The 72089-nt window shown below is 35.1% G+C and overlaps 1 long non-coding RNA gene across 1 annotated transcript; it reads left to right on the top strand.

Annotated features, from left to right (window-relative positions):
• The first annotated feature begins 15507 nt into the window (after nucleotides 1-15507).
• Nucleotides 15508-30071, top strand: LOC121069995. The gene is made up of 3 exons (XR_005819809.1): nucleotides 15508-15822; nucleotides 18393-18509; nucleotides 29955-30071. It is a non-coding gene; the product is annotated as an uncharacterized LOC121069995 (long non-coding RNA).
• Nucleotides 30072-72089: the final 42018 nt, after the last annotated feature.

The following is a 72089-nucleotide window of genomic DNA, read 5'->3' as shown; positions in this document are numbered from 1 at the left end:
AGTCTACTACAATTAGTCATCTGACTTGTTTTAGAAGTCTGTCTTACAATTAGTTAAATAATGCCTGAGAAATACTTATTTATCATGATCAACTAAAAAGGAAACCTAGAACATTGGTTCAGTTATTGATTTTTAAGTTGCAGCTGCTTAATATGGTATAGGATTAATCTCACTTTATTTAAAGCATACTATATCTTTTTAGTGTAAAGGAAACAATGGTAAGATGAATACAGGCTTAGAATCATTTTCATATATAAACAGATTAAGAAGTTGTGTAAATGTGATAACAGAAATTACACTTTTCATTGTTCTCAAGCACAGTTCATGAGGCTTTCTCATCAACAGAAGCTATATTTGTAAACAAGAAAAAGCATCAGTTTTCTGTAAGCCTTTCACCTTTTACTTCACTTATTGCAATCACATTCTGGAATGCAAATCCTCTGAACACAATAAAAAATACTTCCAAGTATCAAAGTACAATTATCACCACACTCCAACATTTAGCATTCAGTCAACACTTCAGACATGATTTAATGAGAAAGCAGTAAATATCATTGTGAAAATTAAAAGCATTGTTTTAGAACAATATATATAGAAAGAGAGACTGTAAATTCTATAGGTGGGATAATTGTCTTTTCTAAGAGAAGGATAAAGAGACTTGCTTCTCAGTCATTATAAAGGTGCATACTGGGGAAAAATCCTAGTGTAACTAATTTACTAACAGGGAAAACATATTTATGTTATGTGTACTTTAGTTGTTATATGTGTATTAGTTAATGTTACTTGTATGTAAGGTACATTGAAAAGAAAATGTACACATATGAATGTATGTACAAACAAAACAGTCTCAACTTGAGAAACTTCAGTTAGATTAATTTTTTGCCAAATAACACAAACTTTTAATTATTGATTCAAGTATTGAGGAAACAAACAAACAAACAAACAATACAACAACCACAAATAAAGAAACACTTAGCAAAATGTCTTTCCTCCCCAGGAAAAACTTCAGTTCAGCACCCCTCCTTCAGCACCCGCCCACATTACCCTCAGTTCCCCCACTTCGGTGAGGCAATGGTCAGTGCACAGTCATTTCTTTGCGTTGATCCTTGCTTCTTACTGTTCTCCTACCCCAGCATGAGTCCTTCATGGGCTGCAGTCCATCAGCAGCATCTCTCCTCCATCAGGAGTGACTCCTTCCAAGGGACCATATCCATCGTTGTCCTTAGCACTATCTGCTTCCACATAGCCCAGAGAAGTTGTGGATGCCTCATTCCTGGAAGTGTTCAAGGCCAGGTTGAGTGGGGCTTTGAGCAACCTGGTCTAGTGGAAGGTGTCCCTTACCATGGCAGGGGGGTTGGAATTAGATGATCCCTGAGGTCCCTTACAACCCAAATAGTTCTATGATTCCACAATTCTGTGATTTCTCCTTTTTCTCCAAATATGCCTCTTCACATACCTCTTTTCTGTCCCTTCTTGAGTGTCCTGCTATGTCTCTTCTTGTGACTTCTGCCCCCAGCAGGGGTCACCCTTACTCTAGCATGCCTGAGCAGAGGCAGTGTGTGCTCCTCTTGCTGGTTGAAGGTTTGGGATGTGATCAGCTGTTTCCACCCATCAGAGTCATTTGGAAACAGCTGTTACTGGCACAGGGCAGTTCATGGCTTCCTCCCACACCCTGCAGTCCCTGTTACCAAGATCTGCCTTTTATGCCCAATACAGAACCTTACAAATTAAAATGATGCTTTTTTTTTTTTTTTTTTTCATGCTGCACTTACACAAACCAATAGGTAAATGCATGAATGCATGTTTTTGTCTATTGCTTCTTCAATAACAGCACAAATCAGTTTTGTCATTTCATTACTATGTTATTCATATCTTGTCTACAATGTAGACAAGGTCTTCAAAAACTCCTACTCTCATTCTTCACTTTTATAGGCCTATCACGAGTGAATGTCCGATGAGTATTTGAGTGTCTTTAGGAATTTGAAACAGAAGCCATGTTCAAACATCTGAGTCACATCAAAGTTATATCTAACCCAATATTCCTTTTCTGAGAGATGGTAGTAGCGGACATTGAAGGAAAAGTACAAAACAAGGCTTCTACACTGAGTCTTTCCTACTACCTTCTGACAAACAATAATTTTAGATGTTCTTGATCTATAAGTTACACTCAGGCTTTGATGTTTCAATCAGGGATGTATCCCTAAATTTCTCTAAAAGCTTTTGAAATACTTTCGTGCTTAAGGTTTCTGCAATTAAATTAGATACTTTGGAAAAAAAAAAAAACAAGCAAACAAACAAACAAACAAAAACAATAACAAAACCACCCTCCTTAGGTCCTTAAGTTTATTTTCAGTGTATTGTATGTCATTATAATCAGGAACACCTTTGTCCTTGTGAGAGGAAAGCACTTAATTTGGCAGGCATGAACCACAGACAGTCCATTTTATTCAAGAAATGTTAGTCACTTGAACCATCCCTTATTCGGTTGCAGGAATATAGATGCAAGTAGTAATTGCCACTGAGATCAGTGCTTTATCAGTGCTTGGAGAAGAATAAGGACTTTTGTGACTTAGCCCCAGCAGGAAACTAAGTACCACGCAGCTGCTCGCTCACTCTCCCCAAGGAGATGGGAGAGAGAATTGGAAAGGTAAATGTGCAAGACCTCATGGGTTGAGATAAAGACAGTTGAGTAACTAAAGCAAAAGCATGTATGCAAGCAAAGCAAAGCAAGGAATTCATTCACCACTTCCCATCAGCAGGCAGGTGTTCAGCCACTTCCAACAAAGCAGGGCTTGCTCATCACACATAACGGTTTCTTGGGAAGACGAATGCCATCACTTTGAACATCTTCCCCTTCCTCCTCCTTTACCCCAGCTTTTATTGCTGAGCATGACATTCCGTGGTGTGGGACATCCCTTTGGCTAGTTTGGGTCATTTGTCCTGGCTGTGTGCCCTCCCAGCTCCTTGTGCATCCCCAGCCTCCTCACTGGCAGGGTGTTATGACAAGTAGAAAAGTCCTTAGCTCTGTATAAGCACTGCTCTGAAACAAAAGTACTGATGGATTCACCACTGAGACTAAGACCCGACCTTCAGTACCACTGCTAGGCAAGCAATGGTAAAAGGTTTGACTTTACATGAGATAGATACGGGATGCAAACACAGCTTTTGGTATCATGAAATTATCATAAGATTCTCAAAAGTTTACAATTTATGATAGTCTCAGACTTTAATTAAATGATTTAGGACAGGAATTTTTTATTCCTTTTTTTTTTTTTTTTTTATTTACTGCTGGAAAATGGAGAATGATCCTTTCAACTATAATCATTAGTTAATAAGGAACAATCTAGTGAAAATATTTTATTTGAACATAGAACATAGCACTTTACAGTTAAGTCTCATCATTTAGACAATTAAAAAAAAATCAGGATAGAAAACCACAAATGAGCAAGTAAAATCATTAGAACTGTGCTCTTTTCTGCCTGGGACTATCTGAAGCACAGTGGAAGAAAACTGACAAAACCAGCCCCATGCAGCAGTACATACAGGTATTCCAATAAGTATTAGGACTGGTTTATGGAGTCTTTCATACACCCGTGTGGCCAAGAAAGAGAAAACTGAGTGTCTCATTGTTACTTCTCAAAGAGCCTAGTCAAGTCTTGAAGATGTAACTGAAATGAAGCTTCTCACTTTAGTGAGATTTTGTTACAAACCACAGCACTGGTCAAATAGAAATGAGAGAGCCTACTGTATTTTTTTTTTTTTTTTTCTTAACAGGTGAACTCCAATAGCTTTAAAAACTTTCATATCCTGCCTGATTTGGTTATACAGAAACACTTTCAGTGGGACTTTTTATATCATTGTCTGCACCAACTTAGTTTTAAAAATTCAATTAATATCAACATGACTCAGGCCTATATGGTTTTAAAAGTACTATCCCAGAAAACATATCCTAGAAAAATGAATCATAGTAACGAAGCCTGAAGGTGAACAACAGGCTCATCTGCATATAGTCACCATCATGAAAATAGCTGTCCTTAAACTGTACTTTCTGTGTTAATCTGTGTTAATCTGTTTCCCATTTGCATCTTTACGTTTTTTTTTTGTTTGTTTTGTTTGTTTTTTTTAACTATTTACCCGTATAATTAAGCAGTAGCCATAGAATTAGAGAGGACAAAAGAAATTTAAAATAGAACAGAAAAAAAAATAAAAAAAATCATTATGAGGAATGCAACAGCAATAGTCTCCAAAAAAAGCCATAGTTAGTTAGCTATGTGGGTATAGGTATTGGTTCTGCTGCAAAATTCCTAAATGATGTTAGCTATGTTACCTGGACTGTCATCCATGCCATTCTTTATCTATCATATGGTGATAATAATGCTGATTTATTTCACAGGAATGCTGTGAAGATTAATTAGATTCCTCAAAAAGCAAGTGTGAAGTATCATCTGCATACAGCACAGAAATTCTTTTTTTTTTTTTTCTCTAACACAGACTGTTAATTATCTGTAAAACTGTGCTTGGCAAACATTTGATCTGAAACTTTGTAGTTACGGTTATGTTTTTTAAATTATTTATTTTATTTTATTTTTACAATTCCTTTTTCTTTTCCCTTCCATTCACATGCTGTAAAGCAAAAGCAATTTCTAATGCTAACCTTGCATTTCTGCATAACTTTAAATTAACTTTTAATTAGATTAGATATTGACCTAGTGGCTATGTTGTACCTTAATAATCTTTGCATTTAATCTGTTAAACATTTATAAATTTCATGTAGGTGATTCAACACAGATTAATTTACAGAATGCTGTGAAGGGGGTAATAAAAGTTCAAACGTTTATATTATGGTGAATTATGAAATTATGCTGAGTGTATGGACAAGTTCTTTACTGTATGCAAAGGAAAATCAGTATAGTGAGAAGTACTGTTATGTGTCTGAATATTTTGCTATCTGGATGGTTTAGTGTCTGGAATACTTAACACATGTTCTTATTTTTTTGTTTTTCATTGTAAAGCCACATCCAGCAAATATCTAAGTTGAAGCAGGGAATAGCCTCTCCATAGCACAGCTAAAAGCATGTTACTTAACCTGAAGTATACCTGGTGCCATGAGAAAGTGGAAGGTTCCCACATTCACCTGCTAAAGAGTTTTTAGCAAGTTGAATCCATCTGTTGAATGTCTTGAATATCTCTAACCATTTAGATTAGGTGCCCATTTAGGAACCATTTAGATGTATTTATTTATTTATTAGAAGCAGTCTTTGGTGGTAGTAATATTTATTTACACCAGCTGAAGAGATAAAATAAAAGATAGATAAAATAGTTCAAGAGATAAAATAGTTCCATTCACTTCTATTCACAGCTGAGCACCTGGTCCATGAAAATTAAATGTTATCATATGTGTGTGTTGTTACCTGGTGCGTGTCTTCAAGTAGATGAAAAGACAGCAAGCTGATACATGAGCTTTATATAGTCCCATTTTTTTTCTGATATATTATGCAGAGAAGAATCATATAAATTCTCCAGCCACACCACTTTGTATGGTTGTATAACTGAAGTGAAATCTGGTTTTGGGGTATTCTGGTAGGACTTTATTGAATCATTAGCTGTACATTATTTTGAAGAAGACAAAGGAGATAAAGGGAGATAAAAGGACATATTTAATGTCATGCAAGTGGTTTAGTTGTATACTTAACATCAGGAAAAAGCATCTGGACTATAATGACTTGTCAAACATACTACTTTAATTTGTATAAAATTTCAAATATATATTCTTTTACAACAGAACTCTTCATGTGATAATTTCCATTAGCTTTAGGTTAACATTAAAACAGAAAATTCCAAGAATCTGAAAAATTGTATATGAAGAGTCTGTTATCTGCAACATCTTGATATGATATGGAAACAAACACAAATTTTTCACTGGCCTGAACAATTATACTCCCACTCTTTGAACAAGAATGATGTTCCCAAACAAGGGTTTTCCCCTTGTTAAAAATAGTTAGTTCTTCAGTGCATTCTGCATGGAAACTTCTACTCTGGAAAACACAACTAATATATTCTTAGAGTAGTTAGTAATTTGTTCATATTTGCATTTGTGTGTTTCTCAAATATCATTCAGTCATTAAATAAAAAATGTTTCTGAATGTTTTAAAGCTTTCTGGAAAACAAATCATGAGCTTATAAATCATTTTACAATCATCACAATGCAAGCATAGCTGCCATATATTTAATGATATTTCGTAGCACTCAGTCTGATGGTATAACAATGGTGACATATAATAGGAACGAGTGCATTTCCCTTTTAAAAATCAATAATACCCAGAATATCCCTAGCTAGGTAAAGAGGAGTCAGGGTTAGGATGGGGACTATTTTCGTGTCGTTTCTAAACAGTTTCAGTACGTGTGTTTTAACCCTACAGATATGGAAACTAATAGTTAAAAATGTATTGTTTCAGAAAAGGAATTCCTGTGACCTGTGTCATAGATTATTAAAGTCATTATTATGACTTACTTAATACAGGGACGGTTTCCCTTCCTTCCACCATCCTCTCCAAAATACAAGCACATCTAACTGTTATTTTGGAACAATTTATCTCACTTACGGAAGAATTATACTAAAATTTGCACTGATAAAACTCAGTACAGAGTAAAACATAGAGTTTTGTTTGTTTTCCAAGAAATCTTGCACTAGTGGAGAGATGAATTAAATAATCTTTTTGATAGCCTTCATCTAAAGGCATCAGTGTGCCCTGGCAGCCAGGAGGGCCAACCGTATCCTGGGATGCATCAAGCACAGCATTGCTAGTCGGTCGAGGGAAGTGATTGTCCCGCTCTACTCTGCGCTGATGCAGCCTCACCTCGAGTACTGTGTGCAGTTCTGGGCACCATAGTACAAAAAGGACATTAAACTGTTGGAGAGTGTCCAGAGGAGGGCGACGAAGATGGTGAAGGGCCTAGAGGGTAAGACGTATGAGGAGGCTGAGGTCACTGGGCCTGTTCAGCCTGGAGAAGAGGAGGCTGAGGGGAGACCTCATCGCAGTCTACAACTTCCTCGTGAGAGGGAGTGGAGAGGCAGGTGACCTATTCTCCGTAATCACCAGTGATAGGACCCGCAGGAATGGTGTTAAGCTATGGCAGGGGAAGTTTAGGCTGGACATCAGGAAGAGGTTCTTCACAGAGAGGGTGGTCGCACACTGGAACAGGCTCCCCAGTGAAGTAGTCACTGCACCAAGCCTGTCTGATTTTAAGAAGCAATTGGACTGTGCACTTAGTCACATGATCTAAAATTTTGGGTAGACCTGTGCAGTGCTAGGAGTTGGACTTGATGATCCTTATGGGTCCCTTCCAACTCGGGATGTTCTATGATTCTGTGATTCTATGATAATTTTATTGTTTTAAATGAGGCCTTGGACCTTATTAGAGGAGGATTTCACTTGCCTTTTTTTTTTTTTTTTTTTTTTTTTGGTATATTGTCTATGTTTTACAAGCAGTTAGCTATTACAGCAAGATATGATTATGTTCTATTTGCTGTAAACTATACTTTTAAACCAAGCACATCTTCATTCTAATTGGTTTTGTGCATCTGAAAGGAGAAAAATATCCACTCTAGCCACTGAACACTGAAGAGTCTAGTCTGTCCGCTACGGAATATCTGAAAAAAGGAAGTACAGTACTATTAGCAACAAAGAAAGATGATACTTAAAGAAACTATTGCTCTGAACTCTCTAGAAGAGTATAAAAGTTACTCTATATTAAGAATAGGAAATGCTTATCATTAACTGTATACATTTTACTCTCTTTTCTGAATTGAAACTGTGATTGTGTTTTATGGCTCTGTTTTCCAGTCCAAGGTGTTTTATTAGTAAGCCATTGTGTATAGAACACTCTTTCCCAGTTAAAGAACAAGTTTTAGAAATGGATGATGTATTTTTAAGGAGTCTGCTAAATCTTGGATTGCACATCAGAAGAAAGTTTTTATGTATGGTCCTTGAGTATTCTATTCTAGGTTGAATATTATACAATTTAGGAAATAAAGCAGAATGTATTTTCCCAATTTTTTTTTAATCAATTTTATCTATCATTACAATACTAACAGTTTTCTATGAAGTTTTCTATCTTTTTTTACTATTTTTTTTACATTTTTTTTCCTGATCTGTTACCTATGGGATTCTCATCCTGAAAGGCTTGAATATATTAATTAGCTACCACTAGAAAGAAAGAAAGAAAGAAAGAAAGAAAGAAATAGAAAGAAGAGAAAGAGAGAGAGAGAGAAAGAAAAGAAAGAAAGAAGGAGCATAAGAAAGGTGTATAACATTTCATTTTTCATTATTCTTCAGTAAAATGAAAAACATAACTCATTGTTTACTCTTGAATTGAGATAAATTTTTGACAATTTCAGACTGACAGGTGACATTTTCAGAAAGTTATGAGTGAATGAAGAGTTAGACTATATTGGCTTCTGTTGCCTAAGGTCAGCAAATAATAAGCAGAAATTATTCAGTATGGATTCAGTTAGTTTCCTGTTTATGCTCTGTCTCGACTCTGGCATAAAACATATTGACATAACTGGTGTACTTGAGAATAAATGCAGGTTTACCCACTTTTCATTTGGGTAATGCCATGTTTCCCATACACAATGAACAAGAGTTTATTCATTCTCCAATTTTCTAAGACACTAGCTACACTTAATTGTGTTAATTACCATCAGGTATTCACCATATTCTGTCCCAAACACAACGTTTATTCCTATCAGCACCTACTGTATGTAGGAATCCAGCTCTGCTAAGTAAATCCTGTGCATTTATCTCTAGAATAAACATATATTCTTCATTGCTTAGTTAGGTCTGATTCTTACCTATCTTGACAACAAACAGAGAGGTCAGTCATTTTCACCATGCATGTGAAATGTTAAATGTCATCATGTATGGGTCACTGAGCAGTACTTTTTACCTTCCAAGATAGGGAAAAAATTATATATATATATATATATATATTTATTTATTTATTTATTTTGGAGAAGTCCATTTAAATCTGTAAGTACTAAGTATACATATAAAAATATAATAATATTAACAAGTTTTATTTATTGAGAGACTTTGTATAGATGTAGGGCTGTAGACACAGGCCTCAAACAGTGTATCAAAATTCTCCTTAGTTTATCAATTGGGAATATTACTAAAAACACTCTTCTAAAATGTTTCTTGCTGAATCAAAGTACCAAAAGTCCTTTTATGGTTTATCAGCATTGATATTCCCAGACTATGTGGTTGCAGACAGAAGGGTATACACGTAATTGGAGAAGCAAGAATTACAAGACAAAATATTGTCCCTCATACCTCACTGCAGAGGTTTTTGTCTTTTAGCCCTTTTACTTTAGTATTCTCTCTCTTGCCATTACAAGCCACAATGATACATGTTGATTGTTTAACAATTCCTTGCTACCACAAATTAGATTCAACAGTGGGAAAACAACTATTTGGCTATTTGCTTGTTTTGCTTTTGTTCTCCCAATTTACATTGATTTAAATTTTTGGAGCGGAGTGCCAAATACTTATTCACTCCTGGCATCTACTCTCAACACAGAAGCTGAGATAATGGTCAGTGGAGGTATCTTAAGCTATATCATTCCTTGATATAAACTCTGGCAAAGCCCAGACTTTGCTTGCAAGCTGGGTGCTAATACTATATTCCTCTCTTACTTTTAACTCTGCCAAAAGCCAGCATCTGCTCCCATGTAGGGTGTTGACAGTTGAAGCATTTTTCCATTGTGTTGTAACTCTGCCGAGACCTGGCATCTGCTCACAAATAAAGGTGTTGACAGTTTGAGCTTTAGCACTTTCCCTTTGTGCATCAACTGTGTGGAAATCTGGCATCTGCTCACACACACAAGTTTTGACAGCATAAACTACAGTCTAACACTAGTTACTCCAATGTAGGGGAACACAAGTAGTCATAGGTTTGGTGGGGAGGGGGTTGGACTACTTCCTCATAACATCAAATCCTGAGAGATCAGAGAAGTAGGTATAGGGCTTGGAACATTTTTTCGTGCAGCAAAAGTCTTGACATATTGTCTCAGTGGACTATATAGAGATTTTTTCCTTCACAATAGATACTAGGAGAAAATTAATTAGCACTCCAAGATCTTCTTATATGTTTTTCTCCATGACATAGGCAGTTGCACTGTGTATTTGAGTAAGATTGTTCTTGTTTCCCATTATGTTCATTGTTTCTGAGGGAACTTATCTTGAACCCTCTGCCATTTCTGCATATTTTAAGGACAGATAAGAAAAAGGATAATTATGGTAGGGAATCAGAACTAATATTCTCTTTTCTACTGTTGGGCATCAACAGAATATTACAGATGAACCATGGTCATCTCGTGCATAAGAAGCAGGCTAAATTGCAGTTTAATAATCTTAACGTGTATTTGTTCTAAACTCCGATGTGAAAGCAGAGTTAAAGTCCTTGTGCTGTATTTTAGGGTAAACAGAAAAAGACCAAATAAATCATTTCTCCCAGATTTTGTGTTTTGCTCAAGTAGGACAGCAGATTATTGTTCTTACAACTAATTCTGCAGAGATTTATTTATATGATAATGTGTACTATTCATTATCCAAAACAATCTGAAAGAATTCTTATATATCTTAGTGGTAGAATACTGAGTATAAAAGGAGTTTTATTTCTCTTTTCTTAGAGTATTTGATCTGCGCCAAAATGACAAACTGAAAGAGAAAACTCAAACTTTTTTTTTTTTTTAGAAATGAAACTGTTTTTAGAAATGAAACAATAATTTTCTGTTACTTCATAATTTAATCAGCAAATAAGAAACATACTGGGAATATGATGTTTTTAACCATATGTCTTGCCCTAATTTCAAATAAAAAAATCTTTCAACTATGTTGTGCGCAAAATATGATGAAAGTAATAAAAGTAAATAGATCAAGACAAAACATAGGTAGCAACCAGCCTCTCCGTCTCCCTAGAAAGAGAAAACATGCAAAATCAAAGCTAGTCAATCTTGTCTACATATTTTGACTTAAAACAAGGACTGTTCAATTAGTATTTATTCATTTGTGAAAAAATCGTTATCATACTATACACGAGAACAGATAACATGAAATAAACAAGTAGCAGTTATGGGCATTAAATATGGCATGGTTTGAAAGTTTTATGATAGCTAGTTTTGAAAATAGATAATATGATTTTTTTTGTCTGCTGGAGTAGTTCCACAATCTTAAGATTTTATGATTCAACATGTGAAAATAAATGCCAAAGTTATACAGTGGAATTTGCTGCCATAAGTTGTATTCTCCTCTTGTTATATTTAACTACAGAACTATATCTGTCTGTAGTTGTGCGTATGATATACATAAACATACATATATATTTATCTCCTATGTAGATGCTATACTTATACATGTATATGTGATTCTAAATAGTTTGACTTTTCAGAACATGATAACTATTTGCATATGGATTTGTAAATAGAAAACCCTGTAAAACTGCTTCCATCATGTTATTTCAGTTGCACATGTTCCACCAGACAGTGTTAATACAGGATAAAATGGAAAGTTTAAGCCAGGAAGTCTGTGCCTCTTTCATTGCTGTAATTTCAGTCTTCATCTTGCATCAGACAGTAAGTTGTGTGTTAACTGCTACACGTACAGAGATGATTCAAGAGATGTCTAGTCAGCCACCAAAGAGTTGGATGGTTGCCTGGAGACTAACTTTCAGTGTTCAGAATATGCCTCTTTAAATAGGAAAGACGAAAAATAACCCTATGCAGTTCACTCTAAAGAATGTACTAAGCAGCCAGACAGGCACTTGTCAGTTTGGGATATTTTTCTTAACATTTGCTGCATCCTGAAATTACACACAAGCATAAGCCAGAGCATAAGAGTTTTCATATGTTCACGATATCTCTTACCTTGCTAAATCAGTTAACAGATTCAGAGCTGAAGCAAGATGTTTTGATGGCTGAGGCACATCTTATTTCAACCTTTGCTTCTGCAGCATTCCACTGACACCAGAAATCTCTGCCTCATCTTCTTTCTGTATGTTATAGGATCATAGGATAATTCAGACTGGAAGAAACCTCAGATAGCCATGTACTGCAACTGTCTGTCCAAAACAGTGTTACCTATGAAAACAGCATCAGCTTCAGTATAGGCACTTATTCCTTTTGTTTGTCACATCACACAGGCAATTATCCTTCCTATGGGTCTGAACATCTATTTCAAACCAAAAATCACACTCATTTCATACAATTCAGCAAATTTAGATTTTAAGGACTCTATACTGAAACATAATTTCATATAGCATATTATTAGAAAAGATGTATTTTCACATATGTACTCTAAACCTATAGACAAACCACAAGTGAATTTTTCCAAAATACTTCATTAAATTAAGTTGAATTTCATTTATTTAATTGAATTGCTATTTAGTTAAGTCAAGCTAAATGACCTCTTAAAGCAAAAGACATTTTGGTTATTTACACAAATAGGACAAAACTTTTAAATGTGTACTAACTTAAATGATCAGCCATAACATCAAGCCCCACAACTAACAAAGATGAAGCACAGAGCATTTTAGAAAGATCAAAGTGTTTGTTTGTTTGTTTGTTTTTAAAAAAGTCATGTTCCTGACTCGGGCATTTCTCTGTACTCATCTTCCATTAATTCTATATTTTTAAGACTTTGTTCTTGGTTTGTCTCTATTTTGAGAAAAGTTTCTGTCTCTGATTTTGTTGATGAGTCTGTTCAGGTTTTTCAACATAATTATTTTCAGTTTGTTGTGAAATAAAAGCATGCTATGGTCACTTTTTAATATATGAATGCAAATATCCTGTCTCAAAAGCTCTTTGCCCTTTACTTCAAAGAGGACCAAAGTCATGTGGAATACCCAGTTGCAATCCTGGTCTTTGCACAAATATATCTCTGTGGCCTAAGAGTGACCTAGGGATACCTGGACCTTTATTTAGACTTACCAGGCTGTATGACAGTGTCTTCTCAGACAACCTGATGAAGATGTTTGAAGTCACTGTGCAAAGACATTTCAGAAAGTGAGCAAATCCACTAGTGTCCTGCTTAGGGACATATTTGATATTGTATAAATGTGTGATAAGTTTTGTTTGTTTTCCAGGGAATAGACAACCATGTCACAATGCATCTCAAAAAGCATTCCATATTTTTAAAGATACAGTTGAAAACCATAGCTGACATTCTTAAAGATAAAATACTTCAGCAGACACTAAAGAAGTTAGAGCTCACAAGATGGCACTATATATGCCGTCATACATTTTTATGTCTCATTAATACAATTATTCTAAATGTCCTGTACAGTCATGCTTTCATTATTTATTTAAAGAAATTCTTGCACTAGTGTAAAAATGTTTCACTATACTTTGTTCTGACAGATACAAACCAGATGGATGTTGCAATAGAAAACAAAAATCAGGAGACAAGCCTATAAAATATTTGATCATGAAAATCACTAATAATAATAATAATATCAATTATGTATTTCATTATTTCATTTTTCAGAAGTTTGAGACTTTTTTAATATGATTCTACTACTAGAAAAAGCCATAGTCTTCTTTTTGATCTGACATTTGTGGATCTTCCAGGGCCTGAGGTGGTTTTATCTGTTTTGCCTGTTTTTAACAGTTGGCTAATGGTCAAGTGACAATTGCTTAGTCTGACTGACTATTGCTGAAGCTCTGTAAATACAATGCATGCCAAAGATCTGATAAACCTAGGTAGTAATTACATAATAAACAACAGTCTTTTACATCAACTGATGTTGGGAGAGGCTATTTATACAGCTTTCAAACTTCAATTCGAATTAGTAGGAAGGAAGCAAATTGTGATAAGGAAATGTAAAACTAGAAAGACCCAAGACTGAAGAGAAAGGAGCACCTGCCAACAGCTTTGAGTTCTTGTGTAGAATATGGCATACTGCTGACTGACTGGACGCCCCACCAGTTCTGCTTAAAGAAGACATGCTGCTGACATCAAGACCCAGAAGTGTGAGCCCAACACCAAAGAAAAGGGGCAGAAAAAACGGAATTACTTTGTATAAACATTTTAAGGGTTTTATTGGTTAAACTTTTATGTATTGATTTGGACCATTAGTATTATTTTAACCAAACCACCTGTTGCATTTTGATTGGATCAATAGTATTTTATCTAGACAAGAAATAAATTATTGTCTTCAGGTGTATAGTGCACCATCTGCCCATGGCAAGTATAATACCACCATTTTCTAGTATGTCCGTTTGGCCATCAGTGGAACTCTGCGGGGATTTTGTAATATTTTTGATTATTCTAAAGGCAAATAAGTGCACTAAACTTCTAAACTTTTTTTTTTTTTTTTTTTTGGGGGGGGGTGGGGCAGCAGTGTCTAAAAAGGATCAAGAATCTTTCAGAAGCAAATATGTTTTTATTCGTCTAAGGGACATCAGATTTTAAAAGGACAGACCTGTATATTCTTCCAAATTTCTAAACTTTGCAAATAATGTCTCAGTATTTTCACATACATTTCTTTCATGAATAAAATTATGCAGCTTGATATACATCAATACATCTAGGCAGGAAATGTGTTTATAGAAAGGCAGTTTTTTTTTTTTTTTCTGTTTGTTTGCTTTTTATGAAACCATAGGAATCTGTTTGACATGGGAATTTGCAGTGCAGAAACTTATAAGCTACGGAAATATAAGATGGTATTGCCTATGGATGGAGATTGTTCTTCCAGAATATCTCATTTTTTGCAGACATGGGAAGTCATATGCTAAATAAGATAGCTAAATACATAAAGAAAAGACTGAGTCATAGTTACAGCAGCTGAAATCCATCTGAAGACTTGGATTTGATCTGCTGGTTTCTTATACGATGGTTTCTTACCTTCAATTTTTATTTTATTTTAATTTTTTATTTTTTTTTTTATATATATATGTATATGTGTGATGCTAGGCACTTAAAATTTTACCCAGTTTTATAATACAGTAATAGTGAAATTTTTGACTGTTGAATCTGAGACCTTGAGATCTGACAATCAAAACTTTCTAGCTTTCCAGCCTCTAATGGGAGTCAGTGGGAAACTTGTGCTTGAAACATATAGTTAATGGCACTAGTCTAGGAAAGGAACTCCTGAGCACTTAAAGTTATGCACCCCAAATTAGTGTATGCTTTTCACCTTCATTTTGATGTATCTCACATCTAAGCTATGCCATGAGAATATTTATATTACCTTATTTTAGAAAAGTGTTGGTAGGAAATGGGAAATCATGGTTCTAGTCGATGGCATTCAGAAAAAAAAAAATCTGTATTTACAGCAGAATATGAATAGTTTATACAATAAAATCATGAAGCATACCCCACGTGAGCATGACAGCTTAAGACAGCATCATCAGTCTTGTTGAATCAGTGATTTGTGGTTTCGGTCAGCAGGGGAAAAATTATCAAGTGCCCATGTAATAGGAAACCATGCCTTACCACTTTTGCACTATCTGCAGCAGCTGTACGTACTTCAAATAGTTTAAAAACATTTACAAGGGGCTGGCAGGTAACTGGGGTCCAGAAACCTTGGATTTGTGGTGCAGACACCTTCATGGGAAGAAGTTAAGGCTGAGTTCAGGCAGAGGCCTGCAGGTGGGCCTGGCTCAGCAGTGCCCGTGGCTGAGGCAGGGCCAGGCTTCAGCATCACTGGGGCCCTGAGGGGCTGAAATGGGGACCTGGGGCCTGGGCAGGGTGGAGGGAGACCTGCAAGAGGAGTGCCAGGGCCTGTAGGGTCAGGTAGTGTCCTCAGAGCCCTGAAATGAAAGTAAGTTGACGAAAGACTTATATGCTGTTTTTTTTGTTTGTTGTTTGTTTGTTTTTTTCCGCTCATCTGAAAGCTTCATGTATCAAACAGTATTATAATATCATGTTCTGTGTCATAAATCTGTGAAATTCTTATATAATAATTTATACTAGTCACTGTTCTGATTATGTGGACATCTTCGTTAGTTTGCACCAAGGCATTCTTCGGAGAAAGTGTGTCCTGTCCCAGCTGCCTGGCCTTTTTTGTTCTTTGAAATAAGGTTGCAGTTTGATTTTAATAATTCAAGTGAACCACTGAAAGTTAAAGTAATTTTACTTTTTGAACCTTCCTCTACTGTCATTCTCTCCGCCCCCCCCCCCCCCCCCCCCCCCGCCTTAAAAATCTCATTGTTTTCTTCTCTGAAATCCTGGAAATCTGCTTGTGTTTACTATCAGCGCATATTCAGATTTCTACCAGAAGTATATCTTCTGTTTTATTTTCTGATATATTTTTGACAGTGCATCCTTTCATATACTCTGATGTGCCAAACCTTTATGTTCTTTGCCTTTTATAAATCTTTCCATTTGCTCCTGTATATCCCATATATTTTTCCACAAACAGTGTATTTTCAATCTCCAATTTCCTGAAACTTATTTCGGCTTTGATGTAGCTTAGTCCAGCTTTTTTCTTTTTTTTTTTTATAGTTAACTTCCATGTATTCTTCTCTTGCAAAACCATATTCAAAATGACATTAGTATTTCCTGAGTGTTTTTCAGTATTTTTAATCCCTTACTTTCTGCTTTTATGTCATTGCATTTCAGAGAGATTCACAATATGTTTTGTTTCTTCTGAATCTGTACTGTCATTCTCCTTGATTAAGTTACTTTTTTTTTTTTCCTCAAATTGGCCATGTTTTCTCTTCTGTGTTTCTCTCTGATTTTGACTGGAGACAGGATGAACTCCATAAGGTATTTTTCTGTTGTTGTTGATGTAGTAGTAGTAGTGTTAGCAAAACTATATAAGAGGAATATCTTCTTCAGTGTAGGGTATTTGCTTCAGCTTCTGTAAGAATTTCAAAATCCATACTATTTCTTGAGGCTTGGCTTTCTGGCAATATAGCCTTGTTTCCCTTTGGTATGCTAATAAATTGTACATTGTTTTTCATGTGTTGACTCTGTATCTCCGCCACTACCACAACTGATTTAGTGTTCAAAAATCTGTCAGCCATGAGTTCTGGCTTGCAGAGAGCTTCTCAGAACCTGGATAATAAGTAATGACACATGATTTACATTTTGATTGAAGGATCCAGCTCAATACATTCCCCTGTGCATGCCAATTGGTGTGATCTCTCAGGAAAGCCAGTCAGCATTTCACCTCCTTTTGTCTGACTTGCCTGAAGACAAATGTTTCATAAACCATATTATTTCCTAGAGAGAAAGGTCAGCCAGAATACTAAGGGCATTTTCAAGGACATCTTCATCTCCGCCACTTCTTATTGTTAGTCAGTGAATCACGTCTTCTACATCACTGCTCATGCAGTGCAGATGAAAGGCAACTTGTAATGTCGTACTTCGATTTTTAGTGCATCCAACATTTATGTTCTTTTCCAACACTGTTGAACAACATCTCTGTCCTACTGAGAACATCATGCTTGAAATAGAGTTACTGCAAATATCAGATGCTTTATAACTTTGTTCTTGTTCTGCCTTTAAATTTTTCTTCCTCAGCCATTATGTCACTGTAATGTGTTGAAAATTTGTTCTCACTGAATTGTTATGATTTTGTTACTAAAGATTTTATGACCTACTCTCTTTTACTTAGTGTTAAATGACTTGAATCTGTGTATTAATGACCACATGAAAGTGAACAGAAAATTTATACTATTAGATGTTTGCCCTTTGAAAAGGTGCTTCTGAAGAAGTGCCTGCTACCAGCTACAGTCTCACAACTGTAAGATAAAAGGTCTTCTTGTAATCAGTCAGCTTGTTCTCTTGGGTGCGACATTGATGGTTGCTTTGGGGTAATATTTCATTAAACTATGTATACATTATTTTTTTTCATTCTTTATTTTCTCTGATCATTTTTTTTTTCTTTTTTCTTGCACAACTGAAATTAAAAGTCATTGTACTAGTCAGAACAATTTATAGGGAAAAGTGCCTTGTAACACTCTGTAGCCTATGAATGTAAAAATGTTGAGTCCAGCAAGGTATGTTTCTTGGGTATACTATTGCATGGTTTAGGAGATTTTAAGAATGAAGATCACAGGCTTTTTGTCCTGTTAGGCATAAGGCTTTTGACACTATATATCTTGACAGCAAAATATGTTTATATGGGTTATTATTTTTCTTCTTCTGACATTACCATTTCAGTACAAATTTTAAGAAATAGTGCAAGCTGGTTGTTCAAGGGTCTTCATACTGTTTTCTGAGCATATTAAGGAAAGTGAAACATAAATTGGGTCATTTCTTTCAGAGTAAATGTGTCTTAATGGTATCTTACTCATCAGAACTCTCTCTTAAGTGTATCATGAAGAAAATCGGCTGACTTCATTGACTATAAAATAGTCTCATAATGCTTTTTACTTCTGTCAGAACAGCAGAGTCAGAAGATGTCAAGCTGATATGGTTGGATTCTGTATCTCCTTGTGCATTGGCAACATAATTGTTGTGAAGGCCACAAAAAGAAAGATGAGATAGCAGTGATAGCTGGTAAGTTAACTAAACTCCCACTTTATTAGGTAATGATGATATTTTATCTGTCAGTGCTTTCTCCAGAACTGAATGTATGCCTTTATTTCATGCTGCCTGATAAAAGTATGCCATGTCCTTGCCCTCCCTTTTTGTCCATCGAATGCAGGAAAAACCTAATTCCCTTCATATTCCAACTACTCTTGTGTCCTTAGGTTCTCTCTACTTTTCTGTAAAGAACTTATACTGTAGAAATATGTTATGCCTCCAGAAATGTGGCTGGCATGTTTACTCTATACGATTCCTGACCCCATCTGAATAGTGGCCAAGTGGCCAGAACTGCATGAGGAGCTTTTGTGTCCTAAGCTATGCAGTCTGACTTTGCCTTTATACACCAAGCAGCAGGAGTCCCAATACAACTGTCACAGAGCTAGTCTTTGCCACAAAACACTTTTGAATGAATCTATATAAGATAATTGCCACATTGGTACAATAAAGTTTAGAAAACCTATGCCACCAACTCCCTTCACTGCTGAACAAAAAATGAAATACTTTCCCTCTTCAAAGATAATCTGAAAAGGTAAAATTGTTCCAAGACCTAACATAAGGTTAGCATGAATGCTATAGATAAAGCACCTGAAGACTGCATAGCTTTAGTCACAAAGGTGTTGAGGGCTTTGAGGAGCAGAAGAATGATGTTACAAAATGTATTAGAAGAAAGACTTGGACCTACATTTCCTATAGGTGTCCTGAGTGAGATGATGAGTCAGTTTTTCTCATTGCATAACTTTTGAATTAGTTATTGAAGAAAAGACACACTGCAAAAATATCTTGGGAAGGGTACTACTCCTCTGCATGGAAAATTGAGCACTTAGAATCTGTAGTCAAATTCTTCACAGCATCAGGCAGAGAGATGATTTTGAACTAAGTTTCTTGAATCCTTACCAGAATATTAGACAAGGATCCCCAAGACTGGGAAACACAAATGAAGAAACGGATGCAGCTGGCAGTATATTAGTGTCTATCTCTAGGTCAAATGGCATTTGGTCCACTTCTTCCTTGACATTTCAGTACTGTCCAACTTGGTTAAGTTCCTGCTTGAGTAAGGTATCATATTTTAAGCTTCCAAATCTTCTATGTGTAGGAGCAACCTCTAAACAAATGAAGATTGTAGGAATGATTAAGAAAAATATCTTTCTATTTTGGGGGGAAGGGCAAGAGATTTTTTTTTTTTTTTTTTTTTTTTTTTGCTGAAGCTTTGTAACAAGTGATAGAGCTTAAAAAGAAAAATAATAAAATTGCAACTTGCTACTTTCCTTTAGTCTTTTTTTTTTGTAAGCATTATTTTTTACACAAAAATGCTGTACTAGGAGTATGTGTGCACCTAGTAAAAGTCTTAAATAACGTATACTGGCTATTCTTCACCTAAATTAAAATTAATATTTAAGACATTCAGTATGAAATAAAGTTTTTAGTATCAGCAGTATTATCATATGATTCCGGAATACATATATAGAGAAATTATGACATTTCTCAGAGGAGAACTAGTAGAAATGGGAACCGGTAGACACGTGTTGAAAAATCAACAGATAAGCCTGTTTCAACATCTAGTAGAACAGTAATAATTCCATCTTTCACATAAATTAGTTGCATATGATAGTTATATATGATATATTTTAAAAGCTCTCAATTTTGAATGAGAGCATAGTTTAGACAGTATGGTAAGTATGCATAAATGCATACATGGAAATTGAATTAGCTTATAATTTGTATTTTTACCTTTTAAATTAACTGTATTAGTAAAATTATGCATCCAACAAGTCTACCTCCTCATTTCAGTTCATAGCCAGATAGAAATATCTGGGGGCAAACATCTTCTGTTGTTCTTACAGCCCTTAATACAGTACATTTCTAACTAAACTGCTATTCTAGCACTAGCATAGCACTAGCACTGTAGCACTAGTAGTGCTATATACTACTAATCACTGAAGTTTGCTGGAGTGAAATGAAAGGACCAAAGAAAATGACTCGTACTGAAAGGAAACAATGGGGGAAGGGAACTGTGTTTTCAAAGCTTTTTTTTTTATTAATCTGTTTTTGGAGTAGAAAACTATCTAGTCAGTTTTATTTCTTGCTCTCTCATACCTCATCCTTTTGAAATCCATCTACATATCTGAAAGTTTTTTGTATAGGAAGTATCATTATCTCTACTTCACAGTTAGAGGAGCCAATAAGGCCCCCACAGCAATCCCATCATGCAATGTCACAAGTTTATTCATCTTAATTTACACACTTTCACACATCCTTCCTCTACGTAGTCATGCCTACCCTACCCTCATCCTCCCACCCCTTCCCAATCACTGGAAAATAATCTTCCTAATATGATACTTCTCCTTTATTACATACTTTGAGAATGAGTAAAATAGTTAAACTGTAAAATCTCTTTCTCAGTTTCTGCATCATATGAAATAAGCAGAACTTTTGAAAACTCAGAATTATAGCATCTGTCCCTTTACTTCCTCAGACAAATGTCTCTCTAGATAACACTTTGCCACTTGAATTTCAAAGGTTTCCTTTGCAATCACAACATCTAGAAATGTGCAACCTTTAGGTTTGTTTCCATTTTTATAGCAAAAGATAAAGCTGTGGAGAACATCAGAGATCTCTTTTGGAATATTCTATACATGCCCTTTATGTCCCATAAGGGAACATACTTTTGGAAATACATTTTGGAACACACAGATTAAAGTGAGATCTTTTTTATAAACCCACAATATGCATATTTTTTTCTATAAAGATTATTCAGTTATATATCATTATTATATTCATAATTTAGGAACCAGATTAAAAAAAAAAAAAAAAAATTGGGGTAGCACTGAAAGACCCATATAACAAAGTTTTTTAAACTTGTTGCTAACACCCTCTTCAAATATAACGTGTTTCATGGCTGTAAGAACAAGAGATTTTTGATTGATGCATGGTTTGGGAATAACTGTGTTGTGGTTTAACGTGGTGGGCACCTAAAAAACACACAGCCCTTCACTCACTCACCGCCACCACCACCACCACCCTGCTCTACACCGCCCAGTGTGATGGAAAAATGAGAATAGGAAAAAGAAAAAAGAGAGAGAGAGAGAATTGGAAAAGAGAGAATTTGAAAAAAATGGTAGAACTCGTGCGTTAAGATAAAGGACAGTTCAACAGGAGAGAAAGGAAAATAAAATAATAATAATATAATAATTATGATAATAATTACACGCACACACACATATATATAACAAGTGATACACAATGCAAATGCTTACCACCCACTGACCAATACTCAGCCAGAGCCCGAGCAGGGTCCCCCTTGACTCTCCCCCAGCCAGCCCTCCCAGTTTTTATTGTTCCATCTGATGTCGTATGGTATGGGATATCTCTTTGACCAGTTTGGCTCAGCTGTTCTGACTGTGTCCCCTCTCAGCTTGTGCACCCTCAGCCTACTCACAGGCAGGGAAGTATAAGAAGCTGAAAAGTCCTTGACTCTGTGTAAGCACTGCTCTGCAACAGCTAAAACAGCAGTGTGTTATTAACATTATTTTTCTCCTAAATCCAAAACACAGCACATCTAGCAACTGTGAAGAAAATTAACTCTATCCCAGTCAAAATCTGGACAAAGATTTTTTCTTAATAACATTAAAAGCAAGAAAGGTAGTACAGTTTCTTAGTCTTTGAGTTAAAAGCTCTTTTGGATTAGTTTTCTTAATAAGGTGACAAAATGAGCATAAACAGATCCAAACACAATGTTTAATTTAATGCTCTGTTCAGTCTTTAGTGGACATTACAGCAGGGTAGCATTTAGGGATCTCTTAGTCTACTGCTAAAAATACACTTATCTTCACACATTTAAATGTGCATTGTAATATTTGGGCACAAAGGTTTGCTCAAAATGTATAGAAAGATTTGTTGGAAAAATTGTTTTCAAATGAAATAATGATCTAATGGTCACATCCACTAGCTTGATAATAAGTATTATCCTGCCTTCTGTTGTACCTCAGCATCTAGAAAGTACAAAAGAATACAGTGATCAGTAAATCAGTAAATATAGAGCAGAAAGGAGTGATAATTTTATTTCTCCAAGCATATGTATTCAAATTCTATTTATCTGTCTATAGAGCTTGGGAGGGAGATCAGTATTTATAATTTATGTTTTATTGCATATATATGCAAGTCCAATTAGCAACAGACTATACTTTAAACTGAACGGGTTTAAACTTTTTCCCTAAAATAATGAATTCAGTTCAGTCTTGATCAGACTCTTATTTGTCTGTCATTGCCATAGAGTAGGTAGATAAGTAAGGTGGGTGGAATTGTAGCAACATAAATCTTAACGCATAACAGTGCCTCAGGGAACACTATGAAGATTTTGATAATTATTCTGATTATTTTATCTTAATATATTTTGCTAACAGGCTGTATTCTGAACTGCTGAAATGTTGGAAGACGTTTTGATTTTTAGTCTATTAAATTGAATAGCATTTATTTTGACATTAATACCTTGTTTCTTTTAGTAGGAAACAGAAATAGATAGCACAAAAATGTGATCTCTTCACAGTTTCATTAGAGTGAATTCTCATTTACATCGTCTGTTGCTACAGAAATTCATGCAAAAACACAGGCAGATAAACATGTAGAAAGTAAAAGAACAAAAAGAAAGAGAGAATGATAATAAAAATTCCACCTCTGCTGGCAGACAGGTTTTTACATTCACCATCTAACTCATCTTCCTTTTGGGTATTCCTGTAGGCGATAACTCTGACAGATATTGACAGACTCAGTAAGTCCAGGTAGTGCTTTGAATCTACTGCTGTAATTTTTTTTTTTTTTCAGCAGAAATTCTAGGCAATGATGAAAGCTGCTCATAACATTTTATGAATAGTTCATTAAACAAATTCCAGCAGAATTAATTTAAATACATTCTGTGGGATAAATTCACTTCACATCTAAGCCAATGCAGCCTCTTCGCGTAAACCTTTTCCAGTGTAAGGGAGTCCAGCCCATTCCAGGTGGGTGGCAATGACCATCATCAATTTGATTCCTTAAGTCCAGACATAAAATATGTGAAGTTATGGTTTCAAGGAACCAGGTTCAAAGGATAATCTTCATAAATATGTATTCTTGAGAGATGCTACTCCAATCTCTTTGTCAAGATGTAATGCTCGCAGTCTTGTTTATGGGAGAAGAGAAAAAGTATCTTGTATTTAAAGCCAGGAACTTAATTGATAGTGTAACTGAAAACTTAGCAGTCTAATAATTACTCCATGTCTAATTATTAAAGAAAAAGAAAGAATACTTTTATGCAGAGAAAGGTTCATTACTTACAATAGAGTTAGAATTGCTATATGTGCACGTCCTAGTTTTTAGTTCTTTGTGTGGTGGTGTGCTCATCCTTCCCCTACACTTCTGTGTCTTAAGGCTGGTGGCTTCATTCATATGGTAGTAGGGTATTATGGTGAGTTGTCAGCCTTTGGCATCCTTCATTGGGAATAATGAGATGGTGTTCCTCTATGCTACATCCTATGTCTCCACTTGTCAAGGCCTCTGCTGTTTTTCTGTGTAGACTTGTAAAACCTTGGTTGAACAATACAAAGACAACCAAGTTAGCCATATCCACCCGGACAGTTAGAAAATTAGCTGCTATATGTAAACCAAGTGACTATAGTAGTTCAAAAAAATTTGAGAATAAAACAAGCCTGATAAGCCTTAGTCCTGAAGCCTTGCAAGTTCAGTTCAGGCCTGTTACTAGCAATAGCAATACTAGGTAACGGGTCTACAAGGTAACAAAGAGAATATAACAATGCCTGAAATTTTAAGAGATCATGCAAGAGCATAGAAAGGAATTGACCAAGCAAGGGAGGATGCTATCAAAGTCCTTTAGGGAGTTTAATACACCCCTCATAATTACCCAGTGGATAATAGCATTTGATGAATATATTATACCCTTCTCCCTAGGAAATAAGAAAATAATAAGTGTCGTTTGTGATAGTAAAACAACTGAAATAGATTTTAAATAGTTACTGAGCAGACTGGATACATCCAGACGTATTTCTTAATTATCCCTTGAATGTCAGGACATTTGAGAGCAGTTCTACTGCTGTCTGTGTCAGCCGATAGTCTTGCCAAATTAATCAGATATACTTTTTTTTTCCAGATTAAGTCAATATTTGAAAAGTGATTTAAAGAGAAAAAAATGTAGTATTTAAGAACAGTTTGGTCATCAAATTTAAAATATTTTCTTAAAAAGCTGTGGCAAGCTTTATGCATAGTTCTTTACTGTGAGTTTTCTAATTCCCGAGGAAAAAAAAACAAACAACATCTAGGATGAGGGTGTTCTTTAGTGTCTGGCTTCTTCCTCTACAATTGAAAGATACCTATCAATACCTTTTGCAACAGTATTTTTCTTTGATATGCTAACTGGTCATTAGACTTGTATCACGAAATATTTACTGTGTAAAAAAAAATAAAATAAAAAAGGAAGAAAAACATTTTAAACAAAAATGTGTGCGCAGGATTTCAAACATGTTGGAATGTAAGCCCTGAATCTGAATGATACAGCTTCTCTCTGTGGTGCTGTTGTAGTGGCATATTATTTGAACATTTGTAAATTCTTGTGGTTGAGCTTACAAATCCCTAAGCTTGTTTCTTCTTGCAAGTTACTGAAGACAATAATGTTTAGTGAATACTGAATATGAAATGCTATATATCTGTGAAACAGTGGGGATGGAAAAAACCACTGATCTCTTTGCCTGTTAATGGGTGTGCCTCTCAGAGCTATGCAATTTATTTTCTCTTTTTCTTTGGGGGTCAGTTAGCTTTTAGTATTCCATGTAAAATGAAGTTATTTCTAAAAAGGGATATTAAAATGTTTCTAAAATACCTGCAACTTAATAGACAGGACACTATAATGGAGGAGGCAGGTAGAAGTCCTCTGAGATAAAGAGATCTAGACATTCTTTTTAGACAAGCACCATAACCACAGACATAAAAAAGAACTGAGTCAAATTAGTTATGGCTTCTCCTCTTTTGGACTGAAAGTACAGGAGACCTTGAATTTTGAAAGGAGAATATTACTTAACTGAAATCTGGGACAGAGCTGTGTGTCTTGAGGGTATAAAGAAGATCAGAGGTACATCCTCCCTGCCCCAAGATGTTCTGTCTTCAGTGTTTTCTCACTAACAAGTCCATCAGTTCCTTTCTCAATAAACTGGGTCCCACTCCTACCTCAGTATGTTTCTCTGTGCCTCTATAGGGAACCTGAATGAATAACTTGGTTTTCACTGGAAACATGAATTATTAGTGGTAGACTCAATAAAATGAAAACAGTACTGTTCATAGACTGATAAATCCAACTTTACAGTTCAGCTCAGAATATCATACATCAGCTTTTATGATCTTCAGTCTCTTTGCACCATGGAATGCCAAAATGCCAGTTACGATAATTAACAGAAAAAGTCAATATCCTTATGAAAATAAATTGTCTTTTATAATATATATATATATTTAATAAAAGCATCATTTGTCAGTATCAGACAACTGATTTTGTGAAAATATTTTTTTTTCAGAAGAATCCGAAGCAAGAATTAAAAAATAATAAAACATCAAGGTTACATAGACTACCTTTAATTATCAGAGCTGTCATCTTCTCAAAATGTTTTGTTGTTGTTGTTGTTGTTGTTTTGTTTTTAGTAGCATTTATTACAATGTTTCAGTGATACATAGTGAATTCTGCTTTAAGTGTAAATTGTATTAAACATATAATGGATTCCCAGAGAGGCAGTCAATGGACTGAAAATCTAATCAGATTTTGTCTTCTATAATGGGGAAAGTAGGTCTTTAACTGTTTCTAAGCTGTTACAATGTGGTTTACATAAACTATGCAGGACCTGATCCAAGCACTCCTGCTTGTAAATTGATTTTGAACTAGTCAAAAAGGTTTTGAATTAGTCAGTTACACTATCTTTTTAGCTCTGCTAGGTTTTAAAACTAAAAAAAATATTTTGCCAAAGTAAACAGGAGATAATGTATATATAATAGCTGAAAAGAAGAATTTTAATTTGGTACCATTCTATTCAATTTATGTTGCGTTATTATCTCATTAAAATATTTGATAAGATCATCTTGTATGTATCCTGATTTATTATTTATATTTTTTTCTTATTTTTACATTTGGATTTTAGAAGGGGAAAGAAATGACAATTTATTTAAATTAAACTAAATTGTAATTATATCAATTTCACCAAAATTTCCCACATACAACATGCATGCATACTAAATATATTTCTAGACAAAACAGATGGATAAGATATATATATTTATATTTAAAATTAATAAATACTTGAAAAAATGGTATCAGTTAACATGGTTGTTAAAGATAAGGAAGAGAAAAAAAAATCCACATACTTTCTTTTAGCTTTAAACAGTAGAATGTAAAACAATCACACTAAGGCTGAAGAAACATAGCTCAGTATGTATTCTCTAAACACACACTGGAAAAAATAAAACATACTATTTGACAAAATGAGCTGTATATCAATTAGGGACAGCTACTGAAGTCAAGTTTTAACTAAAATGGCCAGATGGAAGTAAATATAGACAAACCAATGAAAATGTCAAACATCAAAATAAGGTCAAGATCAACAGCACTATTTAAAAATATATAATAGCCCTTTGTCAAAAAGTGGGTCAAATTCTATCCTACTCATGAATTCATTGACACATTGATGCATCACCCAATGAAGATTAATGGTAATTTAAGTCCAGGGAATTAAATGTGTTTTATACTGTTGTAATTGGGAGCAAAATGTAGTCCATTTTATATTGTCATTGCCAGCTATTTGATTATACAGAGAAAAAATTCATCAGTCTAAATTACTTGCCCAGCTACTCCATCTGTCATGATAGCTATCACTACTGCTTAAAGTGATAAAAGGCATGAAAAACAGTCTAAAGAACAAGTGACCAGTGAAGCTGAGAAGCTAAAGAGGAAAGAAGATTAAATGGACTTGGAAAATTATTTTGTGCAACAGTGCTATGTCAGTGCTTTCTTGTTAAACAATAAGAACAAGGTAACCCCCTGGAGCTCCTAAATGGCATTCTTAACGATGAGATTCGATGCTTCCCAGTGAAGTTTGATGTCTCAGTAGTTCCTTGGGCAATTTAGTATTGGTTTAAAAGCTGTCAGTCAATAGAAGATACTTTTAAGTACAATACTTGATTGACACTGAAGATTTTCATTACTAGAGAAAAAATCTAGCCTTGTCCAAAGTTGTGATGAAAACCTCCATCAATATAAAGCTCCACAGAAGAAAATATAGTTAATGTTTCTGTCATTCTCTGCAGTCCTGTAGCGAGTGGAATATACATTTTTTTCATACAAAACAAAGGTTGCTTTGGAATAGCCGTCCATATCCACACACCCCAACACCCCCCCCCCCCCCCCCACCCCTCCTTCCCCTCTTCAGTTAGCACATTTCCTGGAGTGTATTTAATTCTCAGATCATTATCATTTTGATGAGCCATGACTTATAAAGAAATTGTTGCTGTAATTATAAGTCCTTTTATTTCTGGGACATTTGTACATATTGCCATTTTTTAATCTTTTGCTTTAAGCAACTATCCAAGTTTTTTAGATTTATTTATCTTATAACCCTTCACCTTATTTATTTACTTATTTTTCTACAAGGCAATTGAGAGCCTGATTCCGTAATAGCATTTAAAAAGTAAATTACTTTTATTTATTCCACTATATTTAGTCTGTACTTTGACATTTATACTCCTATATCTAATTGTGGTAGAGAAATTGTTCTATGTATGGTTTTAAAATGAAGGTTGCTGGAATTCTGGGTTTTAAGTCTTTATTAATAACAAAATATTTTCATTCTCTTCTTCTCAAACTTTTATTTTGCTTAAGTAATTTCCTTTCCAAAGTTTAGTTTTAGACATTTGTCCAATAATCTTATACTGTCCAACAAAACTCATGTTGCAAGTATGATTCTTGCATTTCCATTTTAGAATATATGGTACCAGGTTGTTTGTACTATGTGTATAGACAAGGCCAAACCATTACCCAGTTTTTACTTGGTAAGGCAAACATACTTTTCAAAGGCAAATTTTTAGTTAAAATGTTAAATTAATTTAAAGCTGTAAAGTCAGTCAGAATGAGGAGTTAGAGACAAGAGGAATAGGCAAAGGAAGTGGCTTGTTCCATTCTCCTGATTTCAGAAGTTAGGCAACATCTATCTCATTACCTTACATCTTCTAATATAGAAAGATGGTGACAGGCAGCTTTTGGATTGGCCTCTTGTTATCTCAGTGCTCCTTGAGAGTTATCCCCTTACACACAGTTCACTGTTAAAATGCTGCTTTTTCAGTCTTTGTTGTTGCTAAAATTGAGGCATATGAATGCACAATTGAGTGGTCCTTTTAAAATTGATAAGACTACTTCCTTGAGCCAATAAAGCACATACGCAATTCTCTGCAGGACCAGAGCTATAGTCAGTGAAGATTTCTAGTGGAGGAGCACAACCTAATCTCTGAGAAACATAATAGTCTGAGTGTATAAATAAGAGTATATGTGATGGCTTCTGAACCCAGTTTGATAAATTCCAAACAATTTACTTTTAATCAACACTGAAATACCAATGTGATGTGTTGCATGTGAATTATAATTTGATAAATGGGCATATTTTAGGTTCCATATTGAGTCCAGATGGTTACACATTCTTTAATATATCTATCCATGTGGCATTTGCACATTTGTGTATCTCAGTCTTTCTCTCATTTATGTTTAATGATGGATTGAATCCAAACAATACAAGATGTTCTTCAGCATGCTAAGCTTCTGTTAAGTGGACTGATAGTCAGGTCCTTCTGCACAGGATCTTCTTTCTTTCAGCGTGCTTTATTTCAAGACAGTCAATCTTCATTTAAAACAGTTTTATTGATGACATTTCATATATAAGCAAATGATAACACAAAGAGCCTCCCAATCAGGCAGGAGTCTGATTTGATAAGTGTATGCAACATGCATGCTAGGCTATCAATTCCATTAGACATCTGAACAGAAGTTACAGTTTTGTATATATTATCATTTGTAGAACTGTATTTAGTCATAAGACAAATCTGCATTTTTCAATAACTTGGAGTACACAGATTATTCAGAAACCTCTCCTCTCCTCTCCTCTCCTCTCCTCTCCTCTCCTCTCCTCTCCTCTCCTCTCCTCTCCTCTCCTCTCCTCTCCTCTCCAAGCTAAAGTGTTCCACATTATCCTACTGGTATGATTTGTCACATCCTCTCACCTTTGTTGCTCCCTATTTCTCATCCACGCATAGAAGAGCTGTTTTCCTTTTGCTGAGGAAATAGAAGAATAATTAGTTGGATTTCCACCAAAGAATTCAATTAACTGAGATAACAACTTCTTCCCTCAGGTCAGGAAGTCCTTTGAGACATCAGCTGAACTTTGCTCTTCTAATGGAAGAAATATCAAGTTCACTTGCACTGAGTTCTGAATTTGTTGGTTACCATAAAAATGATAATTAGCAAACAATAGCTTTTGTGTGTGTGTTTTATTGCCTTTATAAATCAATGCTTCAGTACTGTGGGTTCACAATATGTTATCATTTTCACTGCTCAATAGACTTGTGCTGTGCAAACACAAGTAGTCTCTATAACCTTGAGTGACGAGGGAATCATTCATTATGTAGCCTCTTTGACAAGTTTTGTGAATGTAGAGAGTTCCTCTCTTCAAATGTGTGTTGGTATTGATTTCTTATTTGAGACATACTTCATTGCCATCCCACATATCTGTTATTATTGCTGTCAATATTCTATTATACGGATGAATAAAGTTTATGAAACACTACTGAGGACAATTCAGCTTTATTAATAAAACGGGGGATATTTTGTTAAATATATTTTCACCAGAATAATGTGTATATATTTTTCCCCTGAAAAAGTGTAGGTTTCATTGCTTTACCATCTCAATGTTAAGTCAAAATGTTCCAGTATTAGATCGTGTAATTTTAAGTTCATTAACTTAGGAAGTTCAGTACATACATTTGCTGTTTTGAGGGAAGTTCAATGTGTATAATTTAACTAGTTTTTACCAGATTTATTTTTGAAACATACTCTGAATCATCTTTTATTTCAAATACATGGGCTACTTCTGGAAAACTAGTTGTAGGTAATCAGAAATCCCAAGTTATTTTATTGGAAATTTCCATTAAATCAAAAGTTATGTTAACTTCTATTAGTTACAATCAAATTAGAACACAGAATGAAGCAAAATGAAGTAAATACTAACAAAAACTTGTTTCTTATGGTCTACAATAATTTATCTTCACAAAAATACTTGATAGTCTACACTCAGTGTTGTTCCTAACCGCTATCATGAATTTCATTTATTTTATAGCAAAACTCTCAAATCAAAACAGTAAGATTTAGAATCTGGTGTAAAATTAGCTTTATTAGATAGTTTTTTCCTTAGTTCAGTAGGAATTTTCAAAATCTCACATTTTGCATTCAATGACATTTTAATGGATTTTTCTTGGTCAGAAATATGGAATGGATACTTCCACAGGATTAATTGCATTTTCCTTTAGCTCAACTTCAGGATGTTGTCTTCATTTAGGTGCTTAAGACAAGGGTAAAGGTTACAAAGATTTTAGAAATCCTATCCAAAACGTAGCTTGGTCTAGGTCCTTATTGTAAACAGAGCACATTATCTCTCACCTTACAGAGAACAGAATACATATATGTATCAAAATCTGGAATCAACTTTATTTACAGTTTATATTGCATATATCTGGTTGTCTTTTGGGCTGATTAGAATTATACATTTACAATCTGCCACTTCTTTGAGAAACAATTTCTGTAGATTGTGCATCTTCAAAATTGTTTTTTTTTTGTAATTCTTCTTATATTTTTTCACAGCATCTATTATTTGCAAGGCTTTGTTTTTCGTTAACTCCATGATTCTTTTCCTGTTGATTTTTTACTTACAGACAAAATGATATGTTAGTCACAAAACAGAAATAATAAAGTTGACTTTCTGATCTTATTTATTTATTTATTTATTTTACTGGGACCGAAGGCCAAATCAGGAGTGATAGGAGGATAGTTATTTCTAAACAAAAGTAGTAAGCATTCAGTGTTTCTAATGCAGGTAAAGTTGATACTGATTACTTACCTATTACATCATTAAGAAACCAGCTCAGCAGCAACCTCCTCCCTATTCCTTTCTCACTGATGGAATACCATTTTAGATATGATTTACAGTATTGCAGTGGCTATTCCTACCTTCTTTCTTTCTCTGCTATTCTTTCTTTCCTGTGCATGGAAATTTCCTCATCAATCCTTATCCGAAGTCAGCTAATCTCTTTGACCTTTTAAATAATTCTGCAGGAAGCTGTGGAGTTGTGGCTTCAAGACTAACCAATTTAGTCTTGTAGTTCCTGTCATCTGAAAATAGAGGCAGAAACTTGAAGGTTTTGCATGTCTTTAGGAACTGTTGTCAAGTCTGTTTGAAGATGGCATTAGCAAAGAAACATGGATGAAAATTTGGCTCTATTGAAACAAATGGACAAATTCTGATCTGTTATATGGAGCAAAAGGTATGCTGGAAATTTGCTGGACGGTCTCCAGAATCTCCAAGAATGACTGTGTAAAGGTGAAAAGGGGCCAATATTTTGAGTTGTAATATTTTGATTTTTGTGGCAATGGGCCTGGTATCTGTCTGATATTAATATTAATTGTGGAATACAATTAAGTATAAAAGTCCATGAATTATATTATGAAATTCATGACAATATACTTGCATATCTCAGTTTATTAGAAGCTATTAAATATATTTTATTAAATATATACATATATTATATATGGTATACATATATATTTTTATGTGTATATGATCGAGATCCACAGAGTCTAGCAACTCGGGACAGATTGGAAAGAAAAAATGATTATCTCTGAGATAATTTTACGTGAAGAAATAAAGCTTAGGATACTTTGTGTAGAGGAGGAATTGGGGGAATCATCTTAGAATGGAAGAAGATAGATCTTACTTGATTTCAGCAAGTTGTTTACTTCAGCTTCAATAACCTGTAGTCTGAACCAGCAACATGCAGAAATTTTCAGTGCAAACTTCTTTAAGGCCTTCACATTATCTTTCTGGAATGGCTGAGCAAGAACTAACACAGGGAAAATAAAGGGTTTCCATAGCAACTACGTGAAAACTTAAGGGTTGAGACATTATCTAAATTGTACATATAGGTATCTTACTATGCCAAAAGAAGAAAGTTAATAGTGTTTAAAAAAAAAATAAAAATAAAATAAAAATAAAAAAGCACTCTAAGAAAAATGGCCTAAGAACATTAGAAAACAGGTTTAGTAAACTAAATATTTAAAAGCACAAATTGCTTTTTTCAAAGAATAAGATTCAGATATATTCTGTATGTCATGGTTGTTTTTGTGTATTTGTATTAGTTAAATTTGTTTGCTTGTTTTTATTATAATTTTGTGTCCTTTCAAATTTCACTTTCGATCTGATATAAGCTTGGGGTCAACTGAAACAACTTCAACTGTTCTGAAGTTGAAGGAATTCTCCAAAGAAAGCAAAGCCCTCTAAGGAATGCGAAGAAAGATACAGGACATATTGAGCACTCCCTCATTTAAAGTTTTGATTAAGATTTCTGTCCCCGAGTTGTCATGCTGAAGGCTGTGTCAAATGGTAATACACTAAAAATCCCATAGGAATCAAGAAGGCATGAGTTTTGAAGGAAAGATGACCACATGATTAATTGTATCTCCATAATACTACTCCTAATAGCTAACAAATCATTTTATACCAGTGAATACCCACAGATTTGAGAAATATGTTAGCCATACACTTTTTTAGGCTATCAGGTAAAATTTGTTATTAAAATAATCATTCCCAATCAGCAGAGAGCTACCTTGAATCAACAACTCCTGTGATTATTAGAAAGAAAGAGTACCTGAATAGTTTTTTAAAACCTACTGGGACTAGCAATAATGAGATAACTAGTTAGTAGTATATAAATATTTCCACATTCCTGGATAATCCAGGCAATATAGTTTTAGCAATACCTGGGATTATATTTCCTAAACTGCTGAGTAACCTAATGGTTCCATTCATAACACAATATATTATTAATTCCATACTGAACAAATTGTAAATAAAATCCTACAAAGCAGTCATTAAATATGGAAATTTTAACTATATTTCCACCCAGATAAATATAGATTTCTGCTCGGATTTCATTTTTTCTCTAACTAGAATAAATTTTTTCCACAATGTATTTATGTCCCTAAACTATGCAAAGATTTTTTTTTTTCCAAACTAATATGTATTTGTTCATACAATTAACCTTTTCTTCAGGACATTCCTTATTGTCAGTCTGTAGGTGTGTTTGTTCATTAACATGAATTTTACTAGAAAAGTTATACGATATCAATCAAAGGATTTTTCTTTGTTATTAAGAGACCAAATCAAACTCGTGCTCAGAAGGATTAGTCAAGCCCATCAGAAGCCTATCGAGGTAGAAGAATCTAAAGGGAAACATTTTGCTTTTAGAGCCTCTGTCTGTGATACTAGAATTTATTTTTTTTTTTCTCTAATTCGTTTAGGAACTGTCAGCTATGAAAAGTGGTCTGATTGACATAAAGTCTGTAAGTATCTTTCAGTTCTACATAGAGAACTTTTTTTCACTGTTATACAAGGCCTTTTATGCCGTCAATCTATGACATTAGATTTTATTCTTTTCTGTACAGACTGACACCCTATCTACATATATTCTCCCACTCAGCTGGAAGTTGCTTGTCTTATCACTTAATATTTTGCTTCATAGAGTTGTGTCTGTTTTACAAGGATAATTTTTCCTGCTATTTAAACTTGTATCATAGATTGAGACAGAAAGTTTGGTTTGTGGATAATTCAGGAAAAGGAGAAAATTAAGTAAACAGACTGGTAGCTTTCAGTGTTATTTACACAAATAGGAGCCCTACTGTTTTCTCGTAGTATAAAACAGCAAATGTAATTGAAACCAACATATAATTATACTTTTGGCATTGAAATTACAGAATTCAAATGTTTTACAGAATTCAAAAGGTGTGCAAAGCATATTTTGTTCAGTATGCTCAGACTATGAATTGTGTCTGCCTAGAAGTAGTTTTCTCTCTGATGTCAGTTCTCATATTAACAAGAACAAAATGATGCTATAAATAGACACCAATGAAGAAGGCATCCCAAAGAATTCTATCAGGGAGTTTCTGGTTACTTAAGAGCTGAAGAATGCCCAAGAGTCTGTTAGAGTGATAGCCTGTCTCTGGCAAGGAGCATCACTGTATTTCCAGAGAAATTTGATTGACTAGGTAAAACCAAAAATTTGTATTTTCCCAATATGCAGTTATCACCATCTAAATCTAGAAAAATAGGCATTTGAGAGAATTATTCTTCTGGCCTATTTCAGCCATTTGTTGGAGACCAACAAAAGCATGGCTTTTGAAAAACAAAGTCAAGCCAGGAGTCAAGGATGAACTCAGCACATGCAGGGCAGTGCTCTCCCCAGCTGGGCACAGTCCCACAGCCTCTAAACAGGGTGAATATAGCAGGGATGGTGAGAGCTGCTGGTCCTATCAACAGTTCAGTAATCATCAAACAAATAGAAGATGGTAAGTCAGGTCTGAGGTTAATTTAGGAAAGGCCAAGTGAGTCAGGATCAGCAGAAGGGACTGGGTACTCTTGGACAAAGCAGTAGGGCATGTAGGGGGGACAGTTTCAGGTGAGGCTGGCTGGGACCACTAAGACATATGTTTCACTCAGAGTCCAGACACTACTTTAGAATATCATTTTTGCCCTGAAAATATATGTTTCTTCTTTCTGATTGTTGAGCAGTCCTAGCTGACTAGTTCAAATATAGGTGTCTAATTTTGTGCTGTTATGTTTAATAGGGTTTCATGGTCTTTTTGCACTATTTTGTCACTTTTCTTTGAACTCATAGTCTTTATGCCATGTGACAAGAGTTCAACAGTTAAACTGTGCTTGTCTTTCTTTACATGTTTTCAACATGACACCTGCTAGTATATTTTAGTCACCTTATTCTTTAATTTGAAGAAACAATGAACAATTGTTCCATATTCATCTTTATTCACACAACACATGATTTTATACTTAAAAGTATCACTTGACAGTCATGTCTTTTTCAGTCTAAAAGACTCGTCTATTTAATTATTCCCAGTACAGAAGCCAATCAAAGCTTTGATCTTCTCTGTTATCCTTCTCAAGGTCATTTCTAGTTCTTACTGTTTCTGAGATGAAGAGATCAGAACTGGGCTTATTGAGAAAATAAGGATGTTCATCACATCTGTCAGTCGTTGTTAATTGTCTGTCTATTGCAAACTTAGAAGTTTATCAGCTGGCACCTAGGCACCTATATCCTTTATAAAGCAAGGTAGTACTACAGCGCTACCTTAGATCAGGAAAAAAAAAAAAAAAGCTATAAAACATAAAAGCTTGTTTATTAGTACAGCAGAATGTTTCAGATACATCAACATTCTTGAACAAGCAGATTTGGAAGAAATAAAAAAAAATACAACTTTTTCTGGTTTTAGGATTTTTTTATGGTTATTTGGTTGTTTGGTGATGTTTTCTTTTATTTATTTGTTCATGAAATTTACAAAAAACTGAGTTAGAAACTCACTGCTATACTCTCCAGGCAATAAAATACCTTGGGCATCCAGGAGGAAGGCAGCCTTTTCCTGCAGTTTTCCTACTGTATGTTGCACTTGACTGGTGTCAGCCACCAGAATGTTATCAAATAAAAATCTCAGGTAGGTGAACAAGTGTATCTTGGCTACTTTAGTTGCAGCTAAGGAGAGGAAACAAGACAAATTGTTTATCTGCCATTGCACATTTTGCCATGGCTACATTATCTGTTTCAAGGCAAGCAACAAAGTCTAAAACAGTACAGAAGAAAAAATGTTTTGCTATCAATCACTGTGACATTTGAGATAACTAGGGGAAGGACAGAAATCATAGGACTTTAATCATTTCTCAGTAGACAACAGAGGTTTTCATAAGTCCACTCACTAAAGATCTGCATCTGCTGAAAATACTGTACATCAAAAATCCCTTGTAGTTTAAATTTAAAGATAAGGCACTAACTTTAACTCTTTGGCAGCCACGACCATACTTCCATTGCATAACTGACACATATTCTGGTATCTAAATATTGCAGCAGCTACTGGAACTAAAATTGTGCTTTTTGATGGAATTTATTGAAAGGAATAAAGGGAGGTAAAATGCAAAAGCTAGTGTCATAATCTAGAAATCTTTTTCTTCATTGTCCACTAGGTCCAGACATCCAAAAGGCCACAAAAAAAGTTTACTCATCTGGCTTTAATTCACCTAGTACATCTGATGAAAATAAAAGTATCATTTTTCTTATCATTAGAGAATTATAATGTCTGGATCTCATCAGTTCCTGGCTGAACTACCTGTTTGGGATGGTCTATGTGTGTGATAATGGACACATGCTTTGTACCAGATCCTAAATGGACACAAATTGAAAAAAAAAAAAAAAAAAAAAAAAAAAAAAAAAAAAAAAAAAAAAAACCTGCTTTTCTTAGAGAAAAAGGACTTTTCACACTGAAAGCTATTCTGAAACTATCAATTTCCTCTCACTTAACTGTAAGTATTCAAGTGAATATTGAAGCTGGAATGTATAAAAATATATTAAAGTGCATTCTTAGCATTTATTTATATAGATTTAGATGTGCATTTGGTATGTATTTATATAGATTTAGACCAGAGATGAATGATTTAAAAAAAACAAATAAACATTTTTCATTGCCAGTGAAAAATATTTTGTCTTGCATGAGATTAGTTTAATTACTAACTCATTTTCAATAAAATTCCTACTAATAATCAATTATTTCCCATTTTTAAATATTCAAGGATGGAGTAAAGAAAATTCTGCTGAAGAAATTATTCACACACTATCTTAGTTTCACAGAAGTACTCACGCAACCACTTAGATATCAGAATCTCTCTCAAAGATATTACTAACATTCACCATTACTTTTCTAAGAAAATATTCACACTCCTAGTAGTCTAAACTTCATTGCAGCTTCTGTCACAAACTATTTGGAAGAAAATTGAGAAGAAACCAGCAGCGTTATTTCCCTGATTCAAGTTAGAGATTTTCAGTAAATATATAAGGAAGTAGATATCTAATCAACATGTAATTACAATTTGAGCACTGAAAGACGAATATATGTTCAAGACATTTTTTCAAATATAAAGATTTCATTTAGATGTAGAATAATTTTCCTGAAATTGTATTAATAAAATTTGCATTGAATAAACATATTGCAGTTTGAAGCTATACATCTGGGAAAATGCTTTGTCTTAAGAAGATTTAAGTACTTTGAGATTATTTTTTTCCACGGAGGAATAAGAAATTAATATTTTGTACAAAGTTAACATTGTTTCCCAGGATTTTAAAGTACTTTGTCTCATGCTTCATAGCACACCTTTGCCATGGTGTTATCAGCCTAGCACATGATATGTAACATTTTCTAACTTAAGTGATGTGATTGAGGAAAACATATGCAAAACAGTCTTCAAAAATCAATTATACAGCAGTATAATACTGGGTTTGTAATATTAATAAAGGTCCTAAGAGACAGCTCAGTTAATTTTGCTCCAAATATAGTAAATTTATCCTCATATATTATACATTGTTTAAATTTGTGTAATATAAATAATACATACTGGCTAATAATTTATTTATAAGAAATAAATATAATTTCATTTTCTTTTGTCGTTTTAAGCCACATATTGTTATTCATGTACTTCAGTGATGCCAATTAGCTATGCTTGTTAAGTGTAATAAGTAATATGTGCAACATATAAAACTTATTTTGAGCAAGCTTTAAGATTTTTCATATATATTAAGAATCATAGTGTTTTATTTAATCAAAAGAACAATGGATTTTTATGTTATTTCAGACTTAGATTCTGAATTCACCTCTAGAGTCTTTACATCCCCAGCTAAAATAAATGTACGCATGTGCACACACACAGAATCATTCAGCCAATCACACATCCAAACAAAAAAGTCATCTCAATATGATGAAATGGAGGAGTCAGAATAGCTTGGAAAGGAACTCAAGCTACCTTTGGTAAAGTATTTTGTTTTAGGATGTTGTCAGAGCATTAAGCAAAGTGTTTATGAATGGGTGAATTTCCTAAAATTTGAGGTTCTGTTTGACTAAATAAACCTGTTTATTTAAATCTTATTCGTACTCATCTATATTGATCTTTGGTTTGTAAACTGTGACATAAATCTTACAAACTCAATTATTATATTATGAGATTTTCCTGTGTCCTGGTTTAAATACCAGGACATGTAAAAATAACTTTTAAAATGGTATTTTACCAAATGTGCTTCTATTTATGGACCAAGATAGGTTTCTATAAGGTCTTGTGCATAGTGAGAATTTTATATAACAAGGCTAAGAACATATAGGCATATTTGTTCCACTTCTGTTTTTTTGCTAGATTTATTGGCATTCCATGACCATGTATAGAATTTTGACACAATACTATTATAAATTCTATATAGAAAAGAAAAAGAATTAGGAATATTTTATTTATAGACTATAATTAAAGTAGAAGATTTGAGGTTTTAAGCAGGTCTTAGAGCAAGTGAATGTTAAAGGAAATACAATAAAAACCCCGGTGAGGTTACCCTTATCGTTATCAATGAATTTGAGCACTTCACTCTTACATACTGTTAGAGTCTTTTGCAGTTCATAAACAAATTTGTGACTTTCAGACAAAGCTCTGTTCTTTTTCTGATACTTCCAGGTGTATCTTTACCATTGTTGAATACAGCCTTAACATTAAACATTCAAGAAAGCAGAAGAAAATGGAGTAAAGCAGAAATAACCATCATCTTACTACAAATCCTGGAAAGAGTGAGAATATTTGGAGAGGAACAATACCTGTGCTTGTGATAAGCTTCCCAGCTAAAAAAAAAAAAATAAAAAAATCTGGATTAATAATGTAATAAAAGTTCAGGAAGAATCTTCATCCCTTATTGCTATGTCATCCATTAAAAATGATGGCTCAGTATGTCCTTTAGAAGAATGAAAAACAGAAGATGCCTACTTCCATATGCTTTTTTTTTGGGGGGGGTTGTTTGTCTTTGGGGTTGTTTGTGTTTGTTTTTTTTTTTTTTTTCTTTCCTTTTATTTTTTTTTTCCTTTAAGTGTTTTACCAAATCATTTTATTTCCACCATACCAGATGTTGCTTGGTTTGCTATTATTAGACCTAACAATCAACCTTAAATCACTCACAGTCACCAGTTTAACAAATACATTTTAGTAACAGAAAAAAAAGCAAGCACATATGTTCAATACAGGTCCCATTTGCCTTCAGAATTTTTTTGCTTACAGCCTCATTTCGCATGTCTTTCTTAAAAAAAAAAAAAACAAAAATATGGTCAAAACATCAGTCTTCATTGACATCAGCTGTTTCTTAGTTTAACCGCATTGAAATAATATTTTAATAGCTTCTTCTCAGCTTTACAATGTGACAGCTAGAGAACATGCATTATACTCTCCAAATGTGGATGAGTAAATCTTCCACTTTCAAATTCCAACAACTTTTCTTTCAGCACTATACGACAATTACAGCATAATGCACAAAACTGAAATGCTAATGCATGCCATACATGCATGAAACAACTGGGGTATCTGGCTGGATTCTCATAAACTGTTTTTCACAGATAGCAGGGGAAAAGGACATTGTTATTAGAGGTACTACGATGACAAAATTTTGTTAATTATTTATGATGATAGTGATTTAGTGGTAGATATAGCTGATTGACAATTTTTCTTCTAAACTTTTTTACCACTAGGTAAAACTAAACTAAACTTTTTTACACTTTACAACCTAGTACCACTAAGTTGAAGAAAGGCTGATTTCAGAGACAGTTAAGGAAGTGTTGGCCAAATATCACATGTAGTTGGAGGACAGCTTTTTGGAATCCCACGGCATCTAGATAACCCTATCAGAAATACTGTCTAGGTCTGAGATTACCTACGTCACCTTATCAGAAATAGCAAATTTGTGTACAGAGGGAACAAAATTGGGACCAATAGGAAGAAAATAATTAGGGTTGGATGGTTCATCTAGGAGGAGATCAGGACAAAGAAAAGGAAGGAGGAAGGTGGATGAGAAAAGAGCAAGCACTAGAAAATGGAGAGAGGAGGGGAACAAAAGGTACTGTTTGGTCATAAGCAGGCTGCTAGTCTGTACAATTTCCTGACTGAGCCCTACACCTGATCACTGCAAGTTACCCTACATGCTTATTAAACTCTATCCCTGTCTTTCTCTGTGTGTGTGTGTGTGCATGTACATGTGCATGTGTGTGTGAAAGAGAATGAATTATAATGCACTTAAGCTGGACAAATGAGAAAGTAGATGAGAAGTCTGTGTACTTGTAACTGAAGTAGGGGTTTTAGACTAAAGATCAGCACTATAGAGACTGGGATCTGAGGGATTTTGATAGACCAAGGGCTGGAGGCTCAATAGGAACAATTATTGGAGGCATGTGTGTGTGTGTCTGTATGTGTGTCGGTGTGTGTGTGTGTGTACACGCATGTGTGTAACCATGAGCAAGCTCCAGTCCTGAGTAGCCGAACAGAAAGAACAGGATGGCGCTGTCCTGTAGTTCATGTGAATGCTGTTTCTGTTTCTGTGAATGCTGATAAAGGATTGCTCTCTGTGTTGATCCATGCATCTGACTGGTCATGTTAGTCAAGGGGTGTGTAACTGTATCTTTGTAATTAGTGCTTGGCCTAATTACAAAGATACAAAGTATCTTGGCCTCATATCTAGAGGCTGGCAATCACAGCAGCCACATCTATGTGATGGAGACTGGAGAAACTCCCTTGGGTATGAGTAAGCTGGGGGTGCACAAGCAGCTGGAAGGAAACACAACCAAAAAAGCTAACCCAAACTGACCAAGGAAATATTTCACACCATATAATGTTGTGCTGAGCAATAAAATGGGGGTAGAGTTAGCTTTGGGGGCTGCTGGGACAGGCTGGGCATCAGTCGGTGGGTGGTAAGCAATTGTGTTGTGCATCACTTGTTTTTTTTTATTCTTTCTCTCTCAAGTTCTCACATTTCTACCTTTTTCAATTCTCTCCCACATCCCACTGCGAGGGAGCAAGTGTACAGCTGTGTGGTGTTTAGCTCTCTGCCAGGTTAAACCACACCAAATACCAATGAGCATTAGAGAGAATGAGAATTAGAAAAGAAGATAAAAGAAGATAAAGATAAAAGAAGATAAAAAGAGAATTAGAAAAGAAGATAAAGACATTAGGAAGAAACAGCCCAAACTGCCTTTTCTAGCTGTCGAATCATAAACGTCACAAATTAGGGGACAGAACCCTCTGCAGTAGAAGTTTTCGGAGTTCAGTATTCTCTAAAAAACCCTAACCCACTCAAACTTCTACATTACATATATAGTTACATAAACTAACTGAAGATGAAAGAGAAAACTTGTGGGAAGGAAGAAATAAAGAGAATATTTCTCAGTGGTTATGTATGACATAAGTCTGCTTTTACAAGTTGTTGTCATTCAATAATTTTAACTATAACCATCCCTGTCACTTTATGTAGTCTGCGCTTTGGTATCTCTGTGTCTTCATTCTGATAACATGTGCCAGTCTCTCTTTCTCCCTCTCTCTCTGTCATCTTTTTCATGTAAGTCAGTACTCCAAGATGCTTCAAAAATAGCTGTGCTTCCCAGTCTGTTCAGAGTAGGAATGCACATGGAAGATGAAGGGAGAGTATTATGGGCTCAGGAAAACTTCCTTATTTAAGGGATTCAGATGAGAGAGAACTAGTGGGAAAAAAAGTCTCAGGTAGGAAGTCCCTCTTTTATTTCCCTAATATATCCAAAGATTGCCAAAGAATGGTGGAACTGCCAGAGAGTCCCCTAATAGGACTAATGATTTAGAAATCTCTAATGTCTGAAGCTCATATTTTATTCATGATAATCAGCAATATTGTATTTATAAATAAAGATAAATTGAAATGCTCTATTTTTCATAGTGCCTTGAAATGAAATATCCATGCTTGAAAGATATGGACTGATATATTTTTGGGAGATATAATCTTAGTGCAGCACAAAGCAAACAAACAAAAAACAAAAGACAAAAAGAACTGCAGAAAGCCTTGTTCATCTCTGTGGTTGTACAATCTAAATTGTCTGTTGTTTTTTTTTTTCAGCAATCATTGAGCACTTCAGAGGTAGACAGTCAAGTAAACTATCTAAGCAACTATAGTTTCTTATGATTCAGTGTTCTGTTTTTTATACAGACACTGATTTTTTTTTTTTGTCTGCATATGTGATGCTGCCTTTATCTTTTACGATTTCAAAAGAGACTTTGTGTGTGTGTGTGTGTGTCTGTGTGTGTGTGTGTGTGTGTGTAAGGCAAAGACCAGTACTGGTTATGTGGTTTAATTTAACTTCCAATTCTAAAGTAGACTTCCTGTAGGACCACATAATGCACTTAAACTAATTTTATCTCAATATACTACTGATAAAATGAGCATACCAATGTTTCTTTTTCTCTCTCTTTTGTCTATTCAGAATAGAGCTTTTTTTTTTTTCTTTTCACTGTATTTTCCATTTACAGTAATGTCACAATGAAACTTAGGTTTCAGTTGTAATTTTCGTTTTTATTAAAAAAATAAAATAAAATAGTAAAAGCAATAGTTACTTTATGACCTGAATCTAGTTCCAGAGAACTCAGCTGGAATACAGCTAATTCTTTTCAAGTAAGAATAGACTGCAACTTCAGTGGGTGTCTTTTCAATGCAAAACTTTCTGTTTATTTGCCTAACCCTGAAATATTTTTAAAGTTTTATTTTTGCAATTACACAACTTTTCAGATAAAATTACCAAACAACAGATAACTTTTTCATCTTGGGAGACTTTTTATAACAAATCTCAGGAGAAAGCTCATAACTGCAAGTGCTGCATTCATCTGCAGGGTAAAAGGAGGACAGACAATTGAAGGTGAAGTCACTGAAATTTTCAGCACAAACACATGAATTAAATATTACAAGGACAAGAAATGTTAGAATAGACTTGTGAGGAAAAAGAACCTAATTTTGCTTCTTCATTAAATTACAAGTATAAAAACTTCAGGGATTTTGTACTGCTTTTTTGTAGTTGGTTACGTATCTTAAATTTTGCACTTTTTTTTTTTCTGTATATATTATGTTCTTTTGCATTTTAAAGTATATTTTCTATATATCTGTTTTATACTACTTATTCTTTGCTACAGTTCAGTTTATTTCTGTAGTGTTCTGAATTCAGTCATATTTATTTCTCCAAAATCAACTACCAACTGGATTTTACTTCTTGAGACGGTAACTAAAATAATAAATAATAAACCAGAAATCAAAGCATAAAAATAAACAATCAAAAAATTTAGGGAATCTGCTATGATATATTGTGGACAATATGTAAATGTTACTGCTTACTCTGCATAACTAGAAACATTCAGCTCTTATGGTAATGCCCAGTTTCTGAAAGGAATTGGAAACGTATTTTTCATCCTCATTATCTTATTAATTCATGTCTGAAGCCAAATAGTCCTTGTGTATAATAAATATTCCAACTAAAGTCACAGTTCTCCCAAGCTTTACTTGAGAAACTGATAGAATGTGGACTTTTCACAGGATTTTTCTTTTGTTGCATTCTTGGGACAACCTGGTAGAAAGAATTCATCTAAAGATTTTGCTGATTATCAGATGGATTGGCATGGATGGTGAGGATTAAAATCAGTCCTTGTTTTTAAATGTAGTTGTAAACCTGTGTCACAGTTAACACAATCCCACAAAATCACAGAATCACTGAGGAACCTATGGAGATCATCTGGTTCAACCCCCTTGCTATAAAGCAGTCACCCTGAGCAGATTGCCCAGTACCATGTCCAGTCAGGTTTTGAATATTTCCACAGATGGAGACTCCACAACCTCTCTGCACAACACCTTCTAGTGTTCAGTCACCTTCACAGTAAACAAGCATTTCCTTGTGTGCAGATCAAATTTCCTGCGTTTGTTTTCCCATTAATTTTTGTCCTGTCACTACAACATCTTCCTTACTCTCACAAATCAGATATTTCTACACATTGGTAAAATACTCCCCCGTCCCCACCTGAACCTTTTCTTCCCTGGGTTGAATGGTTTATACTGGATTATATTACTCATCATCCTCAGTTTATTTTACTTTCTTGCATTTATATAATTATGGAACATTAAAATTTGTTCACAAAAAGGAACATTTGCAGATGTATCTTTTTTTTTTTTTTTTTTTCCTGTCCTTTTGCTGACAGCTGAACAGTTTAAAAATTATGCAGTGCTTAGGTTGAGGATGTCTCCAAACTGACTTTGCATAATCATTTCTGCTGTGATGCCTATAACACCTTAAAGAGATAAGGGCATGCTGAGAAGTGAAACTTTATTCTCAGATCATACATAGACAATATGTTTTAGTTAAAACGCATTTTCTGTAATGTACACCAGTTCGTTAAATCACGTTTTTCTTCTTATCTTCATATCTCTGACTGCCAAATCAGAGACTTTTGCAATGTTATCTATATTTTAATGTCACTTTTTACTTTCCTAGAATTCTGCTTTCACATCAGCTTTTAGCCTTTTCCCATCTGGAGTGGCTTAAACTATCTTATCTTGCAAACTACATAGCTCTAGCCTCGTCATTTTTCATTATATACTGTTCCTCTAACCAGCACTTAACTTCTCAAGAACTGTTTCAGTGTTTCATTTTTTCACCAGCATTTGTTTGTGAAAATATTAAATTTCTATTAAAATGATTTACAACATAGGGATTTCTGAGTCCACTGGCCCAAGCAGATATGAAGCTGGTGCAGCTCCATGCCCTCAGGTCCAGCAGATATTCCAGACAGGAGCACATACACTCTACTCACACAAGACCAGACATATTGATCAATACAGACAGAAAACATGCAACAGTCACACAGACATGAAGGGCATGAATAGCCTAAACCTGTTCCTTTTCTATATCTGATCAGGACTGAAGTCCAGTAATGGACACCCACAGGTATCTCCAGTAGCTAGTACAGACCTATGGTATCCCACTTCTTCAATAGTAGTTTTGGATCCTCCAGTAGCCACTTTTCAGACCCTTTCTCACTCCAGGATCCAGCCCTCAGACCTATAATCTCTCTGGTATCTGGCTCATAGACCTCTTTTTCTACTGCTGGTTAATCCAGTTTAAAGGTTACTGACATGCACAAAAGGAGAAACTTCACCAAGGAAAGTAGCTAGGAACTGAGTTCAATATGAAGGTAGAACAGATTGTGGAGATTAGAAGCAGGAGTTGGCAAGTTGACCCACCTGTTTATTCTTGACCAGCCCCTTTATTCCCTTTTCTTCTGCTTTCCCACACCCATTTCTTCCTAATCCAGCTTTATCCCTCCTTTCTCTGGCTTTGTTCTTTTCCCTGTACATCCCATAAAAGGTTTCCTACATTCCTGCAACCTCCCTAAAAAATCCCTTATCAAGTTTTACATGGTCCTCAGATATCTCCCCACATGCTTTCCATAATGAATGCCGTATCTCTGTTAAGTTTAACCATTGCAAGATCCTACTGGAAGAACTTCTTTGATTGTCTCAGCTCAGTGGGTTTCACTGCAGGGACAACAGAAAAAACATTTTCTTTTGAGAATGATTTGAAAATCATGTCCTAGGAGTAGCCAATTCAGTGAACTCCCTCAGTAATCAGGTTACTTCAGGTCCTTGGCCTGACATTGCTCTGCTTATTCTTGATGGGCCATTGTTTTTATGGTGATTAGCCTTTAGACTAATTTCAATTTCAATAACTTCAAACAAAACAAATATACTAAGAAACTAGGAACTAATAAAATGTATATTCAGTGAAAGTACATATACTACAAGATGCTGGAATGATTTATGCATGAATATTTTTTTTTTTAGAAATAGCCCTGCAAGGCAGAATGCTGCAGTGATAGCTCTTTGGCGAAGCTAGTGATGCTACTGCAATAAAATAATGGCTTGATAGGATAGTCTGTATAGGAAGTCATTGCTCTCTTCATTCATTTGTTATTACTCATACAGTATTTGGAACTGTCACATCTAGATAATCAAAATGATACCTAGATGGGATGATAAAATTATACCTGTGAAGTATTGTTCATAGTTTTCAGGCAGAAAATTTAAAGAGGAATAAAAGAGGAAACAGACTAAGACCATATCTGTAAATTCTGTAGACTATGTGCTAGCAGAAACTGTCTTCATTTCCACTTCCATCTTTCCTGAAACTGTGCCTGGGAGTAAATTAACAGTTGTGAACAATTTGCAGATGGGGATTCTGAAGGAAAATAGGGAGTTGAATCAGACTTACAGTGTAGAAAAATACAACAAAAGAAATCCAAGATGAAGCAAAGAACATACTTTTCTTGATGGACCTTACAGTGATATAGTCTCAGGAAAAAAACATCCAATTCCTCTCTTCTTCTAAGGAAAGACAGGAAAAAAATGTAGGTCTGTTTGCCTCTTCACAGCAGGATATCTGTGAAGTACTAAAGACATCCTTGTAACTTTTCTCACGTGTACACACTTGTATGCACAAACATACCCTACTTGGAGGCTATTGTTATAGCTTTTCAGAGCTTTTAGCCACAATTTTAGTTATTTATCACAGAAAAATGAATTAGCTGTTATCAGTGGGACAAATAAAACAAACTCAGAAATTTAATGCAGATTACATTCTGGAAATACAAACCACATACTCTGTGTAGTTGGCTTTTTCTCTGTAAGTGGAATACTATTTAACTATTTAATCATTTTTAAAATAATAAGATCACTTTTCTTATTCTAAATATTATATCATAGTTTAGGGCACATTTAACACTGTGTTGTGGTGCATTTCCAGTGAAGCATTATTAACCACATATTTTGCATAATCCCATTACTTCAGGTAATGTAACTGACAAGACTTAGGTTTTTCTTACATTTTCCTGATTTGAAATGCATGGATGTTCTGCTGTCATTACACTCTTTCAGATTCTTTTTTTTCTATGCTTCCCACTGTGCCACGTGAGCTTCATACACCATTACTCAATTAAAAGCTGCCATAAAAGAAACATATATATATATTTAGCCCTCTATCACTTAGATGGAGGTTGGGAACACACGCATAAATGTCTATGCATTTCAAGAAGAGAATGGATGGTTTCTTCTTTAGCAAAAGATTTATTAAATAGTAAAAAATAAATCAGAAAACCAGTGAAACCCAGTATCACAGTTAATTATATGCACCAGCAACATATATTTTAACCAAAGAATGTAGAGAGATGCTTGCTGCTCTAATAAAACGTGTCTGAAGAAGGGCTTCCTGAGACAAAATAAGACAACAAAGGAAACCATTTTTCTTAAAGAAGGCAGGCACAAAGAAATCCAGAAGCTATAACAGCAAAATCACTTTATTACATCTGATTTGTATCGTAAATATCATATAGCAGCAGTTATCTCCCATTCTCTGCAGTGCTGTCACAGGTGTCAAGGACATGGAAATATATAAGGATAAAATTATATTATCCTTTTCATCTCCGGTTAAAAGCAAAGAATTGAGATGAAGAACACCTCATGTTAGTTGCAATGCTTTTTCACATAGCTGGGATTTGGATCTACATAAATTAGGAAAACTGTGATTAAGAACAAAACTATGCAGATGAGCTTTATTCTTTTTTCACGAGAATAATTTAGTTTTCCATTACTCCAATTCAAGCATAATTGCTAATTTTGTGTAAGAAGTATAATTGAGTTTTTAGTGCCATATACTTGCAGTAAACGAAAAGCATAAGGCAAGTGGGGTGCCTTGTGAAAGAAAGTACTATCAAAAGAAGGAAGACTCCTCTATTTTTTTTTTTCCTAGTACTTTCAGTATAAAGTATGCAATTATGCTTTGCATGCTGTAAAACTACAAATCTAACAAATCAGCAAGGGAGAGAAAGTTGGAGGTGTAAACGTGAAAAAAATATAAGATTTCAGCTAAGTTTTAAAATGAAATTAAAAGGAGAGGTAAAGGTTTGCTGTTTCAGATATCAGAACAGAAGGATTTTGCACCAAACTGTGAAGAAAGTGAGGGAGATCAGAACTGTATGAGTTGTGGATAAGAGAAGTTCATAGAATCATAGAATATCCCAAGTTGGAAGGGACCCACAAGGATCATCGAGTCCAACTCCTGGTACCACACAGGCTCACCAAAAATTCATACCATATGACTAAGAGCATAGTCCAAACATTTCTTAAACTCCGACAGTCTTGGTGCCATAACTACATCCCTGCGGGGGGCCTGTTCCAGTGCGTGACCACCCTCTCAGAGAAGAACCTTTTCCTGAAAAGAAAAGTATTTTTTTTTCAGTATTAGATAACATTTGTCAGTACGTAGAATAGCATGGTTTTGTACAAATGTTTTCCCTTTGCACAGAGCTATTTCAAAGGCTTACAAAGTAGAAGCTATTAAAAAAAAAAATGCTCCAAACATTTACACCAGATTAAAACAAAACAAAACAAAACAGAACAGAACAAAGAAAAAACGTTTGAATAGTAGCACAGTGGTTCTATATTTTATTTTTCCCATAGAAAATGCCCATAACACAAAACAGTATGTCAACAAAATATGCTAAAGAAAATAGAAACCTCAACATTTCTTGTGAACAGGAATTCATATACCAGACTTTGGTTGGGTACTTATGTCATACCTATGAAAGGTAAATCCACAAAACAGATATTCTGCTCAAGGAGTCATAGAATAATAGAATAGTAGAATGGTTTGGGTTGGAAGGGACCTTAAAAATCATCTAGTTTCAACCTCCTTGCCATGAACAGGGATGCCACACACTCGATCAGACTGCCCAGGGCCTCATCCAACCTAGTCTTGAACACTTTCAGGGATGGGGCATCCACAACTTCTCTGGGCAACCCATTCCAGTGCCTCACCATCCTCTGAGTGAAGAATTTCCTCCTAATGTCTAGTCTAAATCTCCCCTCTTTTAATTTAAGACCATTCTCCCTTGTCCTATCATTATCTACACGAGTAAAGAGTCCTTCTCCATCTTTTTTGTAAGACCCTTTACGTACTGAAAAGCCGCAATGAGGTCTCCCTAGAGCCTTCTCTTCTCCAGGCTGAACATACCCAGCTCTCTCGTCTTTTCTTCATAGGAGAGGTGTTCCAGACCTCTGATCAACTTCGTTGCCCTCCTCTGGATTCCTTTTAGTACATCCATGTCTTTCTTGTGCTGGGGGGCCCAAACCTGGATGCAGTACTCTAGGTCGGGCCTCACAAGGGCAGAGTAGAGGGGGACAATCACCTCCCTCAACCTGCTGGTCACTCCTCTGTTGATGCAGCCCAGGATGCAGTTGGTCTTGTGGGCTGCAAGCACACACTGCTGGCTCATGTTGAGCTTTCCATCCAGCAGAACTCCAAAGTCCTTCTCTGCAGGACTGCTCTCAATGAGTCCACTTTCTGGACTTGGAACTTTTTAGATAAATTGCGTTTGGCTTTTTTTTTTTTTTTTTTTTTTTTTTTTCTGCCAGAACTGTGGTCCAGAACCCAGACTTCATTTCCAAAATATTTTTGGTTCATGTAGTTATTTTTTAAGCACAGCTAACAAATCAGAATGCTGACTTTCAGACTACCTCAGCATTGCTGTCTCCACTGTGTCTAGGACTAGTGGTCAATAGATGGATCAGTTACTGACAGCAAAATGGTAATTTTCAAAGTGTCATCCTCACTATGGCAAAATACGTTTTTGTGTTTTGTTTGTTTGTTTGTTTGTTTGTTTTTTCTCTGGTGCCTTATTGCTTGTAAACCCATACTGTTAAGCATTATCACATGCTATCATAAAAGCAACACGTGTAGATGTTTTGTTCATGAATACCCAATCAGTCCTGAGAACCATGAGACTAACAGAAGTGTTCTGTGTATCTTTTTTAGAAAAGGATAACATATTTATTCACAACTCTTGTCTGGAAACAGATAGAGAGTATACAGCACCACAAGATTTTTGAACCCTTTTTTCTGGATTTCTCCTCTTTTTCCTACACTCACAGTTTTGGTATTCCCCAGACTCCTTTTTATAGTCATTACTGCAACTTGGTTTTCAAATTTTGTATCATTTTATTATGAAATATAATAAATTTTCTCAATTTGTCTTTGTTGTCTAGGACAACACTTTCACGACAAAAATCCCTTTAAGCACATCTTATTTGTGTGCTTATTCACACAATAATAGAGGACTTCATTACATTAAAAAGAAGAAAACTGCCCCAAAACAGCAAACACCAAGAAGAAAAATGGAAAGAGGGAACACGTATAAAAATGCATCTATGTCATTCCTGTTAATTGATATTTATTTAGTAGAATTTAATAAAAGTAACAAAAATGCTGATTTAATTGGTTCTGAGGAAGAACTTTCACATTTGTTTGTTTGTTTTGTCCCCATGAGAAAACTGAAAGAAGTGATGACAGGTTTTAGACTGGAGAACTGTGGGCTGAATATAAGCCAAATTTTATTGAAAGGAGAAATAAAATATACCCATCATAGTGTTAGAAGAACCTTCTTTGATATAACTAGTTTAATTGTTTTCTATGTCCAATAACAATACATAATTTCTACCATTTTATCTTGCAGTGTTTTCCAAATTTTGCTCTCATCTTTACTGATAAGCTTGGATTTAAAAGAACAGTGCTTTTAGTCAACACTTGATAACCAATAACTACTTTTAAGAAAAAATGTGAAGGTATAGGAATTAGATGAAAAATTGGCTGCACCGCAAGGCTTGGAAGGTGTGAAGAGTGGTTTGAAGCTGTGAATGGGAGTTCCCCAAGGGTCAACACTATGGACAATGTGTTTAAACACATTTCTATTGACCTAGAAAATGGGATACAAAATCCATTGTCTTTGTCAGTTGCCAACAGCAGGGGCTGCAGGGGCATCTATGAGGCGGGGTTGGGCCTTCCCGTGATGGACGCATCCGGTTCTAGGTGGCTGTAATAACTACACTTTAGGGCAAAGCTGAGCCCGCCAGTCAAGTCAGAGGCCTTCTGTTGTGTCCTCATGGAATATGCACTTAGCTTTTACATTCCAAATTTTAAAAGATTTCTCCGTATGTAAATTAAGCTACAGATACAAATTTTGAGACCTCTGTCACAGGCCTGTTTAATTGAGTATCTGTTGCAGTGTGCTTGCTTGCAGCTCAAAAACAATCACAGGCTAGTTCATGGCTAAGTACAGTTATTAAGTCTGCAAATAATTTGTGCCATTGATTTCTCTCAAACACGACTTTTATTTTTTCCCTTGTTTATGCCACTGTCCATAGCAACTGTGATGCATAGGTCAGTGCTGTTTGTGAAATGCAACACCGATATTCACAGATTATTCTTATATCTACTGAAATCAAACTGAGTGTATTCATTACTTTGTATAAATGACAGGAGCTTTTTATGAGAGATAATATTTGTAGCTTTAGCTATAGTCTGTAGCTTGATTACTGTGGGAAGAAGCATCTCATCCCCATACCTCTCTTGTATTTTCTTGCTGTCTTCCCTGTAAGAACGCCGGAATAATCTTGAACCAAGACTTCTTATAATTTGACAGTAACTGCCTGTCTCCCATTGTCACATCTGCAAAGAGTTATAATTTGAAACCTCATCCTGCAAGACTGACTTTTCTTGCCAGCCATTATATAAATGCAATAGGCATTATATATAGGCAGACAGACATGGTCAGTAGAAAGCATCTTAGTGAGAGGTTGGGTAGGACACTACTTTATGCAGAAGCTAGTTTATCTTAATTGTATTAGTAAACTAGTCATAGAAAGATTTTTGTCCACAGATTATACATGAATTAAATCAGGACATCATAAGAGAGGGAACAGGTGAAGCTTTAAGATCATAGAAGAACTTGAGAGAAAGAAGAAGAGGAGAAGAGGTCTCTAGGAAAAAGAACACCAAAAGGTGTATTTTCTGCTCATGGTGCTGTGGGGGACAGTGGCAATGTATGGTAGTTTTGGTAGGAGCTATATCCCACCTACTATCCCAACTGTCCCTACACATACCTCTTTCAGTAGCAAAACAGTTTAGTTTTCTAAGCAGCTGACACTAGCAGAGCAGGCAGCAAAAGCATGGTTGTTTGTCACACTGTGTTCTCACCATGCTCACCTCTAATCTATTTATTTTGCTGGTATGTAGTGCCAAACCTTACCGGATAGCATGGGAATCAAAAATGGAAAACGAATAAACAACATCAAGAAGAACTCCTCAGAAAGGGAGGCTGATATTTCTCCAACTCTACTGGTACAGATATCAGAATTATCACATTCCATATATGTATATATATATATATATATATATATATTTTGTGTGTGTGTGTGTGTGTAATGTGTTTTAAAAGATTTTTTAAATTTCTTAATTTTTTAATGTGAAGCCAAGTACTGCAACTTCACTGTTAGTATCTGTATAATTTTTTTTTGAGATCTACTTCTAGAAAACAGTTGAAAATATAATAGCCTTTCTTTATGGAAAAAAAAAAAAATCATATATTTGTCAAATGAAAGAGAATTCATACCCAAATGTCACAAATTGAAACGATAACAATTAAGAACCTGAAGAATTCGTAAAACACTTTAAGACAGAAAGCACAAAATGAAATGGACCTGAAAAAGCCAAAATCAGATTAAAGAGGTACAAATAATGATGAATAAAAAGTCTCTTGGAAGCTTACAGGTGATGCATAGTTCTTATGTAAGTATGTTCATTATTAGACCTTCCAAAATCATTTAGCACTTCAAGCCAGTGAGTGACACTGGCTATGGTAATTTTAAAATTATAAGTGCTTTAGATAAAGCAACCACTTTTTCTTCAAATTATTATTATTGTTGTTGTTGTTATTATTATTACTACTACTACTACTACTATTATTTTCACTAGAACTTTGCCAGGTTTCTTGGTTTAGTAATTCTCATACATAAAATGAAAATATTGAGAATTTGAACAATGAAATAATGATGTAAACACTGAAAAAGTACTGGTAGAGGGATATCTCCCTCTGTTTTATACATTTAAGGAGAATTATATTATGAATATAAATGCAAATCTGTGAATCTTTATGCACAAGGGTGCCTTGAAAAATGCATCAGACTGTCACACACACATCTCTCACACTGTCTCTTCTCTCCATAAAATAATCTCACAATCTTCTCCTCCAGGCCCTTAACCTTCATTCTTAAATGACATGTGTGCAGGAGCTTTGATTTTGACGACAGGGAACCCATGTTTTTCTGTGGCTGCTGGAGCATCAAGAAATTACAAGGTCTTTGGCACCTTTTGCAGATGGCTGAAAAAAGTCTTATATCTAAAAGAACATTTTTAAAAGATGATGGTCTAATATCTGCCACTATAATGGGCACAATCTAACAGCGTACGTATATGCATCTCTGGGAAGGAGAAAATATACAAGACAAATATGGAACTGAGACATAGTCAAGAAGGAGTGGAAAAGATAATATTCACAATTAACATATTCCATTAAATCTTGTAAATTGTATAAAAATTATTTCAATTTGGACTAGAAACCGATGGCCCAATTTGCAGAAATAAAGGTAGTCTCGTTTATGAAACTTGGAAAATGCCAGGTTTATAGAGAAAAGGAATTGAAAATCCACTGATACAAATACCTGATTTCAAAATGGTACTCTTGTAGAGGAGGAATTGCAGTGTCTTTATCATACTTTCATCAGGCACCTTGCATGCATCTATTTGCTCATTTCAAATTTGCTGAAAATCTAGTAAGGAATGTCCTCTTGGTTGAAAGAAGGTTTGAATGGACATTAGATTGGATGATAAACTGGAATTCTAAGAATTATACAATAAGATAGCATCCCTTTTCAAAACTGGAGAAGAAGTGTTATACTGGTCAAAAGAAGCAATAATATACAGATCCGCTTTCTGGGTAAGATGATACCACATTTAAAATATTGTAAGTATCTCTGATTATTACAATATGTAAGGAAGTTACAATCTACTTCTTATGGTCTGAACAGTCTCCTTCAACTCCAGTGCATTATATGATTTTTGTTGTTGTTGTTGTTTAAATAAATGAGCTCCTCTAACTTAAATACCTTAGTCACAGAAATTAAGTTTCAAAACGTCAAGTGAACATCTAGTTCAGCAAACTTTCCTTAAGAAAACTTTTGTATTCTTTTGTATCTCATTTCCTGATTTAAATAAAAAGAAAAAAGAATAAGAAGAATGTCCATTCATCTGATTGTTAATTCATTAGAATGTAAGAATGGCCAGAATGGGTAAAATTGGAGGTACAACTAGTTCCAAATCCTAATTTAGTCAGAACCAAAAAACACATGCTTTGGGAACAAATAAGAACATGGAAAGTATGCATGATCCACTTCTTTAATATTTTCCCAGAGTCTTACTAGTTAAGGCTCTGGAATTTCCTGATTTGGACTGGATCATTATGTATTTAGTAACTGACAGTGGGTTTCTCATCCATGGGTTTATGCAATATCTTGTTTGCAATATCCTTCAGGTACAAATTCTGCTCTTTTATTCACAGACAGTGTGGATGATTTTTGAACCTGGCATTCAGTTTCATTTGTTAATGAAGGGCAAATTTAAACTGGAACTGCTCATTAATAGTAATTTGTGACCAAGAAATGGTATACAGTAGGGGGCAAGACACCCTGCAAAGGACTGGAAGCAGGAATGCCAGGGACAGAACAAGCCCCTTTAAGGGAGGTGCAGAAAGATTCCTTTTATGATTAAAAAAAAAAAAAAAAAAAGATTAAAAAAAATGCTGCAGTATTGCTTTATAACATTCCATTACTTCCTACTTCTAGTGCTCAGAGGCCACCTTTGGTCAGCAGATATGGCTGTGGGGGGTGAACCAAACATTGGGTTAAGGCAGCCAATGCAGATGTTCCTATGATTGTTGCTTGTGTTGCATCTTTGCAGACTCCTTCTAGAACTACTTATGTTAGCAAGACTCTATCCAAAACATTTTTCATTAAATCTTTTAATAAACACAAATGCGTTTAATGTGTCTCAAGGGGTATGATAAAAATTCCCAGCAGTATCGTTTAGTTCATATACCTGAAGAAACAGTTCCTGTCTGTTCCTATGGAATTTCACTGAGCCATTATCGATTTGTAAATTTTTAACATATTTCTCTTGTTTCACTTTTTACAGCCTACACATCCCAGCTTATTGATCATTCCCAGTATGGAAGACATTCCATAACTTTGATCATCATGTTTTGTAATGTTTGTGAAGAATTCAGCACTGTAGATGATTGATATACACGTGTGTGTGTGCATAAAAGCTATGAAGAAATAGATAATTCTGTCTTCAGGGCAGAATTTGAATAATCTTTGGTGAATAAGTCTGGGTACAGACTATTAAACAAGATGAATGCAAAGAAAAGGAAAACTGCTCATTAATGAGGACTATCTGCCTCTAAACTGAATGAGGCAAGGATTTGGAAGCGTCATAAACCTAAAAACTGTAATATGGCATTCACAAAAAGGGATACAGACAATCTAGATTCTGTTATTTCTAAGCTACTGTATGGCATTATGAACTACATAATGGTCTTAAAACCTCTTTTCTCTATATTTGAAAGACTAAGAAAGAAAAGTATGTTGCAGCTTTGGCAGAGACAAACAAGGGAACACATGAAAGCAGTGAGCTTCATCTGATTGTATTACAGAACAACTGCCCTTTATGGCAGTCCTCAAAAGGCTGATATGACATATTACAATTTTTGATAATGTTTAGAGAATGGCAAGAAGAGAATGGTCTTTCACACTGACTGATCTTCTTTTCTTCCTGCTTTGCACCCCATTACTTGTATATTTTAGTTTAACAGTAACAGCAGAGCCAAGAGAAAAGGATGAGAATGATATGTGTGCTTTTGGCTGGGGAAGTGTCATTAGAAGCAAAGAACTGTCAGAGATATGTGCTAAAAACTGGATTAGGGCCTCAAAAGTAGGTATATAGGGTATGAAAATGACTGCCAGAAGAAGAGCATATTCTATAATTAGAATCTAACTATTCTATGATTCTGTATTTCTATGATAATTTTAGAGGTGAATATGAAAAAAAAAAAAAAAAGAAGAAGCACTAATTGAAGGACAGGTTCTTGATGTCAGTGGAAGTCTTTTCATTATGTCATGGGAATTCAGTTCAGGGCTGTATCAGGTTGACCAATAATGTGCATGTATCTGTATGTCTGCAATTCTTAAATTTAATTATATCTCGATTTATAGCTACATTTTCAAACTTGGGTATCATGGTTAAATTTCTACATTAACATAAAATTGGTCTAGACTTACACATATGTGTTCACATTTTGATAATCAAATAGTTTACTAGTTATGTACATGGATTATATCTTTAAGGTGTCCAGGAAAGAATAATCATGGTGATTCAAGGCACAAACCTGTCAGTTTTTGAAAAAAGGGAAAACCACATTTTTTTTCTTACTGAGAATCTTAGATTTTTCAAAGTATGCCATTAAAGATTTTGTTAAATAAACAAAAATTCCTCGTTTGCAGATATAATTTTGTCTTTATAAATGACAAGGCCTTCAATGTTTTATTTTTGTTTTGTTTTTTCTTGATATTTCCTTTCTGTGCATTCTCCACTGTGGCAGTTTTTTCTCTTTGTGACGGTCATTAAACACATTTGTTTGTTTATTCTTGTGTTGGTTGTTTTGTCTTGTTTTGTTTTGTTTTCTCCCAGAAGATGTAGATCTGATTTCACAGTCTGGATATATTCTGTGATTAGAATAGACAAGTATCTAATTTTTGTTTAATGCTGTTTGTTTAATAATACTGATTTTTTTTTTGAGTATTTATACATCATATAAATACTGAGGAATTCCGGAAAGATTTCACAAAACTTAGTGAACGTAGTGGCAGATAAGCTTCAGTTTGGATAAATATAAATTAATGTATTTGTATAAAGTGAGGGAAATATAAACTAAGCCACATTTATACAAAGCTGAATATGTCACTGGCATTTACATCTCAGGAAAGAGATCCTGAAGACATTTCTGACATTTCTCTAGAATCATCAACAAAATTTGCAGTGACAACACAAAAGTAAATAGTGTTAGACATGATGAGGAAGGGTATTGAGAATGCAGAGTTGTCCCCTACTCCATTTCCACAGATGTCATTTCTTCCATATCACAGAATTACAGAATGATTAAGGTTGGAAGGAACCTCTGGAAGTTCAACCTCCCTGCACAAGCACAGACACTTAGATCAGGTTGCCCAGGACCATTTCCAAGCAGCTTTTGAAGATATTCAAGACGGAAGACTCAGTGACATCTCCAGGCAAGCTATTCCAGTGCTTCATTACCCACACAATAAAGTGCATCCTGATTTTCAGATAGAAATTCTTGTGTTCCAATTTGTGTCCATTGTTTTTTGTCCTGGCACTGGTCACCACTGAAAAGAACCTGGCTCTGGAGAAGATAAAGCTGTTACTCACCAGATTCCACTGAACCAGACCTTTTGAATTTTACTGCCCCATAAAGCTGTGGAGGTAGACAATATGAGTGAACTTAATAAATGGATTACACGCTTTCATGAACAGCATGTTTGTAAACGGATAAAAACGGGAGTGGGTATCTGGCATCCATAAACCAAGTAGCTGCACGTGCTGGGACAAGAACAAGGAGAATGTCCTGCAGGATATTGGCAAGGCTTGTGTGCTCTCCTTCAACAACCTCTCTTGATGGCACTGGACGCACAGTCACAGGCTAGATGGACCACTGATTTGACACAGTGTGACATTTCTCATGTTATCATTTTACAAAAACACATTCCAAATTGAATTTCAACATAAGTATTCATTTCTGAATGCCTTTTCATTTTAAATAAGTAGTTTCTCAGTGATATTGACAGAGTGTAGGTTTATTAGGAAGAAGAAATAGTCTTGGAAGTGATTGTAGCAATGGTATGTGATGACATGCAGTACTGACAATACCACACTTGAAAAAGAATCTTTATGTAGCATTTTTATCAGTAAAACAGCTTATTTTCATTATTTAGAATGTAAATAGTCAAAATGATTTTATTTACTTCTTTCTGTAGGCAGCTTGATTCTTCTCTTGTGTAGTGTCACGAGTGGTATTTCAGAATGTTCAGCTTCTGTAGGTGCCTAGAAAATTACAACAATTTATTTAACCATTAAGGTTATTAATGCCTAAATAAAAGGCATTTTTGAGTGTGCAAAATGTCTAACATATAGTACTTGAACAGTATTTTACATTGGCCAGACTGGCTGTAACTTTATATTCAACTGTTGCTTTTTTATTATTTTTTTTTCCTCCTCTCTGGAAACTATTTCATCATGAAGTATGACTGAAGAGTGCTGTGTAAGGCAAAATGCTTTGACATTTATCGTCCTCTTTTTGCTGCCCAATCTGATCAGATTAGATGGAATCCTACGACTGTAAAAACTGCAAAGAAAACAGGAAGCATGACGTCCTACTTTACCTCCACTGTATGTATAGTTTCAAAAAGATGACTGGTTTAGCTAATGAGTTCTTTCAATTTTAAGAGTAAAGTTATGTTTAGGCAATAACCAGTGAGTCTGCAAACACTTGTTATTGAATATAAATCACATCATCTAACTTTCACACCTAAGTTCTGAGGCAATTGATCACTGATCATTGTGGAGATATGGTTCAGAACCTCTGGAGTGTGAAACAACATTAATGATTCTTCCTTTGTAATCATCTGGAAGTACACTAAGGTGTGTTATTCATGCACAAAGAATTGAAAACTCTTCAAGGCTGAACAATAAGAATGTCTATTATTTTTGAGAAATCTTCTCTTACTTTTAAATCATTTTTGGTCTGGTCACATTTTACAAGAATTGTTGCTTGTTTATAACTTTTATAATCTTCTGGGGATGAGGAAAAGTTCTGTTTAAATGACTTTTTACTTTTTTAATTCATTAAACCATCTCCGTAGTTACGTATACACAGTTTAATCTGAAGTATCATTAATACATGGGATAATGTAAAATGTTTATAGCAGTGAAGCACAATGCAGTCAAAATACAGTCCCAAAACTCAGTCACAGTTCTGATGTCTGATTCTTTAAGCAAACAATATATTTTTCTATACCTCATCTTACTGTAAAACCTCATTTATCCTGAACTAAGCTTCTAGTAAAGACAGAGCACACTGTACTTGATACCAACTAAATATTTGCCACATAACATATGAAAATATATCCTGTAATTTTGTCATTAAGTAACAGCAAATACTATTAAAGTGCAAAATATAAATATGGATATAATGACTACCTCATCAACAGTACAGTGAATAACAGAAAAAGTGACAATTTTTTTTTTTCCTTAAGAGTAACTAGATGTTATATATAATAAATGTGGATATTTATAACTTTCATCTTTCAGTATTTTGTAAAGACAGAAAAGGTACATACGAAGCTAGGCATGTAAACACTCAGGGCATCTGTAATAGTTATATAAAGTAGCCTAAGAACTGAAAAGAATATCAGGAAATAAGTGGAAGCTGTAGCACAATTTCAGTTTAGTTGTCTTATCTCAAATACCATGCAATCTTGCTTCCAGGTTTTCCTAGAAAATTTAGATTTTCCATGGGGGATAATACTAGAGGCATTATCAACTAGCTGTACTTCTAGCACCTTACCTCACTGGGTGTTTTAAAATAGAAATCTTTCTTTGTTCTTTGTCTCCCAATCTGAAAATCAGTCTGTAATAGTTGTCAGATGTGAGACCAGAAAGACAAAGTAGAAATAATAGAAATGGTGCTAGTCAAGGATAGATTCTTTCAAAAGTATTTCTCTGCCTTTCCCAAAAACTAAGGATACAGAAGAAATTACAATAAAATACATTATGCAGGTTTCATTAAATTCAATTTTAAAACTCTTTTATGTCATTGTTTATAGACTCTTTTTTTTTTTTTCCTACTCTTCAAAAATGATTTGTGTTTAATCAATATTTTTCATAGTTTTGGCTTATCTTTACTGAGTGTATGAAAGAAATGTCTTAATTATATTCTTCTACAATGGTTCTGCAGCTAATACCTTTTTGAGGTATTAATGATCATTGATCAGTGATGGCACATTTCAGAGTGAATACACACGTCGCCATTATCCGGAACAAGGAAAAATGTAAGGCTCACAGCTTATGATAACTACAGGATGACCATAGGACATGGTATCAAAATTATTGAGAAAATTTACAGTATTTACTTCAGTTGAACATAAAAGGCTGAAGTTTCTATGGCACGGAGACATTACCAAAATATACACAAACACAATAGATCGTCTTACATAGTGTCTAATACATCAGCTTTTCTTGTGGAGTCATTTTGACATCATAAATTTATCAATAATTTGTAACACAATGTAAAGACAATGAAACTGGGAAATAATGCCACCAGTGGAGATATGAAAAAAGTTTACCACTCCATATTCTAACCCACATTCACCATGTAGTTATTGCATGTATTTCCTGAAAATATGTTGCAGACTTCACCAAATTGCTAGTGAGGAAAATCCGTTCCTGCATTAAGAGGTCACATGTTATTACTAATTACTAAGGGAAAGAAAAGGGTAAATTAATATCCATACTGAAAATATGTCTATTAGAGTTTTGATTTAAAATTCATAAGTGCTAATCAAAATGTTTGAAGTCCCTGCTATTTCTCTATTTGACAGTCATTCTTATGGATCTGCTCATGATGGTAAACGCACAAATAATTGAACAAATCAGGAAAAAAACTTTGAAGTTGTCAGGCCCATTGTTTGACAAAGTAAAATCATCACTTTTATTTGAAATGTCAAAGACTACTGTAGTATTCCTGAGGAGACCTGAAGGGAAGCGTCTGAGCATCTCTGTGTATACTTGTTTTGCCAATTCCAGCTGATCCCTCATTCTATATATCTTTGCTATGAGCAGAAAGAGTGGCTCCCAAGAATCCTATAGAGAACAGCTCAGTTAGTACTATATGCAGTATTCCATGTGTTTACTGGAAGATTGTTATCCCTCACAAGCCAATCTCATCAACCCATAGCAGTTACAATGATCTATGACACGTCCACCGTTTCACAGGTAGTTCACAATCCAGAGACTATATGAATCTGCAGAAACTATATGGTACTAGTAAGTATGAATTTTTAGACATTTCTATGATTTACCTACTTTAATCTTATTAAAGAGCAAGTAAATGGTATTTTCAAGTATGTAAGAACTATCTCAAATGTGTATTTGTTTTACAGGTTTCCACACAGAGTGGGGGGAAAAAAAATCCTGCTAACCTTTGTAACACTGGTTTAAAATCTGGCCATCTAGTAAGTCCCCCAGACTATAAGTTTGTTCAGCAGCCCCTTTCACTGTTAAAGACTGAGCATTTTACACTAATGCATGAGAGAGCTGCTAATTTTAGTGGTCTTTGTAGTATTCTCTGATTAATACCAAAACAAATACTAAAAGAAAGAAAAAGTTATTGTATGCTTACTTAGCTGTAATCTGGATTTTTCAAGTGGCAGAATGGGAACATACAATATACAAGCTGTTCTTCCCTTAAGAGAGCAGAAATATTTGCAACTGCATTAGAGGTAAGATTTTGATGGCTATGCATTAAAGTGAAATGTTAATTACTGTAACAGCAATGAGCAAGAGTTTTCTGTGATCATAAAGGAAAAAAGACTAAACTATAACCTATGGAATTTGTGCCTTTGTGTACAACAAAATAAAAATAATAATTTTTAAAGAGTTTTACTTCTCTCTCTCTCTCTCTCTCTTTTTTTTTTTTTTTCCACTGAGTACCCATCTGATACTAAATTTGAATCAAGTTGCAAATTAAGTACTTACAGATTTTACTCTGAGAATATACAGTGACACTAAGCTCACATATACCAGTCACATCTGTAAAAACTCAAATAATGAAAAGGTAACAAGTCAGAGGAAGCAAGACAACAAAATTCCTTGCATCCAAATTTCTTTTCCATCTTAATGTTATGTATTGCAAATTATTTTTCTCTCAAAGGATTCCAAATGTGTGTGTTTATCGTAGAAACAGAGAATGGTTTGGGTTGGAAGGGACCTTAAATATCATCTAATTCCAACCTCTCTGCCATGCGCAGGGACACCTCCCACTGGATCAGGTTGCCCAAAGCCCCATCCAACCTAGCCTTGAACACTTGTAAGGATGGGGCATCTACAGCTTCTCTGAGCAACCTGTTCCAGTGCCTCACCACTCTCAGAGTGAAGATTTTTTCTTGTATCTAATCTAAATCTACACTCTCTCAGTTTAAAATCATTGCCCTTTGTCCCATCACTACACACCCTTGTAAAAAGTCCATCTTTAGCTTTCTTGTAGGCTTCCTTAATGTATTGGAAGGCTGCAATATGGTCTCCCTGAAGCCTCCAGGCTGAACAACCCCAACTCCCTCAGCCTGTCTTCATAGGGGGGTTGCTCCAGCTCTCTGATCATCCTCATGGCCTTCCTCTGAACTCTCTCCAGCAGGTCCATGTCCTTATTTTGGAGGCCCCAGAGCCGAATGCAGTATTCTGGGTGAGGTCTCATTTGAGCAGAGGGGAAGAATCACTTCCCTTGATCTGCTGGCCGTGCTTCTTTTGATGTAGCCCTAGATACAGTTGTCTTTCTGGGCTGCAGGAGCACATTGACAGCTCATGTTGAGCTTCTCATCAACCAACACAACCCAAGTTGTTCTCCTCAGGGCTGCTCTCAGTCCATTCTCTGCCCAGCCTGTTTTTGTGCTTGGGATTGCCCTGACCCCGTTGCAGGAGCTTGCACTTGTCCTTGTTGAACTTCATCTTTCATGCAGGCCCACTCCTCAAGCCCTCTGGATGGTTTCCCTTCAGTGTGTCATCCTCTGCACACAGCTTGGTGTTGTTGGCAAACTTGCTGAATGTTTACTTAATTCCACCGTCCATGTCATTGACAAAGATGTTAAACAGCATTGGTCCCAATACCGGCCCCCAAGGAATGCCACTTGTCACTGGTCTCCACTTGAATATTGACCACATTGACCACAACTGTTTGAGTGTGACCATCCAGCCAATTCCTCATCCATTGAGCGGTCCATCCATTAAATCCACCTCTCTCCAATTTAGACACAAGTATGACATGCGGGACAGTGTCAAATGCTTTGCATAAGTCCAGGTTGATGATGTCAGTAGTTCTTCCCTTACCTATCAATGTTGCAACCCTGCCATAGAATTTGTTAGGCACAATTTGCCCTTAGTGAAGGCATGTTCATTTGCCAGTGAAATCACTACTGTGCTGTGACATTTATATAATATTGTAATCTTTTAAACATAGAATATATACATTTTCTTTTAATTACCTAAGTAATTTTAAAGATGCAGTATAAGTGCATACAGTTAAGCACAGAAGTAGCTAGCTATTTGTAGGACTAAGATCTTAATACTTAAAGTCTTCTTCGTAATATATTTTTAGTTGTGAATGTCTGAAGCACACACAATCTAAGAAGTATTTTAATAAAGAAAGAAAACGAGGTTTTGGAATATTATAAAACTTTAAAGAAGAATTGAAACTACTTTGTGTAGCTGTTACATACTATGCAGCATGAATCAGCTGGGTTGCATTCACATGTGTCATGTTTAAAGGCAGGTTTTTAAGAGGAAATCATATTTCACTTCCTGATACTTCTGTGTCACCTACCTTCTGTTTACCCAAACAACCTGCGTCAATAGGATGTTATGAATAAAAAAGATCTTAAATAATTTCTAAACACTTATTTTGCACATTTTATTTTGCAAAGAAATATTAATCAGCAATGTTTAAATATCTAAGCTCTTTATATTAAAACTGTTCATGGAAGTTATTTCAGAAATGGTTTAGTGCACGTTTGAAATGTTATGAACAAATGATGAAACAAGACTTGAAACAACGTTCCAGTCAGAAGTGCAGACTTTTCTCTGCTACATATGGGAGACAGATCTGAAAGAGTCCTGTAATGTGGCAAAGTACTTTGACGTGGTCCACTGCTTCCAGTCAAATATAAGTCTACGAGTTATTGGTATTTTAGTTAACAGGCATATGTTTAGGACATGAACATTTTCCTATGTTTAGGAGATGAACATTTTCCTCAAATTTTGAAATACTTTGCATTTCAGCAAAACATTAAGACATTTAAAAATATACAAACATACTACTCAGTGTTAAAACTGGTTGTGGAATTCCTTTTTTTTTTTTTTTTTTTTTTTTAAAAAAGTTCAGGATTACTGATTAAGTAATAGAAGTGGTCATGTTTGACTGTATGTCATACATTTCTGGAGAGGGAATAAATGTGACAGTTCATGGAGAACTGGCAATTCATTAGCTACTGATTTTGAAATTTGAATCACAGTTCTAATACTAGCATTAAGCTGCACATCCAAAAAAAAAAAAAAAGTTTAGTGAGCTGCTATGTAGTACCTAGCAGTCACCTTTAGTAGCAATTGAATTAATGGTGTATTAATGTTGTTCTCATGAGTTTTCACAAAAGACTAGACTTTGTTGTTATCATTCTGCATGACTTTTCTGATGACTATGAGTGGAATTTCATCAAAAAATGCATTCAAGTTTTTGTATACAATTCAATGAACAACCACTAACCAAAAAACATTATGTTCAGTGGTTTCACCTAAGTTTTCTTAGGTAGAAGGTTCTTGCAATGTGTTCATGACTGAGCTTTTCTTAGTAAAAGTGTTCCGATCCTATTTCAAAATCAGTGATGAGTCCATTGTGAGAACAAAAACGTTTTTATCAACAAAAACTTTTTTTAAATTGCTCAATTTAAAGTATTATTATAGAACATAAACTGTTCTGAAGAAACCTTTAAACCTTTATATCTGACAGAAGCATTCAAGCCCCCCTGTTAATTAACATCCTTATAAATCAATCTAAAGCTTTGTCAAGACTATTTATCTTTAATAATGTGGAGATAGTGTTTCTAAACATGATAATGTGTGCTGCACCGCAGAAACTTTACTGACATCTCTTTGGCATAACACGTCTATCTTATCACTCAGAAGCAGTATCTTCATTTTTAAATGATGCCAAGAAAAAAAAAATCACAATTCTTTATGTGCATAGCAACTACTATGCATTTTTACTTTATGTTGAAAAAGCATTTTTCAAACTCCATGACAAATGTATCTTTTTCATCAATGCAACTATCAGATTTCATTTTTGCAGGTAGAATGATTTGAGTGCTTGTAATAGTAGGAGTTACGGACACTGCCTAAAGACAGTCCTCAGAAAGCATATGGCTCATATTTTCAGACTTCTGTTGGTTATATGCCAGTCTGGATTCTACATGAGGCATCTTGCTCTAATAAACCTGACTTACATGTGCTGTGCACTGTTTCCCTATGCTTCACTCTGTTCTGCAGGCTTGCCTCCCAACACCTCTGTTCTTCTGGTCTTGAGTGTTTCAAGAACAAAGCCTGCTAATCTTGTCAGATTGTTATTCATTATATAATAGGACAAAACATCCACTGAAGATTAGAATAGAACCACACATCACAGTCTATTTGAATCGACAGAATGTTTGAACACTTGCATTCAAAAGAGGTAGCACAGCTATATTACTGTTGTTCCACAAAGTCTTGCTTTGTTACATTACTGTATAAAGTAAGGCAAGTTAATGAGTCATTTTCAGATTTCGTTTTTAGTGGCAAAATATAATGCTATAGTCCATCAGCTGGTAAATTGACCTGATATCTCAGGTATGAAAGAGGCCAGTTCGTTACTAGGATACAAATTTCTCAAGTGCTTGAGCTACTTTAAAATTTTTAAAGCTGGTTCAATAGATATTTCAAATATCATGCACTAGACAGAAATTCCACTGCTCTACACAGTTTGTTTGATCAATAAACTGATGCAAATTACTCCTAACAAATTACAAATAACTCCCAATAAATGATTTTTATAACCTTTATTCTCCATTCTATTGAAGAGCATCTTATTTTACTTTTCATTTATGGTGCTTTCACAATCCAATTCCTTTAAGACTCAAAAGTCAGAGTGTAAGAAATTGACTTTTACTAATTTATTTTTTTTTTCCAATTGATTTTGGTACACTACATTAAATAGTCTTCTTCCAGTAACCTATAACCTCCTAGCCCTACTACAATATTGATCTTACGCATTTATTCATTCCAGACAGCCTCACTTAGCTAAAATTAGTACTTTCTCACACTATCAGTTGTGTGGCCCAAATCTTGAAAACCAGTTACCTGACTCCCACAGAAATTAGAGCAGAAAGATAAAACAATAACATAAGCATTACTGAACATGCATATTTTTGAGAATGTGAGCATCTTTCACTTAAGCAAGACAGTGGAGTTATAAATCTATAGATTCCTTGATATAAATTCAATTAAATACATATAAATACAATTAAAATATTAATACCATAATAATAAATAATACAATTAAAATATTAATATCATAATAATAAATAATACAATTATTATTTTATAACTAAGAAGTAAATCCAGACTTGATGTGAAGCGACTTCTAGATTTCTAAATTCCACTCCAGGCAATTCAGCTGTGCCTGCTTATTTTTCAGCTTTCTAGGCAGGTGTCATAATCCAAAACAGGAGGGAAGCTACCTGGCCCACAGATATGTAGTGATTCTGTGATACACAGACACAGAGGCTTTGTTCATTAAAGTTTTCTATTTATTACAAATCAACCCAAATCACCATTACCAAGAATACTATGACAGTGAAAAACAAACTTATCAAGACTAGACTTATTACAGATTATATACATACATATTCATAGAATTATCAAATGCATCAAACAGATCCTAGAAAATAAAAAGAAGGGTGTGTATGTATCAATAAAACAATAACCAAAAGAAAACTGACCACTAGACAGGTCAAAAATAATTACCCAAAAGAAATCCAACTAACGAACAGGTCAGAGTAAAGCAATTATTAAAAAGGGAATTGACAACTTAATGTTCAAAATAAAACAATTACCAACAGAAAACAGACCTCCCCCATGAATGGGCCCAAAAGAAGTATAATTTAATGGACAGAGTCTTACTTCAAAGTTGATCTGCTCTGCCAGGTGTGGAGTGTTACAGAGTTTAGGAGTTGATGTCATCAAGTCACAGAGTTGAAGGAAGGAAGAAGGAAGGAAGGAAGGAAGGAAGGAAGGAAGGAAGGAAGGAAGGAAGGAAGGAAGGAAGGAAATGAAAAGAAGAGTAAGAAAATTGCCTCGATCATCAACTGCATGTTCTTGATTTTTTGGTTATACAGTTAAACTTCCTTTTCTTTGAAGGTCTCCTGTTCCTTTTTCCCTTGTGAATAGAAACATGGTATTTGCTCAGAGTACACGTACCATATTGTTGGAACTCTTTTGGAAGGTCTCCAGCAACCACTCATATTCTCAGAGTTGATTGGATTGGGAACTGTGACCCCACGTTCAAAAATGTGTTCTTGTGGAAACATATTTTTCTGTTACTGAACAGAACATTTCACTTTTTAAAAGTCTGTCTAATTTGGGAAAGACCCAAGCCATACCAGAATTACATAGAAGCTTAACAGAGGCAGTTCTGCAAGATTCAGGTACTCTTGTCTACATCTGTAGAATGTTTTTCCCAAATCATTTTATTATTGAACCCAGTTTATTGAGGGGTACTCTAGTATCTGATTGTAGTTCTTAAATCTTGAACTGAAGTTACACAGTAGTAAAGGAGCTTAGTGTTCCTATAATTTAATTATTAATCTTGTAATAACTATTAGAATGAGGTAATGACTAAAGATGAATTTACATCCTGCAATCCAAATAGTATTATGAGGTCTAGAAATTGTATGGAACTAAATGAAAACTATACTTATCACTATTGACACCTAAGTTCAGCTCCAAAGAGGTTTTCTCTCTCATTCAACTCAAAAGCTGTCAGGATACTTGCACAGCTTCTGTAGCCAGAATCTATATCTTTGGCAAGACTGTTGTCTTGGCTCACTCTTTCATTGATGAGGATGAAAATTCCTCTTTTCTGCTAAGCATTCCATTCAGCTTAAAAAACGTTTCTCAAGATTTTTTTTTCAATATAGAGACTCAATGCTTAAACAAGTGAGATTCCAAAACTGTGCATAAAATAACTATTCAATACACAGATTCATTATTTTATAGAAAACCCTGCAGTCACAGTCTTTATAACAGAAAATGTTTACATTTCTTAAGTACATTTAGAAGAAAAATGCGGGTTAGTTAAGAAGAAACATTAATCATAATGGTCTCCAAGGCATTTACTATCTCCTAACCAAGCTCTAAAAAACCTTTTGGTATCTGATCATGATAAGATGCCCAAACCTCTGCAGAAATCATGAATTTGGGAAGTAAGCCTTCTTTTCAGGAATCTGTTGGTGCTGCAGTAAGCAGAACTAAAATACAAAACAAAACTAATCAAAAACCCATCTTCCTGAGTCTGTATCTGTAATGACATAGTCATATAGTCATCTAGAGAGCTATATTCATTTATATTCTTATTTGAAAGATGCTTAGGATCTTTCTGGAAACCAGAATAGTGGAAATTCAGAAACTTTTGTCTCTTTTTGTGACAATGAAGTAATGCATAGAGAAATACTGTAACATAGGAATGGCTGTATGTTAAACAGGAAAAATATAAATTCCAGACTAACTGAACAAAGCAGCATTCAAGATATTGACACTGTACAAGAAATGTTCTGTGTATGTGAAAAAAATCACAGCAAAGCTACAGAAAGGGCATTGTTTCAAACCTTGTGCCCCTTGTACAACTTCAACAAGCTAAGCCTGATCTGAAGTAACTTCGGACAGGTTGTTTTTTTTTTTTTTTTCAGGATTCAGAAAAAAAATCTTGTTTAAGCACCTCAAATCTTCACAGTTTTTCTGGCTTATCTTAAAAAAAAAAAATGATAACAACAACAAAAACACCATAAAACAGGGTTAGAATTTAAATCTGTGGTAGAAACAGTGCTGAGGAGATTCTACGGTAATGATTTGAGAATCCTAGGGTAAGGATTTCAGTTGTGTTTCCTGAAAAGGAAAGAAACATTTTAATGACTTTTAGTTATGTCACTCTTATATTGATGCTATGCAAACTGAAGACAGTCAAGGTAAATTTATTTATTTATTTGTTAGGGAAAAAAAGAGATATCTCACAATGTTAGATGCTTCACTGTTTGAGGCAATAGGGAACTGTTTATATAGGGAAAATGAGTGAATTTTGTGGAAGATTTTTCATACGTATTCATGGGATAGTAGTCGATGTGATTCTCAAGATAAGTCTGATCAAAGTCTGAAGAATTTATGTGGTCTTGTAATAGATGAAATAAAGCCTGTGTATGAAACTATACATGCTCTGTTAGTGCATGTAAGTGTGTATACATTCATACTGGAGCATTCATTTGTGGTGGTTTTACTCGGGTGGGCGACTGAGCTCCACCACAACCGCTCTCTCACTCCCCCTCCTCAAAGAGGAATGGGGAGAAAATACGATGAAAAGGGCTCAAGGGTTGAGATAACGACGAGGAGATTGCGCAGTAATTATTGTGACGGGCAAAACAGACTCAGCATAGGGAGATAGTAAGATTTATTGCCTATTACTAACAAGCTAGACAAGCGAGAAACAAAGGAAAGAAACCAAAAGCACCTTCCCCCCCATCCACCCTCTTCCACCTCCTCCCCCCGAGCGGCACAGGAGAACAGGGGAATGGGGCTTATGGTCAATCTATAGCGCTTCTTCTCCGCCGCTCCTTCTCGGTCACTCTCGTCACCTGTGCTGTGGGGTCCCTCCCACCGGATGCAGTCCTTGCTGAACTGATCCGGCGTGGGCTGCCCACAGGCAGCAGCTCTTCAAGAACTTCTCCAGATATGGGTCCGTACCACAGGGTCCATCCCTCAGGAGCGAACTGCTCCAACCTGGATCCCCCACGGGCAGCAGCTCCTGCCAGGTCACCTGCTCCTGCGTGGTCTCCTCTCCACAGGCTACAGGTCCGGCCTGGAATCTGCTCCGGCAGGGGTCTTCCACAGGCCGCAGTCTCCGTCAGTGCAGGTCCACCTGCTCCACCGTGGTCTCCTCCACGGGCTGCAGCGTGGAACCCTGCTCCACCGTGGTACTCCATGGGCTGCAGGGGGACAGCCTGCTTCACCATGGTCCTCACCACAGGCCGTAGGGGACTTCTGCTCCGGTGCCTGGAGCACCTTTTCCCCTCCTTCTTCACTGACCTTGGTGCCTGCAAGGCTGTTTCTCACTCCTCTCACTCTCCCCCCTGCTATGTATGGCACAGCATTTTTTTCCCCTGTCTTAAATATGCTCTCACAGAGGCGCAAAACAACATCGCTTATTGGTTCAGCTCTGGTCAGCAGTGGGGCCCTTACCAAACATGGAGCAGCTTCTAGATCCTTCTCACAGAAGCCACCCCTATGGCCCGCTGCTACCAAAACCTTGCCACGTAAACCCACTACAGCATTGGAGGGACAGGCACCTATCTGTTCTCTTTAGTGACCAGTGATATGACCTGGAGTCAAGCTGCAACAGGGGAGGTTCAGGCTGGACATCAGGAAAAGGTTCTTCACCGAGAGGGTTGTCGCGCACTGGAACAAGCACCCCAGGGACGTAGTCATGGCACCAAGCCTGTTGGAGTTTAAGAAACGTTTGGACTGTGCTTTAGTCATATGGTATGAATTTTTGGCGAGCCTGTGTGGTGCCAGGAGTTGGACTCGATGATCCTTATGGGGCCCTTCCAACTCGGGATATTCCATGATTCTATACTGCATGCCATGGTGTTACCAAGTGAAAACAGTGAAAAATAATTTCTGACTTTGTAATGATGAAATAATACCATTCTATTAATCTGTACTTGGCCACAGATATAAAGCATACGTATATAGTGTATTTATAGTACCTTCTAGTGCATTGTCAGTAAGCCTAAGATTTTTACAGAGCTGGAAAAAATTATTCCATGTGTCATCTATGGCCATAGACTGAATGAACTGAAGTAAGAAAACACCTCTGTCTGGAAAATATTGTTTTGAGGAAATAGCTTACAATTGTGTAGCAGGTATTAGCAGAATGTGTAGGTTTAACTCATCTGGCCTTTTGTATATGTTAATACTTAGCTGGTCATTGTAAGTTGTTTTTATAGATATTAGAGTACTATAGCTATAGTTCTGATGCTGTTCATTATACTCTACTGTATGTACCAAAAATATATTAAATTCAGCATATCCAAAAAAAAAATTATTGATTACAAATGGTTCCTGATTAGCTAGCTGAGATGTTACCTTACAAGATGTTTAAAGTTAGGTAAGATTAATCCAATCCC

Source organism: Cygnus olor, chromosome 4 (assembly GCF_009769625.2).
Source record: "Cygnus olor isolate bCygOlo1 chromosome 4, bCygOlo1.pri.v2, whole genome shotgun sequence".
NCBI lineage: Eukaryota > Metazoa > Chordata > Aves > Anseriformes > Anatidae > Cygnus > Cygnus olor.
Note: the sequence above shows the minus strand (reverse complement) of the source record. Positions and strands in the feature narration are given on the sequence as shown.